The sequence below is a fragment of the Mus caroli genome, unplaced genomic scaffold (genome assembly GCF_978045245.1).
Source record: "Mus caroli unplaced genomic scaffold, Mus_caroli_1 scaffold_13, whole genome shotgun sequence".
NCBI classification, from domain to species: Eukaryota; Metazoa; Chordata; class Mammalia; order Rodentia; family Muridae; genus Mus; species Mus caroli.
Window position 1 is genome coordinate 82,533,600 of NW_028227268.1, and position 71,769 is coordinate 82,605,368.

General features: G+C 40.9%; 3 protein-coding genes across 4 annotated transcripts; 2 read left to right on the plus strand and 1 right to left on the minus strand.

Annotated features, from left to right (window-relative positions):
* Positions 1-2,301: 2,301 nt before the first annotated feature.
* Positions 2,302-9,030, plus strand: Ccng1 (cyclin G1). Its single transcript, XM_021177848.3, has 6 exons — positions 2,302-2,578; positions 3,520-3,780; positions 5,268-5,521; positions 6,031-6,109; positions 6,184-6,282; positions 6,492-9,030. The coding sequence occupies exons 2-6, from the start codon at positions 3,520-3,522 to the stop codon at positions 6,681-6,683; spliced, it is 885 nt and encodes a 294-aa protein (XP_021033507.1). The 5' UTR covers positions 2,302-2,578; the 3' UTR covers positions 6,684-9,030.
* A 7,318-nt stretch (positions 9,031-16,348) lies between these two features.
* Nudcd2 (NudC domain containing 2) lies at positions 16,349-22,740 on the minus strand. Of its 2 annotated transcripts, none has more exons than XM_021176991.3 (4): positions 22,245-22,740; positions 20,339-20,387; positions 19,767-19,843; positions 16,349-17,239 (listed from the first exon to the last, which is right to left on the minus strand). In XM_021176991.3, exons 1-4 carry the CDS (start codon positions 22,431-22,433, stop codon positions 17,156-17,158), a joined length of 399 nt encoding a protein of 132 aa, XP_021032650.1. In that variant the 5' UTR covers positions 22,434-22,740; the 3' UTR covers positions 16,349-17,155. The 2 variants fall into 2 exon arrangements, with proteins under 2 accessions (XP_021032650.1, XP_021032649.1); XM_021176990.2 differs by having other exon boundaries at positions 19,767-19,918; positions 22,245-22,737.
* A 239-nt stretch (positions 22,741-22,979) lies between these two features.
* Positions 22,980-57,356, plus strand: Hmmr (hyaluronan mediated motility receptor). Its single transcript, XM_021175487.3, has 18 exons — positions 22,980-23,075; positions 28,235-28,333; positions 28,968-29,047; positions 31,592-31,639; positions 33,892-34,080; positions 35,564-35,650; positions 35,741-35,841; positions 43,490-43,564; positions 44,019-44,194; positions 44,574-44,722; positions 45,980-46,194; positions 49,813-50,244; positions 52,234-52,380; positions 52,706-52,858; positions 52,938-53,037; positions 54,341-54,517; positions 56,458-56,611; positions 57,337-57,356. The coding sequence occupies exons 1-18, from the start codon at positions 23,030-23,032 to the stop codon at positions 57,354-57,356; spliced, it is 2,448 nt and encodes an 815-aa protein (XP_021031146.2). The 5' UTR covers positions 22,980-23,029.
* Positions 57,357-71,769: the final 14,413 nt, after the last annotated feature.

Genomic DNA, 71,769 nt, shown 5'->3' on the forward strand with positions numbered 1-71,769 from the left:
AGGCTCCAACATCCTCCTCCCCACTTCCTAGGGCATTGCACAAACCCATAATCCCATACATACACACAAATATATAAATAATTAAAAATGAAAGTAAAGTGAATTTTAATTGAAATAGAAAAGGAGAAGTAAGCAAAGACTGCTTATTATATTTGTTTCTTAAACGTGTCAGTGAAATAATTTTCATATAAAGAATTGAGAATTAAAAAAGAAAACACAGGATCCTAAGAGAAAATATTTTTTAACACATAATGTACTGCCAACAAATTATCAACAGGAATTTTAAACATAAGACGTAGAAGGTAAAAAAAGTCATTTGAAAATTCTTATTAGCATTAACACTCTTTAAGCTTCCTTCAAAGTTGAGAAGACCGATAAAGGAATAAACAGAACCAACTATTTACATAAAGCACTTAAGAACACATTTAATCATAAAAGGCTACCATTTGCCACATGCTTCCCAGCACTTAATCCTCCCATTTATATAGGATTAAGACATTTCTACTGCCTATTTTTGAGCAACCAAGATAGAAACCCAAATTGGAAAAAAAAAAAAATGGGAGGAGAGAGATGGCTCACTAGAGAATGTCTTAGTTGGGATTTTATTGCTGTGAATGAACACCATCATCACAGCAGCTGTTATAAAGGAAAACATTTCACTGGGGCTGGCTTACAGTTTCAGAGCTTTAGTCCATTATTGTCGTGGCAGGAAGCATGGCAGGCGGACATGGTTCTGGAGAAGGAGCTGAGAACTCTACCTCTGGATTCACAGGCAGCAGGAAGAGCAAATGAGCCAGTAGGTCTGATTTTGAGCTTCAGAGATCTCAAAGCCAGCTGCTACTGAAGCACTTTCTCCAACAAAGCCACACCTTCCAATAGTGCCACTCCCTATGGGGGCTATTTTTATTCACACCACCACAGAGCACTTATAGATAACTGTTTTTATAGATTTACAGAACCAAGGGTCCAAATGAATACTGTTCCTTGGTCAACTCACAGCTAACTGCCTGAAATGCCAGATCCAACATCTCTGGTCTCTGAGGGTAGCCACACTCCTGTGCCCATACATTCCCCACATCACCAACACCCCCAGATATAATTTTAAAATCTAAAACGTTTTTTAAAATTAAAGAGAAAAGGCCAGGCATGATGGTGCATGTTTTTAATCCCAGCACTAGGAGAGTCAGAGGCAGGTGGATCTCTGAGTTCAAGACCAGCCTAGTCTACATACCTATCAGGAGTTCCAGGACAGCTTGGACTACATAAAGACCCTGTCTCAAATAAAACATCACTTGTATCTAGTTAAAGACCGTTATGGTCAAGACCAGCCGGCTTGGCTCTTTCTTATTTTCATGAGATGTACTGGAATGGACAAAATCCTGAACACCCTGCCCCCACCACCGTCACCACCCCAACTCCTCACCCCCACCCCCACTGCAGTCATGAGAGCTGAGAACCTACTCGCTGGGCATTGCTCCTGAGGACACGCCCTTCCCCGCCACCCCGGAAAGGAGTCCAGCAAGAGTTCAGGATAATTATTTTTCCGTTAACCTGGTAGAGAAGAGACTTATAGAGATTAATTTTGTAAGAATAATAATGTTCCTTCACACCCTATTCTGAATCTTGAGATTCGGCTCACTGCAGATGGGGTTTTCCAGGCACTGTTCTTTGCTGTTTTCTGCCAGACACATGGCATTTTAAGTCACTGAGGATGGTATGAGGGTGCTACAAGAACAAATTCAGAAAATTAGCAGAGGACCAACTACATACTCTAACACCATTGTAACATCTGAGAAGTTCTGCAACAAACAAAATAAGATAAAGATGAACTGATTCCTAAAACTCAGAGAGAACACTCTAGAATGTAATAACCACACTGTAGAGAAGCCTACCATCTCATTATCTGTAAAGAGAACGAAAGCATTTTTTTTTTTTTAACTTGCCATTGTGTTTTTAGAAAGAGGGGACTGAGCTGCAGTGAACAACAACCAAAGAAAAAAAGCAAAAACCAAAACAATGCAAAACAAAACAAAACAAAACAAAAACCCTCACTGTACATTCTGGTCCGCTACCCAGACCAAATGGCTAATAGCAGGCAGACCTGCCCGGGCAAGCCTTGGCACTGAACACTCAGTTCCGCAGCTTAAGGAAGGACAGTTCGGAAACGCTCCAATGAGAGAGGCTGCGAGAGTCGGGCGTGGCTCGAAAGGGGAGGAGAATTGAAGTCTGGACAATGGGAAGTGTGCGCTGATTGGCCGAGCTTCCTCAGCGGCCATCCATCAAAAGAACCACACCAATCAGCGACGTAGATGCGTCCCAGCTAGAGAGCCAGGTCTCCAGCTTGTTCCTCCACTGCCCGGCGCAGTCCTTCGCTGCGCGCTGACCCCGAGGAAGGCAGTGCTTGGTCAGGGCGCTGAGGGACCCTCCACCGGGACGCCGGCCCCTCCCCGGGCCTCTGCTCACTTGCCCCCCACTCCCTAGTCCGTCCCCCTAGTAGGCCTGTCGGATCGGGGACGTGGGGCGAGCTGAGAGCAGGCCCGGGGTGGGTGGTCACCGTGGTGAAGACGTGGCTGTCAAGGTGAGAGGGGACTATGGGGTGGATCTCAGAACCCTGCACTCTGGAACGCAAGCCCGGGCTAGTCTGCTCCTAGAGAGAGGCGCAGCGGGAGCGTTATTCCTATGCCATGCCTCCCCAGTCCCAACCTGTACCCCTGAACTGAGTTAGTGGTTCCTCACCAAGGCGACTTTCCTGTCATATCTTTAAATTGCCCAGGGAAGAATCGTCCTCTGTATCCAGGGCTTAGGTTGTGCCCAGGACTCAGAGGAAGTGTAACGCATACTTCCACCAATGCAACTCCCCAGCTTCACCTAACTTTTTCTTTTGGTTTTTAAATGGCGTTAGACTATTCGGAGCACTGAGTGCCAAGCACCGTGCCACACTGAGTCATATCGTGTGTTATTCACAGCCACTCCAAGAAACAGATGTTGTCACCCTCATTTCACAGGTGTAAAAATAAGCTCATTATCTGGCAATAAACGGGCACCTGTGTACTAAGCGGTTTGTGTGACTCCTTTTAAGCTACCCAATCTATGAGCTATGAGATTGTAGGTAATAATCGTATTTCTGCTTCATAGGTAAGGAACTAAGAAGGTTCACGTTGTTAACATATATGGCAGAGTATGTACTACCATTTGACTTTTAGTTTGGGTGTATCATGTGGGGCAGTATCTGTTTGTGGCATGTACTGACAATGAAGAAGTCTTTGCTTAAGTAGGAGAAAAAAACTGTTTTAAGCCATAGTTTATGTCCTATACAAACTCACAATTTAGGAATGTGACCTACTGGGAGAAGGTAAAAATACTTACAGACCTTTGCTTTGCAGTGTCTTCGTCTTAGACTTAATGGAAATGGGGTGGGGGTAGAGGGGGCATGCACTATAAAGCACTTTTTGCCACAATGCAGAGATAGCCAGGCAGGGAGGGTTCTTATGCTCTTTTCTGGGTTTGTTCTATTTATAGATGATAGAAGTACTGACAACTGACTCTCAGAAACTGCTACACCAGCTGAACACCCTGTTGGAACAGGAGTCTAGATGTCAGCCAAAGGTCTGCGGCTTGAAACTAATTGAGTCTGCCCATGATAATGGCCTCAGAATGACTGCAAGACTACGGGACTTTGAAGTAAAAGATCTACTTAGTCTAACTCAGTTCTTTGGCTTTGACACGGAGACATTTTCCCTAGCTGTGAATTTACTGGACAGATTCTTGTCTAAAATGAAGGTATGTTTATGCTACAATATCTCAGTTCTTAATTTCTCTCCATGTGTTTAAGAGATCAAATTGCAGAGGGCTGGAGAAATGGCTCAGTAGCTAGGAGTGCATGTTGGTCTTCTAGAAAATCTAAATTAAGTTCCAACAGCTAGGTGGGCAGTTGAAATCTGAGGCCCTCTTCTAGCCTCCTCTGGCACTTGCACAAATGTACCAAACATACACACACACACACAAAATTAATAAAAAGTTTTTCCATCAAATTTCTGGATTAGGGCTGGTATACAAAAACCACTTTCAAATGTCGCAATGCTTCCTTTCCATAATGAAGACTTGTAAGACATCACTTATTAGTTGTATACTGAAGTAGAAAGCAATATAACATCAAGCCATTAATTGTAGTACTCCAGTAGTAGGAAAGCTGGCTGTATGTAACAAACTGTCTTGAGCCAGCAAAATAACTGAACACAGAGAGTACTTGTTACACAGGCCTCAGAGAGTCAAGTCTGAGTGCTGTCCCTGGAACACTTAAGTGAAGAGAATGAACCAACTCCCCAAAGCTGTCCTCTGACCTTCACACATACACCAGGGCAGACACATGCCCTCCTAGCTAACTCTCCCTTACACAGAGGAGTAATAAAAAATAAAACTAAGGGCCTGGTGAAATGCCTTTAATCCTAGCACTCAGATGGCAGAGACAGGCAGGTTTCTGTGAGTTCGAGGCCAGCCAGGTATACATGGTGACTTCCAGGACAGCCAAGGCTACAGAGTGAGACCATTTCAAAAGATAAAAATTAAAACAAACAAACAAAAAAAAAAAAAAAAAGCAAAACAAAAACATAGAAATTTCTTAAAAACTGTTTTACATACATTTGTATGTTTGTGTGTGTTTGTGTGCATATGGACACACCCATGCCGTAGAGGTGAGGACCACTGCAGGAATGGTTCTCACTGAACACTATACGGGTCCTGGGGATTGAGCTCAGGTCATCAGCCTCCTTTCCCACTGAGCCACCACACTAACCCCAATCAAAACCTTTCTTGATAGACTGGATATTTCCATTCATCTATTCACATCATAGATTTAAAGTTAAATCTCCATTAAAGTCTGAATGTTAGGTTGTGGATTTGGAATTAGGGTGTATTTCTTAATTACTACCCACATATAAAAATTCTAATTCCCTTAGCCATCTGGCATTTCCAGCTCCAGTTTGCATGCAATAGAAAAGGAAGGATTTACGGAGTTATTTCCCAGTAACTGACAAAATATTCATATGGCTTTCAAAGTTTTAACTCTTAAAACAGCATCTATCTTCCCTATCCACCCAAGGCCACTGGTTTCAAGTAGGGTACAGAAGACTGTCAGGCTCCTGTCCAAGTAGAATATGTTAAATCTGTTGTAGCGATTTGTCTTGATATACTTTTCATAATGACGGTCTGAGTCCTAGGTTCCCTCTGTGTCCTATTGAAGCACTGTAAAGACACTGTTGTGTTTGCAGGTACAGGCGAAGCACCTTGGGTGTGTTGGACTGAGCTGCTTTTATTTGGCTGTGAAAGCGACTGAAGAGGAAAGGAATGTCCCACTGGCGACTGATTTGATCCGAATAAGTCAGTATAGATTCACAGTTTCAGACCTGATGAGAATGGAGAAGATTGTGTTGGAGAAAGTGTGTTGGAAAGTCAAAGCTACTACTGCCTTTCAATTTCTGCAGCTCTATTATTCACTCATTCACGACACCTTGCCATTTGAGAGGTATGTGAAATTTGTTTCGAACAAAAAAAGCTTGGAAATCAAAGGGATACTGTCTGAAGGTTTCATAAAATCGGGATTTTCATCATAGAATTTGGATCAAAATAAGGACCTGTGGTCCCTTGGACTTTGCTGCCTAACAGAAGTGAAAAGATGCCTGTCAGTCATTTATTGAAAGTTCCTTCTTAAGATTATAGCACGTTTCTACTCTACAGAACCTAGGAAATAAACATTTAACATAAATTATAGAAATACATTCAAAAGATGCAGAATTTTTATTGAAATAAAATCATGGTATTTGTGGTATACTACTGTTTACTAAATGGTTTTTGACCAGAATCATTTAAAACTCGTTTAAGAAGTTCCTGACACTGATAGAAGAGAATTTCCTTTTCTTAAAATAATTTTTATATAGTGTGTATGAGCTTTATTTTAAAAACTGCCTTCAATACATTTTTAAAACTGCCAACTAGATATGTCCACATAAAATCAATCCCATTTTCTTTTTAAAGGAGAAACGATCTGAATTTTGAAAGACTAGAAGCCCAACTTAAGGCCTGCCACTGCAGGATCATATTTTCTAAGGCAAAGGTATGTATTTTATATGATTAATCCTAATTACAGAAACCTATTTTTGTCATTGACATTTACTTTATCTTTTGCAGCCTTCTGTGCTGGCGCTATCCATCATTGCGTTGGAGATCCAAGCACTGAAGTACGTAGAGTTAACAGAAGGAGTAGAATGTATTCAGAAACATTCCAAGGTATGCCAAGGTTATAGCACTGATCCATCCTATTAGCAAGCTACAAGAGAAATGTATCCACTGTACATGCTAAAGTAAAACAAGACGCTGTGTATTGATCTGAAGCTTAAATGGTTCTCCCTTAGTTCCCTTTGGATGATGTGGAAACATATTAATGAGAATATATTACTATAAATACAGTGGGGCTTTTTTTTTTAATTTATGTACAGATAAGTGGCCGAGATTTGACCTTCTGGCAAGAGCTTGTTTCCAAGTGTTTAACTGAATATTCATCAAACAAGTGCTCCAAACCAAACGGTCAGAAGTTGAAATGGATTGTGTCTGGACGCACTGCACGGCAACTGAAGCACAGTTATTATAGAATAACTCACCTCCCAACGATTCCTGAGACCATTTGTTAGTTGATAAATCTGGTTGTTATTCTCTGTATACAGAAATTTTTCCAGTATGATCATTTTCTGCTACAAGTGAAGAATTGAAATACTATCTTCAATGTAAAGAATATGGGATGAAAACATAAAGGAAAAGTGAACTTGTTGACTGATCTAGATAGTGAATACTGGAAGGCATTCACTGTGTACAGTGAGTAGCAGTTTTAAGAGAAAGGACATACCAAATCCCTAGATATATGCTAATACTTTTCATCAAAGGATTAGCGTAGTAGCAAAGAGAATACTTTAAACTCGAATTTTAAAAGTAGTTACTGAAATAGCACTTCTTTAAGTTACGTACCACCCCACTGAAGCTTATTTAAAGTTGCATAAGCCCAAGCAGAACAACAAGAATTGTGACCCATATATGAACAAATTTTAATCTGCCCATTGACTCTGAAAATGAAGTACAAACCTGGGTGATGGACTTACAAAGTAATATAGGGCATGCCCACGTGAGGTTTCTGGAAACTGCCAGAGTGTCTTAATTCTATAGCTAGTATTTTACCTCTATAGCATTTGGACTAATACAAAGTAATTATATGCATGAAAATGTAAAATTGGTCTCTGATACATATACATTTTGACATCTACATTTCTTAATCATAGCAAAGATTTATCTTTTTATGATTAAAGACAATTTTTTTTTCTTAATGTATGGCAGCACATGCCTTTAATCCCAGCACTAGAGAGGCAGAGGCAGGTAGATCTCTGAGTTCAAAGCCAGGCTGGCCTACACAGTGAGTTCCAGGACAGCTAGAGAGCTATATAATGGAGAGACCCTGTCTCAAAAACACTCAAAACAAACAACAACCAAACACCAGCGGTAAATGTTGCTGGGAAGATAGGGAAGATGGTTTAGAAGGGAAGGATGCTTGCCCTCAAGCCTGACAACCCGACTTCAGGACCCACAAGATGGAAAGAGAGAACAAACTCCCAAGTTCTGTCACATATGCACATACCTCACCACCCCCCGCAGGAAATACATGATCATGCGTCTGAGATATCACCAGTTCACCCTTAGCAGCTCGCAGTTTGTAGGCAGATTTCTGTTAAGTTGGGTCTGTGTTGTTTGCCTATGTGGCAGGATTACAGCAGCAGCAAAAACTGTCCCTCAAGTCTTTCTGCCTCTCTGACCTGAGTTTCCTACGGTACAGGATTTACTCTGAGAAACCTCAGCACCTTGCCACAGTAGCCTTGGCAGAATGGCCTCACGGTTAGGGAAACTCCCGATTCTAGGCTTGGGAGAGCTATGCTTAGATTTGAATTCACCTGGGAAGCATTCAAATCAAGGCTAAAGACATAAATGTGAAACAAAACTGTGAACCTTCATTTTAAAGTTCATCTGACTTCTCAGATTTGATCAATATATACTTAGGTAGTATTAAAAATGGTAAACTGCTTAATTTAAATCTCAAAATTTAAATTATGAGGTTTACGTGAAAACCAACATTTCACGAATGCACTTTTAAGGTATTAAAAGAGGTATTTAAGCAGTAAATGGTTTCTTGGCACCCATAACCAAGTAATAATTAATTTACAGGTGGGATTTTTTTTATTGCTATGAGAATTACATTTAAAATTGTGGGTGTTTTATATAAAGCAGATTTCACAAGTTTTGAAAATTTGTTACCTTTAATATTTCTTCTAGAGAATAGGTGTTTGTATCCATAATAAAAGAAAAATTCGTCAGAACTGCTGCTGCAACCTAGTCCCATTTGAGAGAATTGTCTTTATGGTCTTAAGAACTGGAGGAATCCTCACTCTGAAAATTTATTTATTGCACTAAAGTTAGTTTAGGCTTGATAAAACACTCCAGACATTTTTACTACAGACTGTTTCTATAAAACTGCCACTGCTTCTAATGGAGAATTTTATTTTAAAAGAAATGAAATTGCTGAGTATATCTGCAAAACCTTTCTCTAAGTCTTACAGGACATAAGGAGGCACCTCCCTAATTATAAGAGCCGTTGTGCTCAGAGTCTCCATGCTGGCTCGAATGTATGATCTACACTGTTAAAACGTAGGCAGCTCCTCGGGGCCCTGGACAGCCTGAGTCTACCTAGAGTAGCTGGAACCATGTTGACATGTAATGGATAAGAAAATTATCCATTGAGAAGCTGAACAATAAACCAAAGAACGGGTGTATTTTATTCTTAACCTCTGTAAACCATGTTACACTGAGAACACTTCAGTTCTTCCTAAAGGTTGATAGGGTTCAATCTGAAAACAATATTGATTTGGAGTGGACAGAAGTTAACTAACCAACTACCATTATGTTTTGAATACACCTTTCAATAAAATGATTGACATGCAACCTTCCTTGTCTTGGTTTCTTTTGTGGTTTAAGTGTTTTAGCACTATTATAAAATAAGCTTTCTTTATATTGTATATTAATTTTACTAAAGTAAGATACACAGAAGCAGAAACAAACTCTCTTAGTAGTGCAGTTATCAAGCTGGGAATGGTGCTACAGTTTTAATTCCAACTGGGAACCAGCCCGGTCTTCATAGGAAGCTCCAGGCCAGCCAAGCCTACATGGTGAGACCCTATCTCAAAAATATAGTAGCCATCACCCAGTTACTTTCATTTAAAAAACAAACAAACAAAACCACAGGTTAAGTGTATTGGTTGAATGGACCTAAAACAATGTATTTTGTATGCATTATTGTGAATCATGTTTTTCATTTAGACCCACCAGTGCTATGGATATTATTCATAATAAAAATGTATGTGTGCACTTCTTACTGAGCTTAATTAAGGTTATTCACTTGAGCATGGGCAGAAAGTTATTTATTGGAACATGGGAAGCTTCTCAATGGATGCAACCTTGCAGAAAGCAACTGTGCTATCTAGTTTTATGTCAGCTTCACACAGGAAGGGCTAACTTCAACTGAGAAAATGCCTCCACTGGACTGGCCTCTGGGCAAGCTGTGAGGAACAGGCCATGAAGCAGCATGCTTCCTCGCCATCTGCCTGATCCTGCCCAGGTTCCTGCCCTCACTCCCTTCTAGGGTATTCTGTGATATGCAAGTGTATCCTGCCCAGGCTCCTGCCCTCACTCCCTTCTAGGATAGTCTGTGATATGCAAGTGTAAGCACAACAAACCCTTTCCTTCCTGACTTGCTTTGAATCCTGGGATTTCTCACAGCACTGGGAATCCTAAATTAGACACATCCCTTCCCTTAGTCACCTATGTCAACAGTCCCTCGGGGATAGGTGGGGCCTCATGAACCCTTCCCAAGATATGTTAATGTTTCTTAGGGCCTTTAAAGGAGAGATAAAGCAGGTACTGTGAAGAAGTGACCCTAACCTGTTGTCCTTGACTCAAGTTAGTCAGAAGCTCCCTTTCCAAGTACTTGAACAAACACAAGATATACGTATATAAATAATTGCTATTTCTGACCTATCGACTGTGGCCAGCAGTGATTTGTTGGTATAACTATAACCCACCTCACGTAAGTTCTTAACTGAATGAAGATAATCAGTTAGCAAATACATCAGACACAAGAAGTGAGTAGTACCGGGAATACTCATGGTGCTACAAGTAACATTAAAATTCACATGCTTTGGACTCTAGGACCTTTCGCTCTTATGATTCTGCATATTCTGTCCCAAAATGGAGAATTAATACATATGAAATTGCATAATCCCCATAATCCAAACCATATTCTGGGCTATCATGAGAGGATACTATGATGACTTTCCCTCTTTTATAATAGCAGAGTAGTCTTTATCAAACATGACGTCACAAACCAACCTAACAAAATGTGCTACACTTTACAGTGTTCACTGGAAAGCTTATATCCCAATCCAAAGCCAGATCCTTTTGGTTTGGTTGGTTTTGTTTTGTTTGTTTGTTTTGTTTTTTTACATTAGTTCAACAAATAGACACTGGAGCAATATAAACTGCCTGAGGAGGAAAATCACTAAATCTATCACTACATACAAACTGTGAAGCAAATGCGTAGCAGCGAAAGGAGAACTTGTCAGGTATTAGCTGGAAAACAGGACACTCCTCTTGGAGATGTACAGAATTGACTAGGCATTGCATCCTTAACCAGCCGGAAACTATCTGCAGCTGCATAAGGAAGTCATCAAGACAGACTAGGTAAAAAAGTAAGAAACTGAAATCATGCAAAGCGTGTTTGCTTAATAAAGTAGAAATGAATAACAGGCAAAATTCTAAGAACTTAAAAGTGAAACCGGAGACTTCCAAACAATTTGTGGTTCTAAGGATAAGCATCAAAATCCAACATTCTTTAGACTGAGTGGAAACGAAGGAACACCATATGTGGACGCGCTGTATCAGTGCAAATTACCGTCACTGCCTGTACTGACTACGACGGTCTTAAAAGTCAATAGATTCTACTTATGAAACTGGGGGGGGGGGGAGGGGGGCAAGTGAAACCCAGGCAAGTGAGCAAGCGGAAGGAAGCAATGAAAAAGATGGGGTGATAAAATTCTAACAAATTAGCAAGAGAAAAATCAAAATTGAAAACTAGTTCTTTGGAAAGAGTGATAGACGATAGAAAAACTGAGAGATTAACTCTGGTATTAGAAAAAAAAAGATATACTACTACAGACACTGGAAGACATGGGGGCTGAAGAGAAGGCTCAGAGTAAAGGCGAGCTGGCTGACAAGCGTAGTCAGCTGAGTGGGATCTCCGGAAAACACGTGGATGGAAAGGAAGAACAAACTTTCCGAAGCTGTTCTCTGACATCTCCAAGTGCTGCCAAATATGTCTGCATGCACATACAAAATAAGTAATTTTAAACAGAAAATGGGCCATAAAGAAGATAAGGGCTGGAGAGATGGCTCAGGGGTTAAGAGCAGACTCCTCTTCAGAGGTCCTGAATTCAATTCCCAGCAACCACATGGTGGCTCACAACCATCTGTAATGGGATCTGCTGCCCTCTTCTAGTGTGTCTGAAGAGAGCAAAGGTGGTGTATTCCTATGCATAAATAAATCTTTTTTTTTTTTAAGAAGATATGATAAGCAAGTCTACCTATACAGAGTTCAAATAATTTAAGTCAGTTCTTCAAAGACAAGAACTGCCACAATGTATGGGGCTGGAGACCTGAGGGGTGAAGAGCACTGGCTGCTCTTGCAGAAGACCTGGGTTCACTTCCCAGCACCCTCTTGGCAGCTCACAGCTGTCTACAACTCTAATTTCAGGGGATCCAATGCCCTGGTATGGTCTCTGTGAGCCATACACATGTGGTGCTCATTCATGCAGGAAAAAATACTCATACACATAAAGTGAGGAAAAAAACTTTTAAAAAAACTTTTAAAAAAACTGTCAAAATTTAACTAAAATGAACTATATAATTTGAATAATTTCTTATAGTTCTATAAAATTTTGAAAGGAGTGAACTGTAAAGATGACTTGGCAGTTAAGAGCACTGGCTGTTCTTGCAGAGGGCCCAGGTTCAATTCCCAACACCCATGTGGCAGCTCACAAGTGCCTATATCTCCACCTCTAGGGAATCTAACACTCTCGCACATATATGTAGGCAAAACACTAATGCACATAGAATAATAAATATTTTTTAAATGTAAAAGGTTCACAAGGTTCTAATAACTCTCTTCTAGACAGAGCTATTTCACAGTTCATCTTACAAGATCAGAATTAATGCATGAAGACAAGAGGAAGACATCAGAATAATTATCAGTATTCCAAGTGAACACAAATCTGAGATGAATGTAAATATGTAAACTGAGTGATACTCATGGCTAGGTTTGGGTGAGGGATTGTGACAAGCTATTTCATATTTTGAAAATAAGTACAGCTCACCACATTAACAGTCCAGACAAGAAAATGACCCAACCAGGTAGCACAGAGACATGATCTGGAAATATTAAACAACTTTCTCATTTTGTTTTCTGTTATTCTGCTTTTGTTGTTTTTCAAAACAGGTTTTCCTCTGTGGACCAGGCTAGCCTTGAATTCAGAGACCCACCTGCCTCTGCCATGCTGGGATTAAAGCTGGTGTACCATCACACCAGACTTTTACACCCTTTCCTGAAGTTCAGCTAGCTAGAAAATGTGGGGAATTTCAGCCTGATTTAAAAAAGGAAGTACGGATAGCAGGTAGCATTCCACGTACTGATGAAGAGCAATGTGATCACCATCCTAAAGCATAGCTAATACCAGGCTGGTCGATTTCTCTATTGTCTAGGCAGTATAACCAAGAAAGATGATGTTGTTAATAGGTTTCATCTCGGCACCTGGCAGGCAGGAGATCAGGCACTCAAGGACATCTCAGTCACAAAGTCATTTCAAGATCAGCATAGACTTTGTGAAGACTCCATCTCCAAAACAAACAGACCAAAAAGGGGGGTGGGGGGGGGGGGAAGCCTACGAACGAAAAAGGGTAAAATGAAACTGACTTACACAGGAAACTCAAGAAATCAAAAAGAACCCACGAAAATAAACCAAGGTGAAACAAACTGAATTTAACAAGACTATAAAGTACAAAGTCAACAAACTCAAATCACGCCTATCTGTATAAATGATAACACTGCCTATCTGTATAAATGATAATACTAAATTATAAAAATCAACGACACTTTAAATTGTTCCACCTAAAAATGAGTATTGGGGGAATAAAGACACAAGGATCTGTAAACTGATAACGCCAATAACTGAAATCAAAGAGGGACTCAGTGTAGACTCTACTTGTAGACTGGAAAGACTTCTGAAATCCCACCCTGTGATTGTCTTTCAGAGTTCAGATCTGTCTAATCTGAAAGAATTAACTAAAACCCAAATGATGGCACATCTCTGAGGGATTTTTTTAATTACATCATTTGAAGTAACAAGACATACTTCTAATCTGGATCTTTGAGGCAGGAAGATCCACCTTTAATCTGGACCACACCTTCTGCTGACAACCTATATAAAAGACACAGAAGACAGCCTGCTCTCTTCTTGTCAGCCTGCTCTGGTTCTAGCAAGTCCATTCTTTCACCGACATTACAGCCTACTTTTTTGGAATTCCAGGGTATACTTAAGACCAGCTGAGACATCCTGCCTTGTAGACTGAACAACTACTGGATTCATGGGCCTTCCATTCATAGGCACTAAATGCTGGACTAAATAGACCACAGACTGTACAGCATTCAAATAAATCCCTTCTCTATATAAAGAGATTCACTCTCTAAGTTGTTACTCTAGAAAACACATTACTATTCTCAGTGAGCTCTCTCATAAAGACTGGACGGATCTGAACTCAGGAAGACACAGGAACTAAAAGGTCAATGCAGTTTTGAGAAAGAATAAAGTTGTAATCATGCTATTCAATTTTGAGTCTTGGACTGTAAGCCTATGATAATCAAGGTAGTGTGCTGCTGGCAAATAGACAGATTGACACATAGTTCAGAAGGAAAGGGTCCAAAACCAGACTTACTTAAATATAGAACGGGTGTTTGTTTTGACACAGGGTGTGAGTCTGTGGCCCAGGCTTGAGTCTGCTTATTTTTTCAATAAAATGATTCTGAGACTAGTGGGTAGGTATCTACCTGAAAGAAATACTGAATTTCCATCTACACTTTCCAGTTTATGTGAAATATGTTAAAAAATAGGTTAAAGGTAAATGTAAACCATCCAATCAGTAACTGCCCCGTATCCACACTGGGTAGTCTTATGGCTTCTCTGTGAAGATTTCTCTTAATTAGGTTTTTCAACAATCCATGACCCTTCTTTGAGAAGCCTATCTATGCTTTGGAATATCTATCTTTCTGAACACTTCTCTTAACCTTTGTGCATTGTCTGTATTAAAACAGCTTTATTTAATAAAACCTCAATTTTGGTTTTAAAAAAAAAAAACGATAAAATCTTAAGACAAAGAAAAAAAATGTTTTGACTAGAAGCTTCCATAAGAGTTCTCATGGGAAGACAAGATACCAAAAGCATAGCGCACTCACAATATGAGAAACTCGACTCTGCCAAAATGAAAAATCTTCTAAAACCACTATTAAATAGATAGTAAAAATAATGGCTGGAGGGTGGAGTGCCTGCAATCCCTGATCAGCAGCAGCTAATACAGGAGGCATTCCAGTTCACGGCCTGTCAGTATTACAAAGCAAGACTATCTCAAAAAAAAAAAAAAAAAAAAAAACCAAATAAAGTCCACAGGAAATTACTTAAAAACCATATAGCTGATGACCTGTACCCAGAATAACTACTTAACAATAAAAAGACAACCCAATCTAAAAATGGGCAAAAGATTTGAATAAACATTCTTTAAGGAAGATACACAAATGTTCAATAAACACGAGGATAGTAGCTATAGCTTGCCTTCACAGAAATGTAACTCAAAACCACAGAGGCCTGTGAGCCTCAGTGGGTAAAAGACCTTGTCACCAAGACCTGAGACCTAAATGGTTAAAAACAGAAAAGCAATCTCTTTGCACACTGTGGAACATGCATGACTCCCCCCCCCTTGCTCCTCAACACAGCAATGAATAAATGTAACCAGGAAAAGGGAAAACATTTGAAACACAAATAAAGAAAATATTTAATAAAAAAAAAATGAATAAACATATAACATGTATAAGTGTTCACACCTGAAAGGCACTTGTAAGGAGATGACCTACAACGGGCTGTCAAATACAGCAAGAGTGTTGGAAACCAGTCTACTCGAGAGAGAAAAACTAAAACCCCGTAATATTAGAACTGGGTATCTAATGGGAATTCAAGATTTGCAGTGCATGTAGAGGTTTAATGTGTGCACGGTTGGCACACATCAACAGTATTCAAACACCAGCATGCATATCTCACTGTTAAAAACATATATCTACCAAAGAGAACCGGGTTCTTTAGCAAAATGTTCGATTATTGAACTGTGGCAGGGAATGCCGAAGTCTGGAGAGTAAGAAATTGCGCAAACAATGGTGTAAACATGTCAAAGGGCACAGAAGCCACCTAGACTGGTTTTACACTAGCCAAATTATGTAACTGTAAGCATAAAAGTAACGAGGATAGTAATGTTTACCCCCTGAATAAAACAGTAAGTTCAAAGTTTGGTTAGAAACAAGAGGCGCTTTAAAACTAGTTTCCCACAAAGGAAGCACCCAAAACTTGGTATCACAGTAAAAAAATCCCAGCACATACTATCTTACTCCCTGACCAAGGCAACACTGTCAGCATCAGCAATAGGGTGAAATTCTTAATTCATGACAGGGTAGCGGATGCAGGAATATTGTCAACAATAGACCTCATCCTGAACAGTCAACAGACAAAACTTCCATCATTTTCAAGTCCAAAAGCTAAGCCAAGCACAGAAGCATACCATCCATCATAGGGTCCGGGAACTAAGGCCGGAGTGTCACCGTGAGTTAGATGCCACACTGCCAGCAAGGTACTATCATGAGAACAGATACAAGCAGTAAAGTCAAGGAAAATGAGGGAACTTGTTCCAGGCTGACGTGAACTGCGGACCTCTGCTGCAGCAGCACACCCTGAATACAGGGCTTTCTTATTTTAAGTACACTGTAGGTATTAGGCCAGCACAGATGGCATAGGTCTGAGGCCTAAACAGTAGTACCATGTCCATGTTGATTTTCTAACTTTAATGGTTGCATTGTTGAGAGAAAATACTTTTTTGAAGAAAAGAAAAAGTAAAATACTGAGGTGACAACATGTCAATTTATTAGAAAAAAGTGTAAGATTTTCAATCTGTTAATATTTTACTTGTAAGCTTTTCACACATTTCAATTTTTTTTTTTTTAAGAATTAAAAAACAGAGGATGCAAGACTTTTTTTCTAGACCACCTTATCTGAATCTTTCAAATGAAATGAAGCCACTGACTAATACTCAGGGGCCTCAATTGTCTTCTGACATTAAGAGGCAATTAACTCTTCTGTTGTTAGGGTTTTATCATTTTTCAATTTCTTGACATAATCACGTAGGCAGCACCAAACCAGTTAGAACTTTTCATTAACTCAAGTTATCCAAAGTACTTCAGTGTACTTTTTTTTCCTTTCTTAAAATTTCCAGTTCTGTCCTATCCGTGAACAGACAAGCATATTTAGACAAAGGGTATACAACTCTTACTCAGAAATTTACTCAACATTATTTTTACATCACACACACACACACACAAAAAATATTTTTTCATGAAGGCACCTTTTTCATTTCATATGATTTGTACTCCAATGTTTTTGTAGTAAAAATACAATTAAATATGAAATTAGGAAAATGTAGCCTATAAAACTTACTGCAGAGCAGTAAAAGTTATCATCTATCCACATTAGAGTTGCTCTGTCTCCTGGGCAAACCATATCTGAATGTAATCGTTTACAACCATATTGAAATACACTTGGCAATCTTTTAACTGTAGACACCGGCTGCTCCATCCTTCTCATCATCAACTGCATTAAGTTGCCAGCACCTGCCGGGATCCACGAGACAGAGAAACACTAAGCAATAGCAGTCATTTCTCAAGGTTAGAGAAATCTGGTCCGCCCTTCGTGTAGTTCCCTGAGATTTCTGCTCCACTAAAGTCAAAACCAGGATTCTGAAAGACACAAAATATTAAAACTTACAAGGATACGCTGAATTCATAATTGACAAAAAACAAAAACAAAAAAGTCAAAAAACAAGAAACAATATCAAACTTGAACTCACCTAAGGTAAAACTAAAACTAAGAGGCCACTCCAGCTTTCAGACTATAAACACTTATTAGAGTGACACCTGCCCCTGTGTGAGCATCATAAAAACTGTATGAAGAAACATTCCTTTCCATTTCACAAACAAATAAAATCTGCTTATTTGTATAAACACATTTTAAAAGCTTTTTTCCTTCCCGGAGGGCACATTATGGACTGAACACAGCCCTCTTGCAAACTAAGCAAGTACTTATGCTGAGCTTTTTCATTTTAAATTTAATTTTAAATTCTGAGACATGGTGTGGCTTTATCACCCAGGCTGGCCTTGAACTTGAGGTTCTCTTGTCTCACCCTCCCAAGTGGCTAGAACGAAGGTCAGTATCACCAAGCTCAACTAATAGTGAGCGGTGTTTTGAAGCTTACTGTATGCCATGCAGAGTTCTAAGAGTGATATTTATACTAGCATATTGATACATATTATATATTATGGAGTACTCATTCAAGCTTTAAGACTTTTCAGGGGAAATTTCATTTCTTTAATGGGCCTTTTTTGAACTACTATTTGGAAAATACCATTTAAACAAATGTGGACTTCAAAAATTAGCAAATAAGTTGTTCTAGAGGAGCTTACATTGTAGCAGGGAAATACAAATAAGAAACCATAAACACAGAGCACAGAACTTGGAAACCTGATTTGCCCAAGAGCCAGGTAATAATCACTCTAGGCTCTGCAGAGGACATGAACTGTCTCACTCAATTACAAGAAACGCTGTGTGTAAGATAACATCCTGAGGAGTAAACACAGGCATGTCTCAGGAAAACCTGTGGAGACATGGTTAGGGTTAGGAGGCCGAATTTCCTCAAACCACATTTTGCCAAATTTTAACAACCAAGTGTTAAAGCTTGTAAGTGCTATAAAAAAGATAAACAGGAAGTATGGTTGGAGAAATAACTAGGAGAGAAAATTATAGACTTTAATGGGATAGTCAAAATGTGGATTTTTATTTGTTTGGTTTGGTTTTTGCTTTTAGAGATGGAGTTTCTCTGTAATATTCCTGGCTGTCCTAGAACTCACTCTGTAGACCAGGCTGGCCTTGAACTCAGAAAATCTGCCTGTCTCCCAAGTGCTGGGATTAAAGGCGTGCACCACCACTGCCCAGTGTCAAAATGTGTTTCACTGAGCAATAAGCTGAAAGCTACAGAACTCTCCAGCCAGAATCAACGCAGAGCCAAGCATGCTGGTACATACCTTTAAGACCAGTACTTAGGAGGCAGAACTCTTTAGGTTGAAGGTCAGCCTGCTACATACACAGTGAGACAGTTTCAGAAAAACAAAAAGGGAAAAACAAAGGAAGGGTAGGGCAAGAAAGTACATCAATGACCCCATTAAGAGAAGGAAGAACCTGGAGAAGTCTGGAGAAGAACAATGCATGATCTGACTTGCCCTATCAGGACTTCTGCCATTGCTACTGTCCGAGGACTGCTTGTAAGAGTCCAGGAGGTGAGTTAGCACTTTATTCAGAGTAATCCAGACCAGAATGCAAGCAGATGGGGCAGTGTGAAGTGGTGGCACTGTGAATGGGAGTGGAAGGCAATGTAATGAGACTTCCTACAAGTCGCCTGGAGGGTGTGCAGGAAGGCATGCAGGACTAAGGTAGACATCAGGTGTCTCCTTCATTTGTTCTTCCTGCTTCTGATATTGAGGGAGTGTCTCTCAAGAAACCTCAAACTCCCACATTCTAGGTACTGCAGCCAGCTAGCTCGCCTGGGATCCTTTTTCCCTGCCTCAGGAGCACTGGGCTCTAAGGCAGCCACCATATCAGTGCAGTTTCTGCATGGTTTCTGGGGATCCTCTAGTAGGCCTTTGGTCCTCATGCTTGCATGGTAAGTGCCATAGCCGCTGGGCTTTCTCTGACCCCCTCCTCCCAACCCTAAATCATGAACAACTAGTCTCCATTAACTACAATAAAAAGTAGAATAAATGTGGGAGCAAAATTAGATTGCTCACCTTGGACATGAAACGTCTGGCAGACAGAAAAATGAGTATATGCAACAAGGAACTGAGAAGTCTAGGTCAGACATATACCTGGAAGTCAGCATGATGCCGGTAGAAACTACCACTAAAAAAGGCCGATCAAGAGGCAGAGGCAAGAGGTGGAGAATCCAATGAAGGGAAGGCTCCCTTTCATACTATGAACCCACAGTGGTCCAGTTCTTTAGGTTTGTTATTCATGAATTACTGGTGTGCGTTCAGCAATCGGTCCTACAGAAATGCATACATTTGTGAAATTTGAAACCTACATAATAAGCAATTTTCTAACCATTCACTTTAAAATTCACCTAAAAGGCTTTTTACACCTTTGTATAGCTTATGAATCAATCCTTGTGCGTTTGAATGGAGTATCTGTACATACTCACTCCCACATCTGACTTACTTCTTTCTGGAATCGCTCTAATGTAAGTTTTCTCTGCATTTGGTCTTGCACCCAGGGGTCAGCTGCATATTCAGACTCTAAAAGAGAAGTCCAACAGTTTGCTGCATCTCTCTTGGTTTTTGTCAGGACAATGCGGACCATTTTTCTATCCTCTAAGATAAAAAGAAAGTAGTTACAGAGAAATTACAGAGCATCATTAAACATTGTATTTTCCAAAGGCTATTAGGTAGTATTTTTTTGTTTTTGTTTGTTTGTTTAAAGTTTATTTATTATTATACATAAGTATACTGTAACTGTCTTCAAACATGCCAGAAGAGGGCATCAGATCTCATTACGGGTGGTTGTGAGCCACCATGTGGTTTGCTGAGACTGAACTCACAACCTTCAAAAGGGCAGTCAGTCTTAACTGCTGAGCCATCTCACCAGCCCCCTATTAGGTAGTTTTGATAGACAAATGCTCTCAACACGTTTTTCTCCATCTTTCACAGCTACAAAGACAAGACTTAATATAAAGGAGAAATGATACCGTGATCCAATTTTTAAGTGTATGAACCATAACAGATTTCTCTTACCCAAAGTCCATGTTCCTTCATCAGCAATTGTAGAATCAAACAATTTCCCCTGGAAAAATCAACATAACATAATAGAATTACAGTATGTCATTAAACTTTATAAATTCTCATCATTAAGATTTGGCTCATTTCACGCTAAGACACATCTTAGGCCAAGTTCCCCTATCTGTAGGTGCTCAACTTTGAACTTTCGCCTAATCAGAGTCCAGTTTACAAATCTGACAACTATACCATGGAAGAAACACACAGGAACCACCACCACTACACAATCAGGAGAAGACACAGGGACCACCACCACTACACAATCAGGAGAAGACATACTACTCTTTATGCTAGAATGCAACATAACATATAAAATGCTTTACCAATTAATATGAACAAGACAGGGACTCCTACTAAAACTAGAAAAAAATGTTCTAATTTTTGTTTTCCTTCTTTCTTTTGTGTTTTGTTTTGCATTTTTTAAGGTGGTGGGTGTTCCCTGTGTAGCCCTGGCTGCCCAGGAACTTGCTCTATAGACCAAGAGCCTCAAACTCACAGAAATCTTGTCTCTGCCTCCTGAGTGCTAGTATTAAAGATGTGTACAGCCACCACCTGGTGAGTTTTTTTGTTTTCTTGAAGCAGAGTCTGTCAGTCCTCAAACTGTTCATCTCAACCTCTTTCAAGGTCACATATCAGATATCCTACATACCAGATATTTAATGACAGATTCATAAATGCAAAATTACAGTTATGAAGTATCAAGGACAGTTTTTATTGTTGGGGGCCACCACAACATGAGGAACTTTTTTTTTTATTATTTTGTTTTTCAAGACGGGGTTTCTCAGTATAGCCCTGGCTGTCCTGGAACTCACTTTGTAGACCAGGCTGACCTCGAACTCAGAAATCCACCTGCCTCTGCCTCTGGGATTAAAGGCGTGCGCCATCACGCCCGGCCATGAGGAACTTTATTAATGGATCAAAGCATCACGGAGCTGGCTTAGTACATCTGGCTTGCTGGCCTAATTCGCAGAGATCTACCTGCCTATGGTTCCCAAATGCTGGGATTAAAAGTGTGCGCCACAACACCTGCCTTAAAAGTGCTCTCTCTTTTAAAGTCAATGTTATTAAAGCTAGTTCGATCTCTTTTGAGAAGCTGGCATTAGAAAAGGCCAGTTTCTTAAAAAGGTTCAAATCACATATTGCAGAAATTGGTGTCCAATTAGCTGTTGACTAATTTTTCTTCTCCTGGCCAAGGTTACAAAACACAGTATCATGTCTCCGTTCACCACTACACTACATAGTCATCTTCCAACAGGCTAGGCATCTAATCTAGGTGTAGTCTAATTGTTATGTGAGTCTCAATAAATTCTTAACCAAAAACGGGGAAATGTGACCAGATTAAAAAATTGGTGAAATTAAGTAACTTCACACACTTTTTCACTATCATGAAGATCAACATGCAAGAAACTTATTATTTAGAAAACCAATCTGACATCTTTGAATCCTCATCCCATTACCCTAGCCTTGCTTGTAAGTACCTGTATTAGCCTACACATCATGAACAGAGTTCAGAATCCTTTTGTCTAGTCTCTGGGACCTCCATCGGTGCCCAGAAGACGCATATTCGTTCTTTTGACCTACTTAGCCTTCTGTCAGCAGGAACTCCGGAGGAAACAAAAGCACCCCAAACCTATTTTAGAAATAAAGTGGAGAACAAATCTTTCGAGTTCTACCCGCGCAAGATCTGCTCTGTGGGTGCAGTGCTCCGTGGAGACCCCTCGCCAGAACAATTTACCACTTCTTTCTACCAGCCAGGAACTAACCTTGCCACACCCAGCAGTCATCCCTCTGACACCGTGAATTTTAGGGCTCGGGGTGCGGGAAAGCCAGAAGAAAGAACTCGGGACAAGCCCTGGCTTGCTACCTTGAGGATCTCGCGGCCACCCACGGCCAGAGCCACGTGCCGACTCTGCAGGCCGCACTGGATGTCCTGCGCGCGAGTGCCCGGGGGCACCTGGACTTCAATGAACACCTCCTCCAGGGTCTGGTACCACTGTCCCCACGGAGTCCCGCAAGGAACCACCCCGCTGCGCTCCTCAAACGGGGCGGACATTCTGAAGGCGCCACGCAGGCACAGGGCTCCGGGAGAGCAGTACACCGGCGGGACTAGGCTCTGGGCTTGCCCTCGGCGCCTTGGGGTCACTGCACATGCGCAAGAGTCCAAACTGGCGTGTCCGAGTGTGCAAAATTCTCCCTTTCAGAGCCCATTTAAGACACTCGTGAGCCCTGGTGAAATCGACCGAAGCCTAGAGATGTTGACATCCAAAGAACACTGACGCCGGAACAAAGGAGAAAAGTGCCTGCGATCTTTAAACCTGTTGTGACGCTAAAATTCCGACGGGCCTGTGAAGTGCGCTTGCGCGAACTGTGCTACCCTGTAAAGCTGAGTAAAACCAGAAGTGATTGGACAGAGCTGTTTGAGGCGACGATCAGGAGCCTCTTATTGGCTGCTAGCTTAAACTTACAAACCTTCCGATTGGGCGGCGGTAGGAATCTCGTGCGCATGCTCTTTGGCTCATGCAGGATTGGCCAGATAGGTTTAGGTTTTCTGATTGGCTGAGGGGGAAAGTTGGGGTAAATTTGAATTCAGGCGAGCTGACAGTTTGCTGGGGCGTTTGATTGCTGTCGCACCTGGACCCAGGCGTCAGAATGTCCTTTCCTAAGGCGCCCCTGAAGAGATTCAATGACCCTTCGGGTACGTACGGGTGCGGGAACAGGGTGGGAAGGGGATGTGCCCTCGTTTCCCAGTCTTTCAAAAGCCAGATTAGGGCTGGGGCGGTGTTTGTTTTTCTCCAAATTCACGCAGTAGACACCTGGCTAGCGCAGTGTGGGATGGTAGAGACGCGGCCCTGCGTGTAATGAGGTCATCCCCGCACACAGCGAGTCTTCAAGCGTGAGATTCCAAAATATGCCATCAACACCATGGACAAACCACAGCTGGTTGAAGGGGATTAGGAGTTGGCAGGCACGACTTACTTTTCTTTTCAAAAGGAAGTTACTCTCTTTAGAATTTTCTGCATTGACATTGCATTCAGATATAAAAGCATGAAGACTGAGAAATCTGTTCAGTAAAGACAGCTGCCCACGGATTCTTTTCCACTCGCGAAACAATTCTTTGGAATTTCTTTTTTAATATTTTATTTTTTTAAGGTTGTTTTATTGACATGAGTATACTGCTACTGTTCTCAGACACACCAGAGGAGGGCCTCAGATTCCATTACAGATGGTTGTGAGCCACCATGTGGTTGCTGGGATTTGAACTCATGACCTTTGGAAGTGCAGTCAGTGCACTTACCCACTGAGCCATCTCATGAAACAATTCTTAAGTAATGTTCAGCATTTTAACAATAGAATACCAGAACTTGGTGTGTAGATGGCAGAGTAAATTGAGTGTAGATGGTGATAGCATTTAAACAGTTAGAATAAAGTAATTTTTAATGTTTTCACCTGTAAGACATTTCCAGACCTAGTGGCCTGCGCTACATAGACTGTCAGTGACTCACACCAACAACAAATTAATAGCATGTTGGAAGAAAACGAAAAATGAGACTGAAATCTACTCAATATTATGAAACTAAATTGGCAGAAATGGAGTGGGAACCCAGGCTTCCAAGGATATATGCTCTGCTCTTAAGGACTGAGGTTTATGAACAAGTAACTGGAGCCTTGGGTGTGAGGTGATAGATGCTAACTGTGCAGCTGTACTGTTGTAAGGTCTATATGTTATTCCTTTGAACAGCCAGACGAGAAAAGTACCAAAGTTGTACTCTTTACAAATGAGAACCTTGAGGGAGTTTCTGACTGTATTATGCAGCCAGCAAGTAAGTGATGGAGTGGAAGATGAAAGGCCAGTTAATATCCTCTGTAGCCTGTACTGGTTAGTAGTCTATCTGATTTCTATCCACGTTCCTCCATTCACAAGGTCAAGTGAGTGATCAGACACAGCCATCTCCATGGCCACACCATTTCCAGGGGACTCAGACAACTTAGGTTCTACAGAACAGGGTAGATGAGATGTTTTTGTTTTGAGACAAGGTCTCTTGTAGCACAGGCTAGCCTTATACTCCTGCTGCCACCTCCCAAGTACTGAAACTTAAGAGACCTGCACAAAACACATGGCTCAGCTGCTGTTTGGTTTTAAGGAGCAGTAGTTAAGGCTTACAGTGTCAAACATGATATGTCAGATATTTAATATTTAAAAGTCCATGGCAGCTTTTTCTACCTCAAGGAAACTTAAAGCATCCTGGGATAAAGGAGCGAATCTAATGGTTTTTGGTTTGGTTTTGTGTGTGTGTGTGTGTGTATGTGTTCTTCCTATGTCTACAAAGTGTCTGGCATTCCGTATTACAGTGTTTTCTGTAGCTTGTCAGACACAGGTGATTTTGAGTCCTCCTGTGGCTAATTACAAAAGCCTAGTCCATTCTCACATCCCAAACAAGATATTTTTTTCTATACTGCTCAACATAACTATGAGCTAAATACTAGAAGAATAGAAGCTACTCCAAAATTGCAAGCACTTAAGTCTAATGTAGAGATAAAGTAAATAAATCCTTATGAAAGCATAATAAGTTGTTAGGAATTATAGACAATGCGATGAGAATTTTCTAGCCTGATTTTTTTTGAGGATTCTGCAAAAGCTAGATGGCCACATTGAGATCTGGAAGGTGAATGAGAATGGGCTGAACAAAATTGAAAGTAGATTATAAATTCTATAAGAGAGCAGGCTGAAGCTGGGCATGGTGGCGCACGCCTTTAATCCCAGCACTCAGGAGGCAGAGGCAGGCGGATTTCTGAGTTCGAGGCCAGCCTGGTCTACAAAGTGAGTTCCAGGACAGCCAGGGCTACACAGAGAAACCCTGTCTCAAAAAACCAAAAAAAAAAAAAAAAAAAAAAAGAGAGAGAGAGAGCAGGCTGAGCAAGCCAAGGGAAGCAAGCCAGTGAAGACCATCCCTCCATGGCCTCTGCATCAGCTCCTGCTTCCTGACCTGCTTGAGTTCCAGTCCTGACTTCCTTTGGTGATGAATAGCAATGTGGAAGAGTAAGCTGAATAAACCCTTTCCTCCCGAACTTGTTCCTTGGTCATGATGTTTATGCAGGAATAGAAACCCTGACTAAACTAAATTGGTAACAACATAGTGAAGTATTCCTGTGACAGCCTGACCATGTTTTCTGGAGGACTGTGGAAGGAATTTGGAACTTTGGGCTAGAAGAACCATTGGGATGTTAAGAGCTCTGTGGGATGTTGTGTAGGAGCTTGGAAGATAATGTTGAGAACAGCACAGAAGATAGAGGCCTGGCTTGTGAAATTTCAGAGGGAAGATTAAAGACTCTTATCGGGGCTGTTGCTGTATTGATTGTGATGGTTCTGTGGTTTTGGTTAGCTGGGGCTGAAGAATCAGCTGTGATTAACAAGATACCAGAACTACTAAATCGAAACTTTTGCATTACTGGGACTATTGGTGCTGGTTAGCTGGAGCTAAGAGATTAGCAGTGATTAAGAAGGAACCAGCACCAATTGAGGTAAAATCTTCTAGGAAGTGTTTTCTGAGAGGACAGAGACTGTGTTCCAGAGATAACCAAGGTTGTACCTTGTGTTGTGGCTGGACTTGGTAATGTGTAAGAGTCACCTACATGGTACTGGTTTTGAAGGCATGAAGGGATCATGCTGAGGCTTTGCACTGTGAGAGGCCATGGAACGTCATTGGTGAAGGTGCAGTCTCAGTTGCAATTAATGGCCCAGGACTGAAATGGTCATGCAAAGTAGTTGAGGCTTGGCACCATGAAGAGAGGCTATTGGTGAAGCCTAGTTACATACAGCAAGACAGCAGTGTTTTGGAGATGACAGTACCATGAGATGACCACCAAGAACAGCAGCAGCAGTGGAGTACAGGCATCTGGAGCCTAGAAGACTAGGTATGTGCTACATAGGGCATGGCTGGAGAAGTGACCCAAGCCCTTGGAGGAGCCCAGAAGATCATGAGTTGGATCCCAGACATTTGATGGTTGTAGTTTGATTTTGCTTTTGATTGTGACTGTGTCCTGATATTTTTCCCTCCTGAAGGAAGAAAGTATTTTAGTGGAGCCCACAGTTAACAGACTTTTAATTTTAAAAGATATTGGACATTTTAAAGGGATTGAACCTTTAATATGTAAAGACTGTGACTTTTCATGTTATTTAGATCTTGGGGATTAATAAGAAAATAAGGGTTGAGGTTTAATAGTGATGTGTTTGTGTGCCAAGTTGACAAGGGGTCAGTTGTACTGGCTGGTTTTGTGTGTCAAATTGACACAGGCTCGAGTTATCACAGAGAAACGAGCTTCCGGTGAGGAAATGCCTCCATGAGATCCAGCTGTAAGGCATTTTCTCAACTAGTGATCAAGGGGGAAAGGCCCCTTGTGGGTGGGACCATCCCTGGGCTGGTAGTCTTGGGTTCTATAAGAGAGCAGGCTGAGCAAGCCAGGGGAAGCAAGCCAGTAAAGAACATCCCTCCATGGCCTCTGCATCAGCTCCTGCATCCTGACCTGCTTGAGTTCCAGTCCTGACTTCCTTTGGTAATGAACAGCAATGTGGAACCCTATCCTTCCCAACTTTTTTTCTTGGTCATGATGTTTGAGCAGACTAAAACAGCTGTCTAGACAATACAAAAGTCTGGACGTTTGAAGGTTTTATTTGATGTAATAAAAACCATATATAGCCCATTGCTGTATGATTTGATTATTTTGAATGAGGAAACTTCTATGTCTAAGAGACTCAAACACATGTGAGACTCATATGTGGACACCAAAGAGATGAAATGGACACATTTAAACGTCCCTTCCAACACAATTGTCTACAGTCCTTAGCTGCAGCTATGTTGTCACTTGGCAGATTTTCAATGCTCAAGGCTAGGTCTACATACATAAGAGAGCCATGAACTTTCTTTATAGAAGGCCCATAGTTTCTTTTACTTGCTATATAAACATTTAGCAAAATATGAGGTCCAAAACTGTATTCCTCCCATCTGCCGCTGTCCTTATATGGAAGACAGTTTGTCTCTGACACAACCTGGCTTTTTACCACACTTATGGATACTACTGTTCTCCATTCTGAATGTAGAAAGCAGGCTTCTTATTTGCTCTCTGCTTCTAAGAGATACTTCTGTGGAAAAGCTTGAGACGTACTGATTTTGATATGGCAAGCAGCCAGGAACAAAAGGAAGCATTTGAAGCATGTTGAATGCTAGTATCCTGTACTTATCAGCTAGCCGTACCTTCGAAGGGACAACGTGCTAGATAAAGGAAAGTGCAGTGAAGCTGGGCATCAGGCTACCTGTGATCTAAACGCCCTGGGAGCCAGAGGGAGGGGTCGTGGAGGCAAGGCAAGCCTAGCGTGTACAGTGGGCTCTGGATGAGTTTATGGTGGATTTCTGTGAAGAGAGATCAAGACCAAGGAAGAAAGAATATTAAGTAAAGCATCATATCAGTAGATCTTGGGAAATAAAAGTTTTCTGGAGCAACTTATATTGAATCATCAACAGTGACTGAAAAGAAACTCAAGAGTGGGGCAGAGTAGAAGGCGTTATTTGGTTTGTAGGTTAAGTTTATTCTCAAGGGAAAACAAGGCAGGGACCGAATGAAGCACAGATGGAGAGATGGGTCCGCAGTTAAAGAGCACTGACTGCTCTTCTGAAGGTCCTGAGTTCAAGTCCCAGCAACCACATGGTGGCTCCCAACCATCCATAACGAGATCTGGTGCGCTCTTCTGGAGTGTCTGAAGACAGCTACAGTGTACTTACACTTATTACAATAATAAATAAATCTAAAAAAAAAATAAGTAATATTAAGTGAAACATTGCTGTTTTGTTTTTCCTGTAGGTTGTGCTCCATCTCCGGGTGCTTATGATGTTAAAACTTCAGAAGCAACTAAAGGACCAGTGTCTTTTCAGAAATCACAAAGATTTAAAAACCAAAGAGGTAATGTGTCCTTAAACAAACAATGGTTAACAGACCTTAGAAGCTGACATGAGCAATACTGTTGAAACTTTAAAATGCTTTTGCACTTGTAGAGTTTCGTGGTCAGAAATGTATCTTAATATCCTTATTAGGGATGTTTATGAAAGAACAGGGTACGTAGTGCTATTTTCAGTTAGACTGTAGGTAACGAGAGACGTCGAGCAAGATGTTTCCAGGTCCTTTTCCTTTTAATACTTTGCTTGTCTTTTCTATCAGAATGTTGGCACTGTCAAGAAGGGGTTGGAGAGCAAGCCCAGCAGTTTTAAGAACCCATACTGCTCTTGCAGAAGACCTGAGTTAGGTTAAGGGTACTGAAGTACACATAACCCACCCTCCCCACCCCACACGCAAACAAGTGTAGTTATTTTAAAAAATAAGTTGTTCTTTTGAAAATAAAGAATATGTGGAAGGTTTTAGGTCTATAACAAATAATTGTGCAAGGAATTATGTGAATCATACAATCCAATCATACAATGGAAAGTCTACCATATACTTCAATTGCTGTCTGCAGTGAGAAGTTTGGAAATTTTATTATATTTTCTTAAAACATGTAAACATCAACGGTGGTTAATATTTTTTGTTTTTCGTTTTTCAGAATCTCAACAAAATCTTAACATTGACAAAGATACAACCTTGCTTGCTTCGGCTAAAAAAACAAAGAAGTCGGTGTCAAAGGTGAGAAACATCTGTAAGAAAATTAATATATTCTTTATGTCACTGACTCTATACCTACAAGATGCGGTGTCTGATTAAAATAGCTAAGTGTGGGGCCGGGCGTGGTGGCGCACGCCTTTAATCCCAGCACTTGGGAGGCAGAGGCAGGCGGATTTCTGAGTTTGAGGCCAGCCTGGTCTACAAAGTGAGTTCCAGGACAGCCAGGGCTATACAGAGAAACCCTGTCTGGAAAAAAAAACAGAAATAAAAAAAAAATAGCTAAGTGTGTAAATCAAATGTGTAAGTTAGTTGGGGCTTGAGAGTTAGCTCACTCAATAGGAACACTCGTTACTCCTCAAAAGGCCTGGCTTCAGGTCCCAGGATCTGGAACTGTAGTTAAAAATCTATCATTAATAAAAAGAATAAAATATAGTTAATGAAATAAGTATCATTAGACTCTGGCAGGTTTTTCATCCTGCCTAGGTTACTAGGGAATCTATTTGAAGGTGCTCCTGGTTGACAACTACAAAGACATTTCTTTATAGAGAAGGTCACCTTGTAAGCCTCTGCAAACATGTCCTGCTCTGCATCGTTATCACCATCGTAGTTGTGTGTGTTTGTTTTATTGTTAGCTTGTCTGATTTTTTTGGTGGGAAAGGATAAGTGTGAGTGAGAGAAAAATTGAAATATCAGTGACTCACACGGTTGAACGGTAGATTAAGTTCTTCATAACAGAACTTGTGATGGTTATGTGAGCCTTTGATGGAGCACTTGAGTAGCAGAGTCGGGAGGACTTGGCTTTGCAGACTTCACGCCCAGACTTGACTACATAGAGACCTCAAGACTAGTCTGGGTTACGGAAGACCCTTTCTCAGAAAGTTTGGAAAGGAAAAGAATGAAACAACTCCTATGGGCTGTGCAGTGTTGTTTATCCAAGACCCCTACTGTTCTTCATTAGTTCCTAAGAATGCCACTTTGTTAGGCATTGTGGAGATTAACAGATAATGTACTGTTGATGGATTTGGCAGTTACGAAGGTCTCTTACTCTGTCTTAGAGAGGTATGCCATCCACTGTGGAAGTGTCTAACATGAATGGCTACAGAGTACTGTGGTTGGTGCTGACTGATTGTTATGCGACTTGATGAAATCTAGAGTCATCTAAGAGGAGGCAACCTCCATAAAATTGACCTTAGGAAGCTATAGGGCATTCTCTTAATTGGTGATTTATAAGAAAGCAGGCTAAGTAAGCCGTGAGGAACAAGCCAGTAAGCAGCACCCTTCCATCAGGTCCCGCCTCCAAGTTCCTACCTTGTTTGAGTACCTGCCCTGATTTTCTTCAATGATGGACTGATAGCAGGGAAAATAAACCCATTCCTCCCCAGATTGCTTCTGGTCATGGCATTTCCTCACACCAAAAGTAACCCTAAGATAGTGTGTGAGCATATGCACGTGCATGCATGCAGTGCCCATGAAGGCCAGAAGACAGTGGCCGGTACCATGGAGCTGGAGTGACAGGTAGTCATGAGCCAGCCAACATAGGTGCTAAGAACCAAACTGGGGTCCTCTAGAAAAGCACTACGTATTTTTAACTGCTGAGCCATCTCTCCTGTCCTAGGAACGTAAGTTTTAGGTTCTCCCACCTTTTTTGTATGTGGTACTGGCAACTGATTCACCACTAGAAGCAATCCTGAATTTAGAAAATTTCTAATTTTTTTTTTTTTTTAGAAAAACAGATAACTGTATTTTTTTATAAAATGTACATAAATATGTGTGACAGAATGTTTGGATTTAAACCAGGAAGTGGTGGTGCATGCCTTTAATCCCAGCACTTGGGAGGCAGAGGCAGGTGGATCCCTGAGTTCAAGGCCAGCCTGGTCTACAGAGTGAGTTCCAGAAAAGCTGGGGCTACACAGAATAAATCTGGCTTGAATCCCCACTCCCCCCCCAAAAATATACATTTAATTTGATAAGACAACTCTCCTAAGTTTATACTAATATCATTAGAAATTTTGAAGTATGTATTTGGCTTATGTTATATTTTTTTTTTTGTTTTTGGTTTTTTTTTTTTTTTGGTTTTTTTTGAAACAGGGTTTCTCTGTATAGCCCTGGCTGTCCTGGTACTCACTTCGTAGACCAGGCTGACACGAAGATGGGTGTGTTAATGTGCAGTTTTAATCCCATCCCTTGAAAGTTGGATTGAGACTTCATGGTTAGTGTGTAGTACATAGTAAGATGTCTCAAAAGACTAAAAATTAGGGGCTAGAGAAATGGCTGCGCAGCTGCTCTCTCAGGGGACCTAGGTTCAGTTTCCAGCATTCCCTTGGCAGTTCACCACAGTTAGAAGTGCAGTCCAGAGGATTCAGTGTCCCTTTCTGGCCTTTGCAGGCACCAGGCACGCACCAGACGCTTATATGACACTCCATAGTCATATAAGCTCACAAGACACACATACATGGGAATTCTTTTTTAATTTGGAAGAGGACCAAAAATAAATAATTAAATATCAGATTGAGCTTTGATGTTTTTGGCATGTAAATTCATAGTTGTTCTTTGACTTTTAAACAGAAGGAGTCTCAGAAGAATGATAAAGATGTGAAGAGATTAGAAAAAGAGGTAAGCCATACTTTCAACTTACAGAAAAATAAATGCTATATAACGAAAAGCAAATTATATAGCCTTGGAGGCTAAGATTCTGGCAATTTTCTATCAGAACCTTTAGGAAATGGTTCCTTGGCGTAGGCACTGGTCTCTCTTTACTTCAATATCGCTGGTCTTTTCTGAGGCTCCGTGGCAGTGAAGCTGGTGTTTGATGCTCACACATACAGTGATGGCTTAGTGACATTGCTGATTGCACTGCTGCGATTACGACTAATTATTTGCATCAGAGTTTAGGTTGGCAAGCTTTTACCCAGACTTTTTTTTTTCATGAATGTGTGGTATGCATACTTGTATGTACACATATTCACATGTGCGTGGATGTGGGAGCCAGTGTCTTCATAGGTTGTTCTTCATCTTCAAATATTGAGGTAGAATTTTTCAGCATCTTAGCTCGTCATTTCAGCTCGCCTACCCAGCCAGCTGGCTCCAGAGATGTTTCCATCCAAAGCAGTGGGATTAGAAGTGTGCCACAGCACCTTAGTGGCATTTACATGGGCCCCGGAGCTCTAAACTCCCACTGTCAGGTTTCAGCAGCAAGCCCTTGTTTACTATTGACAAATGTTAGCTTCTTTGTTTTGCTGCTGTTTAACTAGTAGGAACAATGAAACTGATGCCTATTAAATTCTACTGAGGCCTGCTTTCTCAAAATATTTAGCACTTCAAACTATAGTTTGTGTCATTAGGACTGGTGAAAATGAGAACTGTTATAAGTTTTAAGTGACTAAATAGAGCTAGCTTACACTTGTACATTTATGGCAATTAAAAGTCATTGTATTTTGTTGGTGGTATTTGTGTGTGACAGTGTGTATGTATCTCTGTGTCTGTGACTATGACTGTGTCTGTGTGTGACTGTGTATATATCTCTGTGACTATGACTGTGTCTGTGTGTGACAGTGTGTATGTATCACTGTGTATGTGACTATGACTGTGTCTGTGTGTGACAGTGTGTATGTATCACTGTGTCTGTGACTATGACTGTGTCTGTGTGTGACTGTGTATGTATCTCTGTGACTATGACTGTGTCTGTGTGTGACAGTGTGTATGTATCACTGTGTATGTGACTGACTGTGTCTGTGTGTGACAGTGTGTATGTATCTCTGTGTCTGTGACTATGACTGTCTGTGTGTGACAGTGTGTATGTATCTCTGTGTCTGTGACTGTGTCTGTGTGTGACAGTGTGTATGTATCACTGTGTATGTGACTATGACTGTGTCTGTGTGTGACAGTGTGTATGTATCTCTGTGTCTGTGACTATGACTGTGTCTGTGTGTGACAGTGTGTATGTATCACTGTGTATGTGACTATGACTGTGTCTGTGTGTGACAGTGTGTATGTATCATTGTGTCTGTGACTATGACTGTGTCTGTGTGTGACTGTGTATGTATCTCTGTGACTATGACTGTGTCTGTGTGTGACAGTGTGTATGTATCACTGTGTATGTGACTATGACTGTGTCTGTGTGTGACAGTGTGTATATATCACTGTGTATGTGACTATGACTGTGTCTGTGTGTGACAGTGTGTATGTATCACTGTGTCTGTGACTATGACTGTGTCTGTGTGTGACTGTGTATGTATCTCTGTGACTATGACTGTGTCTGTGTGTGACAGTGTGTATGTATCACTGTGTATGTGACTGACTGTGTCTGTGTGTGACAGTGTGTATGTATCTCTGTGTCTGACTATGACTGTCTGTGTGTGACAGTGTGTATGTATCTCTGTGTCTGTGACTGTGTCTGTGTGTGACAGTGTGTATATATCTCTGTGTCTGTGACTGTGTCTGTGTGTGACAGTGTGTATGTATCACTGTGTATGTGACTATGACTGTGTCTGTGTGTGACAGTGTGTATGTATCACTGTGTCTGTGACTATGACTGTGTCTGTGTGTGACAGTGTATATGTATCACTGTGTATGTGACTATGACTGTGTCTGTGTGTATGTTTGAGACAGGTTCTCAGTATGTAGCTCCAAATGGCCAGGTGGACCAGCCTGGCCTGAAAAATCACAGACATCCACCTGCTTCTGCCTCTCAAATGCTAATCCTGCATTTATAAGGCATATCTTTAAGATGTGTCATAAGGGAAATAAATCAAGTAGCAAGTAAAATAAGAATATCTAAACACCATATCAAAATGTAGGTTTGCTAGTTTTGAGACCTCTGGTACCACTGGGATCAATCAAGTGTTTATTTTCTCATTTTTTTCCAGATTCGTGTTCTTTTGCAAGAGCGAGGGACTCAGGACAAACGGATCCAGGACATGGAATCTGAATTGGAGAAGACAGAAGCAAAGCTAAATGCAGCAGTCAGAGAGAAAACATCTCTCTCGGCGAGTAATGCTTCACTGGAAAAACGGCTTACTGAAGTAACCAGAGCAAACGAGCTACTAAAGTCTAAGGTACTCGAGCTTCATGAGAAGGTCAGAATTGAATGGCTGATACGCACCCTCACGTTCAGGTTGTTTGGCAGGTTAAGCTGTGACGCTTACCAGTGCAGCTGAGGCTGTTCATTCACTTACACTGTAAGTAGAGGAGTACGCTGTGCCTGATCGCACAAACCAGAGAGACAGTTTGCGAAGCTGAGTACTGGTCTATTTCAAGGAAGCTGTAACGGTTCTGAACAGAATGCAGTAGATAATGGCAAGCCATTAGTCTGGCTGTGACTGATAAATTAACTACTTCTGTAGGCGAGTCTTGCCTTTTTAATTAAAGGGGGCTTGGCATGGGTTAAACAAAAGGCAGCTATTTGTTTCCATGCCTGATAGTTTTTCACCCCTGCCACACCCCAGTAAATATGACCATCAGGGTATTACACAATTTACATTTTGAAGTCTCTTTTTAAAAAGTCCTCCCCTGAAAAAGACATAGTGTCAAATATGAGTAATGCTGCACTCAGGAGCTGAGGCAGAAGGGTTTTAGGCCAGCCTACACTATATGGCAACATGTCTCAAAAAAAACCTAAGCTTACTCTTCTAAAGGTTTGGGGGGAATGCAGTTGGAAATAATTAGTGGAGTGAGTGTGCTCAATACATAAATTGTGTTTATATGAAGCAATGGTAGAAAGAGAAGGAAGAGACAAGTCAGGCTTTGGTTGAATTCATCATTTATTCAGGGCCTGTGATAGGCTTGATGTCGGGAGTACTTGCTCAGTATGCAGACAGTAAAAGGTATATTAGAGCCCAAGGTGCATTCTGACCTAGAAGGCCCTGACTTGGCATCACATCCTGCATACTGTAGATGTCCCAGGTAGCTGAGACCAGTCTAGCAAAACCTAGTTCCACAAGTCTTTGTGAGAGACCTTACAAAGGCCTTTCTAGCATATAGCCGTAAGTGACCGCTTAGACTGTTTAAAAATAAGCCAGAAAAGCAAAAAAGAAAGGAGCGGACAGGCAGTGCTGGCGCCCAGTCAGTGCTTGCTGTGCTCCAGGCTTTTCTCTCTGCCACACTGTGAGTAGTTCCAGTGACAGGCACAGTAGTCAGTCATTTGTCTGCTCGTTTGTTCGAGACAGGGTTTCTCTGTAGCTCTGCCTGTCCTAGACCTTACTCTGTAAACCAAACTGGCCTCGACCTCAGAGATCCACCTGACTCTGCCTCCTGCAAACTGGGACTAAAGGGGAGCACAAGCACCGCCCAGCTCCCTTAATCGGTATTTAAGTAATTCTTTTTCTTTGGGTTGTTTTTGGTTTTTTTTTGGTTTTTTGTTTTTGTTTTTGTTTTTTGAAACAATGTCCTATGAAGTCCAAGCTGACCTTGAGCTCTTGACCAGCCTTGCCTCTATCTCTCAAGCACTGAGATTACAAGTATCTGATACCACACCTAACCTTAAATAATTATATTTATGATGTGGCAGAATATATATCTGAGTTCTTATGTTTATTGTAGTTTTCTGAAGATGGTCACCAAAAGAATATGAGAGCTCTAAGCCTGGAATTGATGAAACTCAGAAATAAGAGAGAGACAAAGATGAGGGTGAGTGCTTGCTTTAGTGTGTATCCTGTCAGTTGACTCTGGGGCCCTAAGAATGTCTCATTTCCTAAAATAGTTCTCTGTGTTGTGCAGAGTATGATGGTCAAACAGGAAGGCATGGAGCTGAAGCTGCAGGCCACTCAGAAGGACCTCACGGAGTCTAAGGGAAAAATAGTCCAGCTGGAGGGAAAGCTGTAAGTGGCACAAAGGAAAAGATTTCTGACTGTGACAATGGCTTAATCTTTTTCCTACATTTAACTCTTCTCTCAAACTGTACAGATTAACAGGGTTCTTTCTCATGATTCAATGTACATACATATTTTTAATGAGGAAATCAAATATATGAATCTCCTCCTTTCGTTATACTGAAAACAGCCCAGCTTTCTGAGTTACACAGTCTGTCCTCACCTTACTGTAGCCCACCGACTTCCTGCTCCTGTCTGTATTAGAACTCATTGACGTACCGTGCCCAGGACCAGGCATTCCCAGCCATTCCCAGCCATTCCCAGCCATTCCCAGCCATTCCCAGCCATCCCCATGCTGACCTTCCCCTGCTTTCCCAGCTTCAGTAACAGTTCTCTAGGATAATGAATTTTTTATTTTCACAGTTTTGTGCGATGGTATGGTATTTGTCTTTCTGTGCCTCCCTTATTTCATTTGACATAATGAACTCTAGTTCCATCCATGATGTTACAAAGTGCACTCTTTTTATATATGCTTAAATGCCATTCCATTCTGTATCATTGATACATTTCCTTCTCTACTCATCTCTTGAATAGATGTCCATGACTTCTATTACATGGCTCTCTTGTATAGTGCTGAGATTGAGCATGAGACGAGCCACACTTCTGTATAGTGATTTTGTTTTCTTTGCCTGTATACCCACACACATGTGCAATTGTTGATCTTATGGTACTTTATATTTATTTATTTATTTATTTAGGTTTTTTGAGACAGGGTTTCTCTGTGTAGCCCTGGCTGTCCTGGCACTCACTTTGTAGACCAGGCTGGCCTCGAACTCAGAAATCCGCCTGCCTCTGCCTCTGCTGGGATTAAAGGTGTGCGCCACCACGCCCGGCGGTACTTTATTTTTAATAAAAGAAAAATCTACATTCTGTTTTCCATAACTATGTCAAATGGCTTTCCTATCACCAGTATACAAAGGTTCCTTTTCTTCCGCATGCTTATCAGCACTTGTTAACTTCAGCCCTTTTACTTCTCTGTATGTGTGTGAGTATTTTTGGTTTTTTCGAGACAGGGTTTCTCTGTGTAGCCCTGGCTGTCCTGGCACTCACTTTGTAGACCAGGCTGGCCTCGAACTCAGAAATCCGCCTGCCTCTGCCTCCCGAGTGCTGGGATTAAAGGCGTGCGCCACCACGCCCGGCGTGTGTGAGTATTTTGCCTGTGTGCGTGCTGGTGCCCGTGGGGGTCAGAAGAGAACATTGGATCCCCTGGAACTGTAGGAATAGATAGTTGTGATCCCCATGTGATGCTAAGAATTGAGATCCTCTGTAAGAGCAATGAGAACTCTTAGCTGCTAAGCAATCTCTTCAGACTCCAAAATCAATCTACACACACACACATACAGACCTTTTTTGGTACAGTGATGGAAAGGGGGTTGCCTGCAAGTGTATCTGTGTATCTGTGCAGCACTTGTGGACAGTTTCCACAGAATCCAGAAAGCAAGTTCTGTGCTGGAACTACAGCTGTTGTTAGCCATCATGTGCTGCTAGGAACTGAACCTGGATCATCAGGAACAGCAGCATGTGCTCCTGGCCACTGAGCTATCCCTGTGACCCTAGTCCTTTTATAATCAAAGTACATTTTTAACTGAAATAGAATTATATTATTTCCTCTCTTCAGCCCCTCCCAGGTGCCCTCCTTCTAACCCTTCCTATGGACCCCCACTTTGAGGTTGATAGTCTTTTTCTTTTATTATTAGTGTTACCCATGCACATGCTGTGTATGTGTGTGAGAGAGACAGTGAGAGAGCGTACACGTTATTTAATGACCATTGGTGAATTAATATTTTATTTTATTTTTTATTTGCATTTTCCTAGTAATTAATGATATTAAGCTTTTTTGTAATTTCTGAGAATATGTCTATTTATATCTGTTGCCCATTTTTTAATTGAGTTGAGGTTTTTTGTTGTTGTTTTGGATTTTTTTACTGCTAAATTTTGAAAGTTCCTTACTTTGATGTGAAGAGACACTATGACCACCTCAACTCTTATAAAGAAAAACATTTAATTGGGGCTGGCTTACAGCTTCAGAGGTTTAGTCTGTCATCGTGACGGGAAGCATGGCAGTGTGCGGGCCTACGTGGTGCTGGAGAAGGAACTGAGAGTTCTACATCTTGATCCACAGGTAGCAAAAGGAGACTGTGCCACTCTAGGCCTAACTTGAGCTTATAAAGCCTCAAATCCCACCTCCACAGTGACACACTTCTTCCAACAAGGCCACCCCTAATAATGCCACTCCCTGTGGGCCAAGTATTCCAACACACAAGTCTCTGGGGGCCATTACTATTCAAACCTCCACCATATCAAAACTATTAGAGATACACTTTATAAATATTTTCCCCAGTTCTATTAGTGGTCTCATCATCTAGTCACTTCTTTTGCTGTCTAGAATGTTGATGTAGTTACAATCATCTGTTTTTGCTTTTTCTGTCTGCTTAGAGGATTTACACACACACACACACACACACACACACACACACACACGTGCGCGCATGTGTCCAGGTCCTGAAGCATTACCCCTGAGTGTGTGCTGGCAGTATGATTGTTAAGTGTTCAGTACATAGTTCATTTTGAGTTGACTTTGGAAGCTGATGGGTGAAAGAGACCTCCTGTCATTTTCCTGCATGAGGACTCAGTGTTACTGGCCCAGTCTGAGGAGTCTCCTGTCACCAGTGCTTGTGCTATGGCGTGTTTGTTGCTTCCTTTGGCTCTACAATGTTAATATATCCAGTTGTCTTTTTTCACACTAACACAGTGCTCTCACTTCAGTAGCTTTGTAGTATATTAAATCATATAGTTGAGTCACTCTTGCATTGCTTTTTTTGCTCAAGATGTCTTTTGCTTATATGGTTTTTCATTATTTCGTATTTTCTTTAAAATTATAGATTTTTTTCTTGCTTTGTGAAGAATGTCCTTGATGTCTAGTTAGAGGTCACATTGAATTTATAAGCTACTTTGATAATTTTACCATCTATAACTTTTATTGTTTTTTTTTTTTAAGATTTATTTATTATTATATATAAGTACAGTGTAGCTGACTTCAGACGCACCAGCAGAGGGCATCAGATCTCATTATGGGTGGTTGTGAACCACCATGTGGTTGCTGGGACTTGAACTCATGACCTTCGGAAGAGCAAGTCAGTGCTCTTACCCACTGAGCCATCTTGCCAGCCCACTTTTATTGTTTTTTAACAAAATCTCAATCATTTGATTTTTACCAGTAAGGACTCAGGAGCCAGAAGCTAGGGTGAAAGTTTGATAGCTCAGAGAGACAGAGAAAGCACCCATCACCCCACTTATCTTCTTCCTCAGCCGATGTCCCAAAAAGGAAGTTCTCCTCTACACCATCACAAAACTCCCTTCAAACGGAATGTCCCTCCCTTCTATTTCCTGTGTGTGTGTGTCTATCCATCCTCCTGACTTCCTCTTACTCTCTATGGTTTTTCCTGTGTTCACTCCCTGTCAACCTTGTTGCTTGCCCTTAACCTATGGTTGACTTTATTTAATCCTATTTACAGTAAGCAGAAAGCCTCAGATTAAAGGTGTGTGTTAGGGCTGAGTCATGCCTAAACTAAAAACAAGTTTTTCTAGTAAAGGGTTCACAGTGTGATCAAATATCCTGCAACACTTGATCATTTTTATTGTAGAAAATGGATCCCCTCTGTTGTGGTTTGAATGGCACATGCCCCATACACGATCCTGTTTTGAACCTGTTCCTAGTTGGTCGTGTTGGCAGGCTGTGGGACCTTGAGGAGGTTGTGGGCACAGCTAGAGGAAGTAGGCCTGTGAGGATAGGTCCTTGGAAACTTTAAAACAAAACAAAAAATTGCAAGGGATCAACGAAAAGAGCCAGATATAATGCTGCACCATGTCTGAGGTGAAGGCAGGAACATCAGGGGGTCACCGTGATTCTGGCTACCAAGGAAGCTAGCTTTGTCTAGGCTCTGTTTTGTTCATTTCGGCTCTGACTTTTACACTTCCTTTTTTTTTTTTTTTTTGTTCATTAGGTATTTTCCTCATTTACATTTCCAATGATATCCCAAAAGTCCCCCATACCCTCCCCCCCCCCATTGCCCTACCTGCCCCTCACTCCCACTTTTTGGCCCTGGCATTCCCCTGTACTGGGGCATATAAAGTTTGCATGACCAATGGGCCTCTCTTTTCAGTGCTGGCCGACTAGGCCATCTTCTGATACATATGCAGCTAGAGACAAGACCTCCAGGGGTACTGGTTAGTTCATAATGTTGTTCCACCTATAGGGTTGCAGACCCCTTTAGCTCCTTGGGTAGTTTCTCTAGCTCCTCCATTGGAGGCTCTGTGATCCATCCAATAGCTGACTGTGAGCATCCACTTCTGTGTTTGCTAGGCCCTGGCATAGTCTTACAAGAGACAGCTATATCAGGGTCCTTTCAGCAAAATCTTGCTAGTGTATGCAATGATGTCAGTGTTTGGAGGCTGATTATGGGATGGATTCCTGGATATGGCAGTCTCTAGATGGTCCATCCTTTCGTCACAGCTCCAAACTTTGTCTCTGTAACTCCTTCTATGGGTGTTTTGTTCCCAATTCTAAGAAGGGGCAAAGTGTCCACACTTTGGTCTTCCTTCGTTCTTCTTGAGTTTCATATGTTTTGCAAATTGTATCTTATATCTTGGGTATTCTAAGTTTCTGGGCTAATATCCACTTATCAGTGACTACATATCATTTGAGTTCTTTTGTGATTGAGTTACCTCACTCAGGATGATGCCCTCCAGGTCCAACCATTTGCCTAGGAATTTCATAAATTCATTCTTTTTAATAGCTGAGTAGTACTCCATTATGTAAATGTACCACATTTTTTGTATCCATTCCTCTGTTGAGGGGCATCTGGGTTCTTTCCAGCTTCTGACTATTATAAATAAGGCTGCTATGAACATAGTGGAGCATGTGTCTTTCTTACCAGTTGGAACATCTTCTGGATATATGCCCAGGAGAGGTATTGCTGGATCCTCCGGTAGTACTATGTCCAATTTTCTGAGGAACCACCAGACTGATTTTCAGAGTGGTTGTACAAGCTTGCAATCTCACCAACAGTGGAGGAGTGTTCTTCTTTCTCCACATCCTGGCCAGCATCTGCTGTCACCTGAATTTTTGATCTTAGCCATTCAGACTGGTGTGAGATGGAATCTCAGGGTTGTTTTGATTTGCATTTTCCTGATGATTAAGGATGCTGAACATTTTTTCAGGTGCTTCTCAGCCATTCCGTATTCCTCAGGTGAGAATTCTTTGTTTAGCTCTGAGCCCCATTTTTTAATGGGGTTATTTGATTTTCTGGAGTCCACCTTCTTGAGTTCTTTATATATATTGGATATTAGTCCCCTGTCTGATTTAGGATAGGTAAAGATCCTTTCCCAATCTGTTGGTGGCCTTTTTGTCTTATTGACGGTGTCTTTTGCCTTATAGATGCTTTGCAGTTTATGAGGTCCCGTTTGTCAATTCTCGATCTTACAGCACAAGCCATTGCTGTTCTATTCAGGAATTTTTCCCCTGTGCCCATATCTTCGAGGCTTTTCCCCTATACTTCCTTTTATTAAGACTGCAGCAAACTTGCTGGGCGTGGTGGCGCAAGTCTTTAATCCCAGCACTTGGGAGGTAGAGGCAGGTCGATTTCTGAGTTCGAGTCCAGCCTGGTCTACAGAGTGAGTTCCAAGGACAGCCAGGGCTACACAGAGAAACCCTCTCTCGGAAAACCAAAAACCAAAATCCAAAAAAAAAAAAAAAAAGACTGCAGCAAGTTGTTAACCCCTTTGTGTTTGCTTTCCTCTGAAAGCTAGAGTTACTAAGACTTTCCTCAATACTTTGGTCAGTCCTTCCGTTAACCCCTTAAGTGTAGGTTAAAACCTAATCATTCTCAAACGCAGGAGTGTGTTACCTTTATGGCTTTCATGCCTCGGCAATTAAGAACAGGGAAGGTCTTAAGATCGTTCTTCTAACATCATTACATTGATATAGCTGTCTAAAACTATCTCAACTGAAACCTTGGGACAGGAAGGTACGATTAATGTCCAGTCATTACTGACTGTTAAAAATTACTGAGCTATAAGTTCCATATGGCATAATACAATGTAGTGATCGTATGTTTGTAGTTCAATGACATCCTAGTCATATGTAGTTGTGAAAACTGAAAACATTTTCACCCCTGGGAATGCTGCCTCTGTAGCCTTGTAATGTTCCCCATCCCCACAGTTCTCTGTCTTTTAAACTTGCTATAGGAAAAGGTTATCACTATTCAGGGTACAAGATTTGTTCATCAAAATTCATATATACTATCATGTATACTATAATTTTTTTTCATTTTCATTTCATTGCTTAGCTTAAATTCACTATATGAGTATTTCTCTATAAATTAACTATATAAGTATTACTTGAGCTGGTTTTGGTCTTTTGACTACTGAATATGACAGCTATGAACATGCTGTATGTCTTTGTGAATATGCCTCTTTTATACCTCTTTAGTAAGCATATAGGAGTGGGAGTCTCAAACCAGAATCATGCAAATTGGACATAAGGGCTGGGAGATAAATCACTGAACACAGTACCTGCTGAAAAAACCAGGGGGCCTGAGTTTAGATCCCCAGTTCACACATAGAGTACTGGGCTCAGGGGGATCTGTCTATATCTTCAACCCTGGTGAGCAGAGACAGGTAGATATTAGGGGTCTACTGGACAGCAAGTGAAGACCAAAACAATGAGCTCTACATTGAGAGAGACCCTGTCTCTGAAAATAAAGTCAAGTGCAACAGAAGAGGCACCTCATGTTGGCTTCTGGCCTCCGTAAGCACACACATGCTTGTGTCTACCTGCATACATAAACATATCACACACAGCACTTACACATATACACCACCTGCACACAGAGCTGTGCTGCTTTATAACTCTGCAGCAAAGAATGGTCTTCAGAGTTGTTCTGCAGTCATGCTGTTTGATATTGCTGGTCTCTTCCCCCTTTCTAATGGTATAAAATGCTGATTTGTCATTTGTCTTTGTTCTTCCTGTTTGAAACAAGGTCCTGGGTCTCAAGTAGCCCAGGAAGTCTTCATAGTCTCGATCCTCCTGCTTCAGCCTCCCACATTGCTAGGATTTACAGACCTGAACCATACAACCTGGCAATAATTTATTACTTTAATTTCTTGTATGTGTATTTTTAGGCCTCACATAGCTTCTATTCTGAAATGTCTATTTAAATCTTATTCATTCCTCAAACTAGATCATCCTGAAGAGCCTAAACCATGGAAGTGATTGAATACCATACAGCCTGGAGCAAAAGCCTCTTGGCACACAAAAATGTGCCTTGGACTGGGAAGGAACTAGGAAAGCTGTAAAATCAGATCATTCTGATTTATAAAGTGGTTCTTGGTCATGCAGATCAGGGTTGGGAAGCTTATGTAAATAAATCCAAAGCTTCTGTGTCGCTATGAGTTGTTAATCTGAAAAAACTCACATGAAGTTGTAAGAGTTTGACCTCTAGTGTTACCTTACATGACATAACAATACTAGCTATTAAGTACTATGCATGGTTATTAATAAGTGAACCATCTGTATTTACTCTTTTTTCTTTTTCAGTGTTTCAATAGAGAAAGAAAAGATCGATGAAAAATGTGAAACAGAAAAACTCTTAGAATACATCCAAGAAATTAGGTAATATAAATAGTAGCTTTAAAATTAACTTCTGGGCTGGAGAGATGGCTCAGCAGTTAAGAGCACCGGCTGCTCTTCCAGAGGATCCATTGCATTTCTCAGCACCCACGTGGTGGCTCACAACCATCTGTAACTCCAGTGCCCGAGGGAATTTATCCAGTGCCGCCTTCTGGCCTCTGTGGGCACTGCATACATGTGGTACACAAACATACATGTGGGCAAACACTCATACACATTGAATAAACAAATAATTGAAATGAAAATTTAATAAAGAGAATGAACCTTATTGGTTTGCGATATGACTTTGTTGGTAGAGCATATGCCTGGCATATGGGAAGCCCTGGAATCAGTATCAGGTTTTTCACACAGAGAAAACAAAAGCACCTTATTTTGTTGAACTCATGTTTTTCCTGTACCTTAAGAGAAATTTTCTTCAAAATGTCTTTTAATACAGCTGTGCATCTGATCAAGTGGAAAAATTCAAAGTAGATATTGCCCAGTTAGAAGAAGATTTGAAAGAGAAGGATCGTGAGATTTTAAGTCTTAAGCAGTCTCTTGAGGAAAACATTACATTTTCTAAGCAAATAGAAGACCTGACTGTTAAATGCCAGCTGCTTGAAACAGAAAGAGGTACTGTGCTGTTTCTGTCGCTTTGCTCTGTGAAGCCTTAGACTGTCTATAAAAAATGCACATTTTCATAACTATGTAAATAAGAAAAATTCATGTGCTGTACTTGAGAAGTTTTTTAACAGTGCAGTGTGTTCTATTTATTTTGACATATTGCACTCTTTGGAAATGAGGACTTGATGACTTCTTCTCGGGGTGACATTTATAATTGGTGCAAACTCAAAACTAAATACCTGTGTAGGGAATGTAATAAGGTAATGACTATATCGTCTTCCCTCCTTGGAGATGCTTTATCTGTATAGTGTGCCAAAGCACTGAAATATCACAGAAACTAGGTTTCTCAACAACAGTGACTGATGGATGTTTCCTGCTTCTCTTACAGACAACCTTGTCAGCAAGGATAGAGAAAGGGCTGAAAGTCTCAGTGCTGATATGCAGATCCTAACAGAGAGGCTGGCTCTGGAAAGGCAAGAATATGAAAAGCTGCAACAAAAAGAATTGCAAAGCCAGTCACTTCTGCAGCAAGAGAAGGTAGCTACCTACATTTGTTTGTGTATGTCAGAAAAACCTGGAGTATATCCTTTGAATGTTTAGCCACAGATATTGGCGTATGTTTGTATTAACTAGATGAGCTACATATTTGTAATTATCTTAAAAAGAATGTCTAGGCTGGGCATGGTGGCACACATCTTTAATCCTAGTACTAATGAGATAGAAGCAAGTGATCTCTGTAAGTTCAAGGTCAACCTGGTCTACAGAGTGAGTTCCAGGACAGCCAGGGGTACATAGAGAAACCCTGTCTCAAAAACAGGGAGAGAGAGACAGAGACAGACAGACAGAGAGAATGAATGTGTAATAGGAAAAACCCAACAATTTGAAAATACAGGTTACATAAAGAATATCTTACATATTAGTGAGGTAAAAGGCCCAATAAATAAATACAAAATAAATACAAACAAATAAACATGGTCATGGAATAAAAACAGACAGTTCTAACACGGCGTTCAGATAACTATAAACATGAAATGGAAGATGTCAACTATTTTCATGATTTTATGAAATTTTTACATACAGAGAATATATAGCATAGCCCTCAGAGTGTATGCATGTATGAAAATATATGGGCAATATGTCTTCTAAGCCAAAAGTTACCTGTGGAAAGGAAAACTGAGATGGGGATAGGACTAGTGAAAACTAATATGCACTTAAAATCTGGAATTTAATATTTTTTCTCGATGATTAAAGTTAAATAACTTTGAAATGTGTATACCTTATACATTTTATGTAACATTGAGATCATAATATATTTTTACCATATCTAAATAGAGTATATTGGAGTATATATAAAAATAGGATATATTGAAATATATATAAAAGCCAATTGTAAAGCAAATATAAAAAAGGCAGTGTGGCCAGGTGTGGTGGCACACACCTTTAATCTCAGCACTCGGGAGGCACAGGCAGGCGGACTTCTGAGTTCCAGGCCAGCCTGGTCTACAAAGTGAGTTCCAGGACAGCCAGGGCTACACGGAGAAACCCTGTCCAAAAAAAACCAAAAAAAAAAAAAAAAAGGTAGTATGATGATTTTACACTAAAAAGAGCTAGCAATTACGTTTTGCAGTGTTTAATTATAATATATAATCTAGGGAAAGTGAATATGGTATTTGTATTTTCTGTGTTTTCTTTAAACTTCCTCGCTTGGTTTCCAGTCCATTATCTGTACTTCCTTCTTGTGTCCCGGAAAGGTCCTGGTGCCATGTCTAATTGTGCTTACCTGTCTGAATGCAGGAACTGTCTGCTCGTCTTCAGCAGCAGCTCTGCTCTTTCCAAGAGGAAATGACTTCTGAGAAGAACGTCTTTAAAGAAGAGCTAAAGCTCGCCCTGGCTGAGTTGGATGCGGTCCAGCAGAAGGAGGAGCAGAGTGAAAGGCTGGTTAAACAGCTGGAAGAGGAAACGAAGTCAACTGCAGAGCAACTGAAGCGGCTGGACGACCTGTTGAGAGAGTTTGTATTAATGCGATCTCATGCTTATGCAGGCCTAGAGACAGGAACTATTTTCTAGCTTGTTTTAGAATTCTCATGTCACCCAAGTGCATGCATTGAGGTTGGAATTATCTTACAAAGTAAGAAAGAGAAAAACATTTTAAGACTATACATACACTCATACGTATACACTCATGTATGTAAACAAGTATGGCAGTCAAAGTAAAAGCTGGCCTGTTAACATTTTTAATCCCAGGACCCAAGGGATTAAAGCAGGAGGAGGATGAGTTGGAGGTTGGTCTTGATTGCACACTGAGTTCAAGGCATCCTAGGCTATAATAGTGAGACTTTGGCTCCATAAAACAAACAGAGCCCTTTTCTTTTCCTAAAGTGAAAAACATATTTATGTGATTCTTTCCTACCACCTTTTCTAAAAGTTGTTAGACATCAGAGTTAAAGCAATGTGTCTTATATTTGAAAACATCTAGGCCTTTTAATGTTTTAAATAGCTTTCTTGAGAGAGTACAAACACTCACTGGTTTGTGTGTGTGCACCCATGCACGTGCACCAACACCCATATCGTCCACAAGCTGCTGGCTCGTCGTGCACGTCAGAGGACAACTGTCAGAAGTTGCTTCTCGTCCCACTCTGGGGGCTCCTTGCCCCCAATCTTGCTTCAGAAATAACAATCGGGGCTAGAGAGATGGCTCAGCGGTTAAGAGCACTGACTGTTCTTCCAAAGTTCCTGAGTTCAATTCCCAGCAACCACATGGTGGCTCGCAACCATCTGTAATGAGATCTGACACCCTCTCTGGTGTGTCTGAAGACAGCTACAGTGTACTTACATATAATAAATAGGGAGAGAGAGAGAGAGATGTAACAGTCAGAAAGCCAGTTACAGTGGCTCAGACATGTAGTACCAGCACTTCAGATGCTGAGGCCAGAAGAGTACAGTGAGCTTGAGGCCTGCCTGTGTTGTAGAATGGAGTGCTATCTCGAATAAAAATAAATGCAGAAATAAAACAATCAGAAATAGCTGATATACATTCAACAACATTCTCAGTAAAAGTAAAAAAAAAAAAAAAATTAATGCCTGTTAAAACTTTCTTCTTGCCAAGTGTGGTGGCATACTCCTTTAGGTCCAGCATTTGGGAGGCAGAAGCAGGCAGATCTCTTGAGTTTAAGGCCAACCTTGTCTACAGAGTGAGTTCCAAGAAAGCCAGGGCTCCACAGAGAAACCCTGTGTCAAAAAAAAAAAAAAAAACCAAAAAACAAAAAAAAACAAAAGCAGTCAAAGGAAAACCCAACCCCTACCAAAACAAAAAACAAAAACAAAAAACAAAAAGCACTTTCTTCTCTAGAACTTGCATTTAATTTAAAAGTGACAATTTTATTCTTTTTTGTTTTGTTTTGCAAGACAGGGTTTCTTTGTGTAGCTCTGGCTGTCCTGGAACTCACTCTGTAGACCATGCTGGCCTGGAACTCAGAAATCTGCCTGCCTTTGCCTCCCGAGTGCTGGGATTGAAGGCGTGTGCCACCACTGCCCCAGCGACAATTTTAGTCTTTTATCTTTAATTTTTATTATTTACTTTTAAAATATATTTTAGCCAACCATGGTGGTACATGCCTTTAATCCTCATACTTGGGAGGCAGAGTCAGGCAGATGTCTGTGAGTTCAAGGCCTACAAAGCCAAGATTTCACAGAACTCTAACTTGGAAAATCAAAACTAAATACATATATCCACTTCTTGTTGGGCAGGTATATGAGGTGTGTGTGAGCACAGGAGTGGGTAGAGATCAGAGGACAGAGTTTAGGTGTCACTCCTCTCTGCCATGGTTTCAATGGCCAGACATAGGTGGTCAGGCTACACAGCAAATTCTTTTATCTGGACCTGGCAATTTGATTGTAGAATTTAAACTACAAATAAGTTTATCATCTAAGTTCTTGAAATGCCATCAAGGAAACAATCTACTGTGGATGGGGTAAGCTCCTATGGCGTTATAGTGTGTCTGATGCCTGCCCTGCAGAGGACTTTTCTTTTTTTGTTTGTTTTTTTGTTTTTTTCGAGATAGGGTTTCTATGTGTAGCCCTGGCTGTCCTGGAACTCACTCTGTAGACCAGGCTGGCCTGGAACTCAGAAATTCGCCTGCCCCTGCCTCCCAAGTGCAGGATTAAAGGTGTGGGCCACCACGCCCGGCAACTGAGGACTTTTCTAAATCTCCTCTGCTTTGGTTTTTGGTTGGTTTGTCTGTCTTTGTGATTCCTCGAAAAAGGTACCCCAGGTCTTTGTATTCCCTGACTTTAGGGAGCAGTACAAAGGTGTTATGGAAATTATCTTAACTATAACAGATGTGAGGGAACAGGAACCCTAATAAACTGAGTAGACAATCCATTTCCTAAAGGGGGCTTGGGAGTCATTCACTCTGCCTTAAAGAGTTCTAATTACACCAAGATCTCTTACACCAGGTCTTTCTTTGGTGGCTTAACTAGATAACTGTGTGATTCCCAGAGAAATGGTCTTGCTGCCTTCACATGCTGTTCACTGAGTATGTGAGATGCTTTTTCAGGTCCTTCCTACTCTGGACATTTTAGGCTCAGATTTTTAAAAAAAAAAAACTGAAAATCACTCTTCTAAGGGACAAGGAAAATATTTTTATTACAAAGCACTGAGTAGCGATTGTTTTTCTTTTATCTTCTTCCTTGTGCAATGACTTTGATCTACGTTTTGTCTCATTTGAATGTTCTCTTAGAATTGTGCAGTGTTTATTTTTAATTCACCAAATTCTTTTAGAGATCCTTCATAGGCTCATATCCCTATCCAAACACGTTATAGAGTTTTAATATACAATATTTGAAAAAAATACTTGGGATTTATAGTATACATGTAGAAAAATGACTTAAAACCTATTTGTTACTAAAGAAAACTGTTAAAATTTTCATTATGGTTGGACATCTGGGATCCTTTCACTTGTAGGCTGAGCTAAGAGGGTCCTGAGTTCAAGGCCAGCTTGGGCTAAATAGCAAGATCTAAGCTCAAAAACGAAAATTAAATAATAACATCATTGAACATAGTATTATAACTACCTTTAAAAAGAGTTTTTGAGCCGGGCGTGGCGGCGCACACCTTTAATCCCAGCACTCAGGAGGCAGAGGCAGGTGGATATCTGAGTTCGAGGCCAGCCTGGTCTACAAAGTGAGTTCCAGGACAGCCAGGGCTATACAGAGAAACCCTGTCTCAAAAAAAAAAAAGAGTTTTTTATGTGAAGTGCCTTTAGCTATGTGTAGTATCTACTGTCTCAATACAAGGAATGAAGGTTTACTAAGTCTCAAAGCTTCTAGTTGACATTGCATTCAGTCCTTAGACCTGACTGTTCTGTAAAATTGGCGTTACAGGTTGTTGTAAAGGTTTTGCTTGGTCTTTCCTCTGTATTACCTACGTAATTTAGGAGACATGAAAAACAATCCAGATGAAAATAGATACAGATGAAGCAAGTAAATAAGTTAGTAAGACCATCATGTAAGGAGATGAAATGCTAAGTGTATGTCTTAAAACTGTACAGCAGTTACTGCACAGGGTCATATGAGACATACATATGGAGCATAGTTCTTGGTCATTACTAACATTTTCTTGTTCTTAGGAAAGAAGTTGAACTGGAGAAACATATTGCTGCTCACGCCCAAGCCACATTGATTGCACAAGAGAAGTATAATGACACAGCACAGAGTCTGAGAGACGTCACTGTTCAGTTGGAAAGTGTGCAAGAGAAGTATAATGACACAGCACAGAGTCTGAGGGACGTCACTGCTCAGTTGGAAAGTGAGCAAGAGAAGTATAATGACACAGCACAGAGTCTGAGGGACGTCACTGCTCAGTTGGAAAGTGAGCAAGAGAAGTATAATGACACAGCACAGAGTCTGAGGGACGTCACTGCTCAGTTGGAAAGTGAGCAAGAGAAGTATAATGACACAGCACAGAGTCTAAGGGACGTCACTGCTCAGTTGGAAAGTGAGCAAGAGAAGTACAATGACACAGCACAGAGACTGAGAGACGTCACTGGTCAACTGGAAAGGTATTTTCCTTTGTAGTACCTACTGTAGGGGACTATGAGTGGAGAGAAGTGTTTACCTACAGATAGCTATGAACAAAGCACTCCAGTGGACGATGGCTGCCATTACCATAAATACCACGACTGGCTCTCCATGGGCCCTTGGTGCCACCTAGTAATCTCCTATACTTCTGTAGATGTCCCCTTTCCTACCATCCAGTTCAAACCTCCTGCACCTTTAGCACCACCATCTTACTTTTCTCATAGCACCATTGGGGAAAAAAAAATCAAAAGCTTTTAGATCTTCATCTAACATGACATTTATCCTATCTCCCTGCTTATTCGATAATTTCTTAGTTTCTGTTTCTCTCTGCCTCCCTCACCCCCTTCCCCACACTTTCTTAGATACTCTTGCCTTGGTAGATATCACTGGCTAGCCTGGTACTACCTATGTACCCCAGATCAGCCTGAAACGCGTGGCAGTCCTACCTCAGCCTTGAAGTGCTGATGTTACCAGAATGCTCTGTTGTGTGTAGAAGCTAATATTTCATCCTTTTAATGCTCAGTGAGTCCTTAAGTTGTATCATTGTTCCTTGTCTTTTGAAGTTATTCTTGGCTAGGCTTGGTGGCTCACAGGTTTGTTCCGTTCTCTTGTGAACTGTAAAACAATTATAGTAAGCTTGAGGCCAGACCAAACTACATAGTGGTTTCTAGTTCAACCTGGCATAGAGAGTGTGACCCTATCAGAATTCGAAAGAGAAAATGAGTACTGTTTTCAGTCAATATGAATACATTTTTATGTGCGGTAATTTTTTTAAATACATAGTTTTAAAAGAAATCAACTTTATGGACAGTCAACTTCCTTCATTGACAATCATTCCCAGCACCATTTAGCACCAAGTTCTATTCCTCTCACATCTGTCCTCTTGGGGAACCATTGTCTCCGTACTGTACACAGTCTATACACATTTCCCCTACTCCTACTGCAGCGACTTCATACTGTACACAGCTACTACTGCAGCGACTTCATGTTTCCCATATTTTTTCTTTCTCCTATTTTTATTTACTTACTTATTTGGAAATAGGGTCTCTTTTTGTAGCCCTGGCTGTCCTGGAGTTTTCTATGTAGACCAAGCTGGCCTTGACTTCATAGAGCTCTGTCTGCCTCTGCCTCCCAGGTGCTGGGAGTATATGCTGCTACACTGCTACACCTGGCACTGTTTTCTTTTTTAAAAAAAAGGTCCCTGGGGCTGGAGAGATGCAATGTTGACTTGGTGTTTAAGAACACTGAATGCTCTTCCAAAGGATTCAGGTTCAGTTTCCAGCACCCACGTGGTGGCTCAGCCATCTGTAACTTCAGTTCCTGGATATCAGATGTTATTTCTGAGTCTTCATGCACTGCACATATGTGGTTCACAGACAGAACGTTCCGGCAAGACACTCATAAACAGACAATGTTATGTAAACTCATTACTCAGAGAACTAAATTCTTTTTTTTTTTTTTTAAGTATTTTTTTTTTTAAGATTTATTTATTGGTTATATGTAAGCACACTGTAGTTGTCTTCAGACACTCCAGAAGAGGGAGTCAGATCTTGTTACGGATGGTTGTGAGCCACCATGTGGTTGCTGGGATTTGAACTCCAGACCTTTGGAAGAGCAGTCGGGTACTCTTACCCACTGAGCCACCTCACCAGCCCGAGAACTAAATTCTTCTTTTTTTTTTTTTTTTATTTTTGGCGGGGGTGGGGGGGGGGGGTTGAGACAGGGTTTCTCTGTATAGCCCTGGCTGTCCTGGAACTCACTTTGTAGACCAGGCTGGCCTCGAACTCAGAAATCCTCCCGTCTCTGCCTCCCCGAGTGCTGGGATTAAAGGCGTGCGCCACCACACCCGGCTGAGAACTAAATTCTTAAAGCGCATGATATTAGCATTTTCTTCTGCCAAGAAGTATGTAAAATCTGAACCTTGTGTACAGTAGAAAGAAAAAAGTGTTAATGCTTTCCTTTTTTATAAGCTATAAGTCATCAACACTTAAAGAAATAGAAGATCTTAAACTGGAGAATTTGACTCTACAAGAAAAAGTAGCTATGGCTGAAAAAAGTGTAGAAGATGTTCAACAGCAGATATTGACAGCTGAAAGCACAAATCAAGAATATGCAAGGTGAGTAACAAACTCAGTCCTTAACAATATTGACAGGTGTTTGTTTTGATAACAATATTGACAGGTGTTTGTTTTGAGACTGTCTCACAATTTAGTCTTGGCTGGAACCTGCTGTGTAGAGCAGGCTGCTCTGAATGGAGAGCCACCTGACCCTGCCTCCTCTGTGCTGCAGTTAAAGACAGAAGCCGGCCCACCACACCCAGTTAGAATTGCAACTTTTAAGAACTGTTTCTGTTTGTTCTTTGTTTTGTTTTTCCGAGAAGAAGGGGGTAAAAATTGAAATCTCTATCAGACGTTTAGTGCATTCTTCTTTCTCAAATCTAAGGATGGTTCAAGATTTGCAGAACAGATCAACCTTAAAAGAAGAAGAAATTAAAGAAATCACATCCTCATTTCTTGAGAAAATAACTGATTTGAAAAATCAACTCAGACAACAAGATGAAGACTTTAGGAAGCAGCTGGAAGAGAAAGGGAAAAGGTAATGATGCCACGGAACATGTTTGTTTTTTTTTTCTAACAAATTGAAAAGAAATAATTGTTTTAATTTTCCCATACAGATCAGCAGAGAAAGAAAATGTAATGACAGAATTAACCATGGAAATTAATAAATGGCGTCTCTTATATGAAGAACTATATGAAAAAACTAAACCTTTTCAGGTTTGTTGCTTGTTATTAAGCTTACTTGTAGGCTGAAAGGTGACTCTGTGGTTAAGATAGTACCTGCTAGTGCAGAGGTCCCACGTTCAATTCCCAGTACCCAAACGGTGGTTCCAAACTGGCTATCACTCCAGTTTCGGGCTATCCAACAACTTCTTCAGGCTTTCTGGGCACCGTGTTGCACAGACATACATGTAGCACAACACCCATACTCATAAAATAAAATTAAATAAGATAAAAATAGATAAATAAACTTATTTTGATCTGTTTTAAGAATGTAATCCTTCCCCTTAGTCTTGACTATGGCTTGGTATTTCTGCAGTATCTCTTCATGGTTACAATAGTTTTCAAGTTTTATCTGGTAATGACCTCAGTGGTAGAGTCTGCTCGGCATGTACAAGGGTCAGGGTTCAATTCCCAGTACTACACAAAACCAAAACTAAAGTTGTAAAAATGGCATTTTGTATTACTATCATTTTTCCAGCCAACTGACACATTTAGCAGACACTAAATTTTAATGTAGTTGTTAAAATTAAAAAATGCTTTTTAATCAACAATGTGAAATTAGTGGTCCTTGAAGGCTCTCCCGGTAGCAACATCAGGCAGTATCTGTTACCCTGTGATGTGTTTTTCCATACGATATGGTCCATCCCAGTAGTTCTCAAGTTACTGTAGCCATCTTTTGCGTTGTATTTTGTCCTTTGGTTTTAAGATAAGGTATTGCTCTATAACCCAAGCTGGCCTGGTGCTCACTGTGCCAAGCCTGGGATCTACTCCCCTTCTCCTCCCCAAGTTCTAGCATTAAGAATATCAGCCTTTATGCCTGACTATCTTTTCCCTTGAGATTCTAGGCTGGCCTAGAGTGCTCTGTGGAGCTCGATTTGTCGTTGAATTCCTGACCTCTTGCATCTGCCTCCTGAATGCTGAATTTATGGTCATAGACCATCATACGTGGAAATACCCTGATCTTTTTATAAGAAAAAAATGCCAGGTGTGGTAGCACACACCTTTAATCCCAGCAACTCAGGAAGCAGATGCAAGTGGAGCTCTTGAGTTTGAGGACCGCCTGACTGTCAGTTCCTGGACAGCCAGGACTATAGAGTGAGACTTTATCCCCAGACAAGCAAACAAGCCTACAAACAAACAAGAGGAAGGTCTAATTGGAATGGAAGCAGGTGTTGGAAAAGTTTGGTCCAAGCATGGTCACAAATGTGATGCTGGTGTGGGGCAGGAGCAAGCGTGCACATATTCAGCAAGGTAGCCCTGGTCTCAGTACTAATCTGTGTGAATCGATCTTTTCCAGCAACAACTGGATGCCTTTGAAGCCGAGAAGCAGGCGTTGTTGAATGAACATGGTGCAACTCAGGAGCAGCTAAATAAAATCAGAGACTCCTATGCACAGCTACTCGGTCACCAGAACCTAAAGCAAAAAATCAAACATGTTGTGAAATTGAAAGATGAAAATAGCCAACTCAAATCGGTTTGTAAAATAATGATCATAATCATATATATTAAAAACCAAAAAATGGGGGGCTGTTGATTGATATTCAGTTTTACTTAGTTTTATAATGGCTGTTATACTTGGAAACTGTATAAAATTTTACATATTCATTTCTACTCACAATATAGCCATTCCTTTTTGTAAATTCCATAAAGATAAGCAGTATTTGAAAGAATGATTATTGAATTTCCCTTTCCTTTTTAGAAAGTTTGTTTATATTTATTTTTGGCATATATTATACCAAAAAAAATGGGTTACATTACCTGAGATATGGGTGTTTGTATTATGTTGATTTTGATATTTTCTGGTGTATATACCCAGAAGCTGTAAGCTGGATCATGTAGTAATGCTAGTTTGCATTTCTGAAGAACTTTGATACTAACTTGCATAGGTCCTAGTGAAAAGAGCCTGGCAGTCCTCCATCAGCATAAGCCCTTGGCATTTACATGTCTCCAATTTTGAGATTTGATAAGAATGCAGTTCCCTATTGATGAAAGAAAGAAAGAAAGAAAGAAAGAAAGAAAGAAAGAAAGAAAGCCATTTTGTCACTGTACAACTGAGAGGACAGGGGTTGGGAGCCATCTTGAGAAGGAACCTATTGTTTAAAAGTAAACTACCACGGAGGCCTGCGACTGGGAAACAATCACAAGTAGGGAGCCTGAAGTTAACCTGCCACAGCTCCTGAGGTGGGAGACAGCCTGGAAGCAGTTGCCCACAAGCCATAGTGCAGGCAGTACATGGTTTAGCCCAGGCAGTGAAGCGATAGGCAAAGGTAGCCCTGAGCCCAAGATCAATGGGATCACTGGGGCTTCGGATCTAGAGATGAGTTCTGTAGGGTCTCAGGACTCTGAAGATGTGACCCCGGAGGCTACTCTCATCTGTCTTCTCTGCAGTGTTCTCCTTGGGCAGACTCTGAGCTAGTATTTTAGCACAAGAAACTGGGGACAGGTAAATAACCCTCTCTTAGTGCCACCTCTACCATTGGAACTATGGGTCTTAGTGACTGACAAGGAAAGGGAGTGAGGAATAGCCTCAGTTTCTCCCAGTTTTGCATCTCCTCAGAACCGTTGTTATGTGCTAGAGCCAGGGAGATCAGGCCCAGTGATTCCACACCTCCACAAGTGTGGGTGAGCAAAAGAGATCTATCCTTAATAATTTTCCCACAGACATCGGTCACCTCAGCAAGAAGGGGCTGCCGGCAAAATGGACTCTACGTGGTTAGGCGTCTTTGGGAGTTGGGGAAAGAAAAGCTTGCATTCTTGACAATGCAGTTTCTAGTAAGGAGGGAAGGAGTTCCTTGGTTTCAAATGCCAGGCAAGCAAACTTTTGTGGGTTTTTCTGAATACTTGTTTCTTCTTTTGTTAGTCTGCTTTTTAGGACAGTCTCCAGAGGCAGAACACAATTGTTTGACTTTTTCTGTTGTCTGGTTTTACTAGGAAGCCTGCCACAAACCGTTAGGCTGTCAAACCAAAAGTTGAATTGGGGGCAATTTTTTTTTAAAGATTTACTTATTTATTATATATAAGTACACTGTAGCTGTCCTCAGACACACCAGAAGAGGGCATCAGAGCTCGTTACACATGGTTGTGAGCCACCATGTGGTTGCTGGGATTTGAACTCAGAACCTCGGGAAGAGCAGTCAGTGCTCTTAACTGCTGAGCCATCTCTCCAGCCCTGGGCAATTTATTTTTACTTCATATTTGATCAGAAAAGTGCACCCATAACTGTGGAAGGACAAGAAATTTTAAAATTCTTTATTTTGCCAGAGCTGTTCCAAATCACTTTGTAATTTGGTCTTAGTGAATAAGTAATAGATATTTTTGCCATTAGCTTTTATACATAAGCAACTTTTTGGAATATGTCTACAACCATGATAACCACTGTGCACTTTAGTGATTATTTATATTTTTCTTTCACAGGAGGTGTCAAAACTCCGATCTCAGCTTGTTAAAAGGAAACAAAATGAGCTCAGACTTCAGGGAGAATTGGATAAAGCTCTGGGCATCAGACACTTTGACCCTTCCAAGGCTTTTTGTCACGCATCTAAGGAGAATTTTACTCCATTAAAAGAAGGTAAAAAAAAAAAAAGTGTACTTATGCCCCTGTCATTCGCCTTTTTCCTCTTTGTTTTCGCGGCAGTTGGTGACATAACTTTACAACCTATGAAACTGTTGGTATCTTCTAATGTAGAAGGAATGCTTACCAAGTTGATGTGTGCAATGCCATTTTTTCCTCCCCTACTCTGCTTCGGTCTGTCCAGATCCACTGACCTTCAAGCTCCATTGCATCTTCCCTAGTCTGTCTTTCATTGCTCCTACCTTATTCCCTCTGAATTGCATTTCTCTTTGCCAAAGGTCAATCCCTCTGTATAGAGCCCACATTGAAACCTATGTATATCTTAGATCCATAATCGGCTTTTACATTTCAAGCTTAGAGAGGCTTTTTTCTTGATAGAAACTTTGTATATTGAGTCCTAACTGTTTGAAATACCAAATATATATTATATGTATATATGTACTGTAATATATGTGTGTAATATATATGTATATTATATATGTATAATATATATATAGTTATAGTTATAGTTATGGTACTTCTATAGTAGTACCATATCTAAAACTAGATTAGTTTTAGTTTATAATGGCTTAGGAATTAGGTTTGGTTTGATTTTCAAGGATTTATTTCTAGGCCCATGAACATGCTAGGCAAGTTGTACCTGAGCTACATCGATAGCCTGGCTCATCTGTTAGTAGTTTTAATATAAAAGACTTAAAGCTTGTTGTTATACTCTTTTTCAGGCAACCCAAATTGCTGCTGAGTTCAGATGCAACTTCAAGAATCATGGAAGTATACATCTGAAATACTTGAAGATTATTTTCTTCATTGTTCTTGATATTATGTTTATAGTATATTATATAATATATTTAATTTCTACTGCCTATTCTTAGGTATATGAAACGGTAATTCAGCATTTGTTCTCTGTCTTAGTCAGGGTTTCTATTCCTGCATAAACATCAGACCAAGAAGCAAGTTGGGGAGGGAAGGGTTTATTCAGCTTACACTTCCATACTGCTGATTATCACCAAAGGAAGTCAGAACTGGAACTCACACAGGTCAGGAAGTAGGAGCTGATGCAGAGGCCATGGAGGGATATTCCTTACTGGCTTGCTTCCCCTGGCTTGCTCAGCTTGCTCTCTTATAGAACCCAAGACTACCAACCTAGGGACGGCACCAACCACAAGGGGCCCTCCCACCCTTGATCACTAATTGAGAAAATGCCTTACAGTTGGATCTCATGGAGGCATTTTCTCACCTGAAGCTCCTTTCTCTGTGATAACTCCAGCTGGTGTCAAGTTGACACATAAACACATTACTATTAAGCCTCAACCCTTACTTTCTTTTTAATCCCCAAGATCTAAATAACTTTAAAAGTCCCACAGTCTTTGCAAATTCTCAAAATTTCAATCCCTTTAAAATATTCAATCTCTTAAAATTCAAAGTCTTTTTACAATTAAAACGTCTCTTAACTGTGGTCTCCACTAAAATATTTTCTTCCTTCAAGAGGGAAAAATATCAGGGCACAGTCACAATTAAAAGCAAAATCAAACTACAACCATCAAATGTCTGGGACTCTCCAAGGGCTTGGGTCACTTCTCTAGCTCTGCCCTTTGTAGCACACAACTTGTCTTCTAGGCTCCAGATGCCTGTACTACACTGCTGCTGCTGTTCTTGGTAGTCATTTGTGGTACTGGCATCTCCAAAACACTGCTGTCTAGGCTTCACCAATAGCCTCTCATAGGCTCTCTTCATGGTGCCAAGCCTCAACTCCTTTGCGTGGCCCCTTCAGTCCTGGGCCATCAACTGCTACTGAGGCTGCACCTTCACCAATGGCCTTCCATGGCCTCTCACAGTGCCAAGCCTCAGCTGCTCTTTATGCCTTCAAAACCAGTATCGCCTGGGTGATTCTTACACACAACCAAGTCCAGCTGCAGCTAAGGTAGAACCTTGTCTATCTCTGGAACACAGCCTCTTTGTGCTCTCAGAAAACGCTTCCCTCCTATGACTAGTCAGGCCTTTTACTCAGATCTCCTTGCTTATGTCTCCCAATTACTAGGATTTAAGGCAAGCGTCACATGGCTCTCAAGCAAATCTGAAAAACTTTACATGTATGATTTTTAGAGAATTTATCATCATCTGCATATCCTCTGAATGTGTGTGTAATATAAAATAAAGTAATATAAAAAATCATACACCCAATTAGTGATTAATTTTTATTTAATGAATTACAATATTGCTTCTGGTTAAGATTTAATTGTGTCTATCTTTCCTTCTAATTTTCCCCCAGAATAATAAATGATACTTTTTTTTTTTTACCCGATACATGCCAGGGGTAGTGTAACACACTTTTTATCCTAGCATTCTGGAGGTACAGGCAGATAGATAAGATGGGACTACATAGCAAGTCCCAGGCCAGCCAAGATTATTGTAGGCCCTTTTTTCCAAACCTACTTTAATACGTGTACTAAAAATGCTTTAACCTCCTTTCTAGCCTACCACCCATCATAAAAGGTCAAAGGAGGATGTGCCCTGTTCAGAAACAATTCTTTGGTGAATCCAATCTGCATTGTCAGGATATCAGCAGTTCAGCTCACAGAATCAGCAGCAGTAGTTTGATCCACTTGAAACATCGTTTACAAATGGCGCATTTCTCTCTACAAAGTCACAACAGCTCTTACACTCTTGCTCTTTTGCCTCCTTGTGCTCGCTCTCTCCTCATTCCCTTCCTCCCTCTGTCCATATGGTCATGGCCGGCCTCCACTTATCTCCTCTCTTCTTCTCTCTGCCTCTACTACTCTTAACTCCCCTCCCCTAAATAAACTATATTCTATGCTTAAAAAAAATCCTTTAATCCCAGCACTCCGGAGGCAGAGGCAGGCGGATTTCTGAGTTCGAGGCCAGCCTGGTCTACAGAGTGAGTTCCAGGACAGCCAGGGCTACACAGAGAAACCCTGTCTCTAAAAACAAAAGACAAAAAAACAAAAAAACCACAACAATGATCAGCAAAGAAGGCAAGCCAAACCAATGCCACAGCATTGTCAAACAAGACCACCAAAGAGTGGCAAGGTGAGGGCTGGTGAGATGGCTCAGTGGGTAAGAGCACCCAACTGCTCTTCCGAAGGTCCAGAGTTCAAATTCCAGCAACCACATGGTGGCTCACAACCATCCGTAACGAGATCTGGCGCCCTCTTCTGGAGTGTCTGAAGACAGCTACAGTGTACTCACATGCATAAAATAAATAAAAATAAATCTTAAAAAAAGAGTGGCAAGGTGAACCAATACCACCTAGCATAGTTCACTGTCTGTTGGGTTATACTTATACCCTACCCCAACATCACATGTTCTGCCAAGTGTCTGCTCTACCAAGACACCACATGCCCCTTTTCCAAGCAGCTTCCAGAAAAACAACAGTCTGTTTCAGCAAAACATCCCTCCCATGTGTCTGCTTTAGCAAAAACATCCTCTCATAGGATGTTTCCAGAAAAACATCACATGACAAAATGGTCTCCAAAGAAAGAAATTTCCACTTCTGACTACATATTTATTTTTACATTGAAAATGTATGCTAGTCATTCTTCTTTTAGTATTTCGTAGGAACTTATAGCCTTTAGTCATAGTAACTAGACACAGGAAAAACAGAATAGTCAGCTCTTTTGTGGACTACTGGTTTTGTAATGACTATCTACCAGGTAGCATCCGTGGAACTGAAGATTCGCTTCAATGATTGAGTGCTTACAGCACAATCAGGAGGACCAGAGTTTGAGTCTTAGGATCCACCCAGTTAACAAGCCAGGCATCTGGTGCTCACCTGAAACCCCAGGTCTGAGACCGGTAATAGAATTCCTAGGACTCACTGGCTTCTGGCCTAGCCACAAAGACAGCAAGCTTCAGGTTCAGGAAGAGATCCTACCTCAGAGGAATGGGTGGGTAGCGATAGAGAACCACACCCTATTGCACACTCAACACACATGACAATAAAACTATTAGGCTTATTAGAACTTAACTAGGTTAAGTAAGACTCATATCTTTGACTCATGAGCAAATCGTAACCAATATCCTAAGCATATGTGGGTTTATGCTGTAAGACCTCCGAAGCTGGGTCTCCGCTCAAGTCCCAGGATGAGCTGTCAGGCACCCCAATAACTCCATAGAAAACCACACCTCATGTAAACTGCAAGAGGCTTTTATTATTATCAGCTAGCTGAGGACCTTCCCCCACTCCACCACGCTGGGCAGGGGAGTTCGACCCCAAGTGGTAACAGTAGGGGGCTTTTAACAGCTAGCTGAGGAATTGGGAGGAGTTTGGCTACAGCTCTTCTCTGTGAAATCTATCTCCATGTCCTTGGCACAGGAAGCCAAGCAAGCGCCTGGCTAGGTCTCCCCACAGTCATCGCATCTCCGGCTGTAAGGCACAGAAACAAAAAGGCTTTTTGCTGGCTATAGAGAACAAAGAGCTTCTTTCTGGCTGTATTTTTAGAGATCAGGGAAAACAAGCTTGGGAAAATGTTTTAGGGGCTTTACCTTTCAGAGAGAAACACTTTAAGTCGGGGTCTCACAATGCTTTCATACTTGTCTGATTGTTCTTTGACACTTTTTTTTTTTTTAGTCCTTGCGCCCTTCCATCTTGTGGTTGTTACTCCCATGGAATTCTTTGATGTTGGATAACTGGAAATAAATGAAGACCCTGGGAGCATACCATTTGTGGTGGTTTGAATGAGAATGGCCCCCATAGGCCCATGTATTTAAATGCCTGGTCACCAGTTGGTACGACTGTGAGGGGAAGTTTGTTGAAGGATTTGTATCACTAGACTTTGAGGATTCAAATGTGCATAAAGAATTCTGCATTCTAGCAAGCCCATATAAAAGACATACAATACAATATTATTTATAAACCATAATCCTAGAATGGGAGGTTTGGTGCTATTCTAACTCCCAGCCATAATGTCTCATTACTTGCTGTTGCTCCTGGCTACATGCTCATGGTCCTTCTCCTCTCAATGGCAGCCTCCTCCACCTCCATTCATATCTTCCTCCCACTTTCTACCTGCAACTCCCATTCAGGTAACTAAAAACTCACCTACCTCTACCTATTGTCCAATCACAGGCTATAGCCTTTTATTACCAATAAGCTTGGGGAGCAAAGTTACATAGCAGCATTTCGTATATGTTAGGATCTTGTCAGGGGCAGCCAGATATTGGGGGCCAGTATTTAGCACTTGAATCTACACCAGTACCAAACCAACCCCCTACAGAAAAGCCCTTGCTATCCCCAGTATCCTAGTGTTCTCCTGGCTGGCCCACAAAGTAAATCTGTCTACTTGCTTCCACACTTGGCTGGAAAGTTACATTTATACCATGCAAGACACAGTTCCTTATACAGAGGAGAAACTTGTTGTTGCCTCTGTGTTGAAGCTTAGGTTTCTCTTGAATGGCACTTCCTTGCCTACTTCTTTTTTTTTTTTTTTTTTTTTTTTTGGTTTTTCGAGACAGGGTTTTTCTCCTTGCCTACTTCTAAACCTTAGAGTGGACTGTGCTAGTAATAAAAAGAAAGAGGATGATGGTAAAGGCAATGACAAGGGTAGTGACAGTGGCAATATTGTCAGGATAGAAGCAGAAGAATCCGAACAGCCAAGATTGAAAGGACAGATCAGAAGTGACGAGAAGGGGGTTGTAAAGAAGAAAGATACCTCTGTGGTTAAGAGCACCAGCTGGTCTTCCAGAGAACCTGAGTTCAATTCCATCACCTGCATGACAACAACTGTCTAGCTCCAGTTCTAAGTGATCTTATAGACCCTTCTGGCTTTCACAGACACTGTACACATGTGGCATACAAAGATGCAGACCAAATACCCATACATACAAAGTTAAAACAAAGAACTGAGCAGACATGTGAGCTGTAATGGCCAAAAGAGTCCCAGAAAGCTACCAAGACTTATGGACTAAGGAATTGATGCCAGAACTGTATCACTGCACTCTAGGGTTAAGAATACCAACATCCATGAACTATGAAGCTTGTAACAGCAGAAGGTGCCATAGCCCGTTGCTCTCGGCTGCCAAAGCCCCATTGCTGACAGAAGCCATTTATAGAATGTGCCAAGGACTAGGGCTGCTGGTGGTTAAAACACAGAATGATAAGCCTTCAAAATGAAATCCTAGAACCCGCCCCGCCACAGGATTTTGAGACTGCTGGTGAGTGGAACACAGCTTCTGCTCCAGTCCAATCCCGCGGGACCTGAGACTGCTCTGGTTGGGGAGAGAGAAATCCGGCCTACATAGGGCCACAAGCCTCTTCCGGTCAGAAAAGCACCTGGGTAGCTAGGGCGCAGGGTCGGCTGACACTCGCCAGCTACCCACAACACCCGCCACAGGATCTTAAGACTTCTGGAGAGTGGAACACAGCTTCTGCTCCAATCCAATTGCGCGCGGGACCTGAGACTGCATTAGTTAGGGAAGCAGAAAACCGGCCTGAGTAGGACCACAGGCCTCTTCCTGCTGGACCAGCACCGGGGTACCACCAGCTACCCACGACCCCAGCCACAGGATTTTGAGACTGCTGGTGAGTGGAACACAGCTTCTGCTCCAATCTTTAAACAGTGACAACGACAACAACTAACCCCAGAGATTACCAGATGGCGAAAGGTAAACGTAATAATCTTACTAACAGAAACCAAGACCACTCACCATCATCAGAACCCAGCACTCCCACTTCGCCCAGTCCAGGGCACCCCAACACACCGGAAAAGCTAGACACGGATCTAAAAGCATATCTCCTGATGATGATAGAGGACTTCAAGAAGGACTTTAATAACACACTTAAAGAAATACAAAGGAACGCTGGTAAACAGGTAGAAGACAATAAAGAGGAAGCACAAAAATCCCTTAAAGAATTGCAGGAGAACACTGCTAAAGAGTTACAAATCCTTAAAGAAAAACAGGATAACATAATCAAACAGGTAGAAGTCCTTACAGAAAAACAGGAAAACACATCCAAACAGATGATGGAAATGAACAAAACCATACTAGACCTAAAAAGGGAAGTAGACACAATAAAGAAAATCCAAAATGAGGCAACACTGGAGAAAGAAACCCTAGGAAAGAAATCTGGAACCATAGATACGAGCATCAGCAACAGAATACAAGAGATGGAAGAGAGAATCTCAGGTGCAGGAGATTCCATAGAGAACATCGGCACAACAATCAAGGAAAATGTAAAATGCAAAAAGATCCTAACTCAAAACATCCAAGAAATACAGGACACAATGAGAAGACCAAACCTACGGATAATAGGAGTGGATGAGAATGAAGATTTTCAACTCAAAGGACCAGCAAACATCTTCAACAAAATTATAGAAGAAAACTTCCCAAATCTAAAGAAAGAGATGCCCATGAACATACAAGAAGCCTACAGAACTCCAAATAGACTGGACCAGAAAAGAAATACCTCCCGACACATAATAATCAGAACAACAAATGCTCTAAATAAAGATAGAATACTAAAAGCAGTAAGAGAAAAAGGCCAAGTAACATATAAAGGCAAGCCTATCAGATTTACACCAGATTTTTCACCAGAGACTATGAGAGCCAGAAGATCCTGGACGGATGTTATACAGACACTAAAAGAACACAAATTCCAGCCCAGGCTACTATACCCAGCCAAACTCTCAATTAACATAGATGGAGAAACCAAAGTATTCCACGACAAAACCAAATTCACACATTATCTCTCCACGAATCCAGCCCTTCAAAGGATAATAACAGAAAAAAACCAATACAAGGACAGGAACCACGCCCTAGAAACAACAAGAAGGTAATCCCTCAACAAACCTAAAAGAAGACAGCCACAAGAACAGAATGCCAACTTTAACAACAAAAATAACAGGAAACAACAATTACTTTTCCTTAATATCTCTTAATATCAATGGACTCAACTCCCCGATAAAAAGACATAGACTAACAAACTGGCTACACAAACAAGACCCAACATTTTGCTGCTTACAGGAAACTCATCTCAGAGAAAAAGATAGACACTACCTCAGAATGAAAGGCTGGAAAACAATTTTCCAAGCAAATGGTATGAAGAAACAAGCTGGAGTAGCCATTCTAATATCTGATAAGATTGACTTCCAACCCAAAGTCATCAAAAAAGACAGGGAGGGACACTTCATACTCATCAAAGGTAAAATCCTCCAAGAGGAACTATCAATCCTGAATATCTATGCTCCAAATACAAAGGCAGCCACATTCATTAAAGAAACTTTAGTAAATCTCAAAGCACACATTGCACCTCATACAATAATAGTGGGAGACTTCAACACACCACTTTCACCAATGGACAGATCATGGAAACAGAAACTAAACAGGGACACAGTGAAACTAACAGAAATTATGAATCAAATGGATCTGGCAGATATCTACAGAACATTCTATCCTAAAACAAAAGGATATACCTTCTTCTCAGCACCTCATGGTACCTTCTCCAAAATTGACCACATAATTGGTCACAAAACAGGCCTCAACAGATACAAAAATATTGAAATTGTCCCATGCATCCTATCAGATCACCATGGACTAAGGCTGATCTTCAATAACAAAATAAATAATAGAAAGCCAACATTCACGTGGAAACTGAACAACACTCTTCTCAATGATACCTTGGTCAAGGAAGGAATAAAGAAAGAAATTAAGGACTTTTTAGAGTTCAATGAAAATGAAGCCACAACATACCCAAACTTATGGGACGCAATGAAAGCATTTCTAAGAGGAAAACTCATAGCTCTGAGTGCCTCCAAAAGGAAACTAGAGAGAGCACACATTAGCAGCTTGACAACATACCTAAAAGCACTAGAACAAAAGGAAGCAAATTCGCCCAAGAGGAGTAGACGGCAGGAAATAATCAAACTCAGGGGCGAAATCAACCAAGTGGAAACAAGAAGAACTATTCAAAGAATCAACCAATCAAGGAGCTGGTTCTTTGAGAAAATCAACAAGATAGATAAACCCTTAGCCAGACTCACTAGAGGGCACAGGGAAAGCATCCTAATTAACAAAATCAGAAATGAAAAATGAGACATAACAACAGATCCTGAAGACATCCAAAACACCATCAGATCCTTCTACCAAAGGCTATACTCAACAAAACTGGAGAACCTGGATGAAATGGAGAAGTTCCTAGACAGATACCAGGTACCAAAGTTGAATCAAGATCAGGTTAATCATCTAAACAGCCCTATATCTCCCAAAGAAATAGAAGCAGTCATTAATAGTCTCCCAACTAAAAAAAGCCCAGGACCAGATGGGTTTAGTGCAGAGTTCTATCAGACCTTCAAAGAAGATCTAATCCCAGTTCTTCACAAACTATTCCACAAAATAGAAACAGAAGGTACTCTACCCAACTCCTTCTATGAAGCCACAATTACTCTGATACCTAAACCACAAAAAGACCCAACAAAGATAGAAAACTTCAGACCAATATCCCTTATGAATATTGATGCAAAAATCCTCAATAAAGTTCTTGCTAACCGAATCCAAGAACACATCAAAACAATCATCCATCCTGACCAAGTAGGTTTCATCCCAGGGATGCAGGGATGGTTCAATATACTGAAATCCATCAACGTAATCCAGTATATAAACAAACTCAAAGACAAAAACCACATGGTCATCTCGTTAGATGCGGAAAAAGCATTTGTCAAGATCCAACACCCATTCATGATAAAAGTCTTGGAAAGATCAGGAATTCAAGGCCCATACCTACACATGATAAAAGCAATCTACAACAAACCAGTAGCCAACATCAAAGTAAATGGTGAGAAGCTTGAAGCAATCCCTCTAAAATCAGGGACTAGACAAGGCTGTCCACTTTCTCCATACCTATTCAACATTGTACTTGAAGTCCTAGCCAGAGCAATTCGACAACAAAAGGAGATCAAAGGGATACAAATTGGAAAAGATGAAGTCAAAATATCACTCTTTGCAGATGATATGATAGTATATATAAGTGACCCTAAAAATTCCACCAGAGAACTCCTAAGCCTGATAAACAGCTTCGGTGAAGTAGCTGGATATAAAATTAACTCAAACAAATCAATGGCCTTTCTCTACACAAAGAATAAACAGGCTGAGAAAGAAATTAGGGAAACAACACCCTTCTAAATAGTCACAAATAATATAAAATATCTTGGCGGGACTCTAACTAAGGAAGTGAAAGATCTGTATAATAAAAACTTCAAGTCTCTGAAGAAAGAAATTATAGAAGATCTCAGAAGATGGAAAGATCTCCCATGCTCATGGATTGGCAGGATCAACATTGTAAAAATGGCTATCTTGCCAAAAGCAATCTACAGATTCAATGCAATCCCCATCAAAATTCCAAATCAATTCTTCAACGAATTAGAAAGTGCAATCTGCAAATTCATCTGGAATAACAAAAAACCTAGGATAGCAAAAACTCTTCTCAAGGATAAAAGAACCTCTGGTGGAATCACCATGCCGGACCTAAAGCTCTACTACAGAGCAATTGTGATAAAAACTGCATGGTACTGGTATAGTGACAGACAAATAGACCAATGAAATAGAATTGAAGACCCAGAAAAGAACCCACACACCTACGGTCACTTGATCTTCGACAAGGGAGCTAAAAACATCCAGTGGAAGAAAGACAGCATTTTCAACAAATGGTGCTGGCACAACTGGTTGTTAACATGTAGAAGAATGCGAATCGATCCATTCCTATCTCCTTGTACTAAGGTCAAGTCTAAGTGGATCAAGGAACTTCACATAAAACCAGAGACACTGAAACTTATAGAGGAGAAAGTGGGGAAAAGCCTTGAAGATATGGGCACAGGGGAAAAATTCCTGAATAAAACAGTAATGGCTTGTGCTGTAAGATCGAGAATAGACAAGTGGGACCTCATGAAACTACAAAGCTTCTGCAAGGCTAAAGACATCATCAATAAGACAAAAAAACCACCAACAGATTGGGAAAGGATCTTCACCTATCCTAAATCAGATAAGGGACTAATATCCAATATATATAAAGAACTCAAGAAGGTGGACTCCAGAAAGTCAAATAACCCCATTAAAAAATGGGGCTCAGAACTGAAGAAAGAATTCTCACCTGAGGAATACCGAATGGCAGAGAAGCACCTGAAAAAATGTTCAACATCCTTAATCATCAGGGAAATGCAAATCAAAACAACCCTGAGATTCCACCTCACACCAGTCAGAATGGCTAAGATCAAAAATTCAGGTGACAGCAGATGCTGGTGAGGATGTGGAGAAAGAGGAACACTTCTCCATTGTTGGTGGGATTGCAAGCTTGTACAACCACTCTGGAAATCAGTCTGGCGGTTCCTCAGAAAATTGGACATAGTACTACCGGAGGATCCAGCAATACCTCTCCTGGGCATATATCCAGAAGATGTCCCAACCGGTAAAAAGGACACATGCTCCACTATGTTCATAGCAGCCCTATTTATAATAGCCAGAAGCTGGAAAGAACCCAGATGTCCCTCAACAGAGGAATGGATACAGAAATTATGGTACATTTACACAATGGAGTACTACTCAGCTATTAAAAAGAATGAATTTATGAAATTCCTAGCCAAATGGATGGACCTGGAGGGCATCATCTTGAGTGAAGTAACACAATCACAAAAGAACTCACACAATATGTATTCACTGATAAGTGGATATTAGCCCAAAACTTAGGATACCCAAGATATAAGATACAATTTGCTAAACGCATGAAACTCAAGAAGAATGAAGACCAAAGTGTGGACACTGTGCCCCTTCTTAGAATTGGGAACAAAACACCCAGGGAAGGAGTTACAGAGACAAAGTTCGTAGCTGTGATGAAAGGATGGACCATTTAGAGACTGCTGTATCCAGGGATCCATCCCATAATCAGCTTCTAAACGCTGACACCATTGCATACACTAGCAAGATTTTGCTGAAAGGACCCAAATATAGCTGTCTCTTGTGAGACGATGCCGGGGCCTAGCAAACACAGGAGTGGATGTTCACAGTCAGCTATTGGATGTATCACAGGGCTCCCAATGGAGAAGCTAGAGAAAGTAACACAAGGAGCTAAAGGGATCTGCAACCCTATTGTTGGAACAACATGATGTACTAACCAGAACCCCGGAGCTCTTGTCTCTAGCTGCATATGTATCGAAAGATGGCCTAATCGGCCATCAATGGAAAGAGAGGCCCATTGGACTTGCAAACTTTATATGCCCCAATATAGGGGAATGCCAGGGCCAAAAGAATGGGAATGGGTGGGTAGGGAAGTGGGGGGCGCTATGGGGGACTTTTGGGATAGCATTGGAAATGTAATTGAGGAAAATATGTAATAAAAATATTAAAAATTAAAAAAAAAAGAAATCCTAGAACCCTGTGTTTTTGGTTAAGCTTCTAGGTTTATTAGCCCCCTTCTTGGACACACACCTCAAACTGTCAGCACTGTAGCAGCATTCAACATGATTCATATTCGAATAGAGTGAACGCTTCTAGTCAGCATAGTGGTAGCAAGATCACTATAGCAGCTTTACTAATTGTGTGTGTGTGTGTGTGTGTGAGTGTGCACATGTGTGGATGTTCTTACACTTGTGACATGGCACACCTGTGGAAACCAGGGGATAATTTGTAAGTGTTGCTTCTCCAGGGTCTAACTCACATCACACTAGTGGCACCGTTACTAACGGAGCCCACCTCACTAGCCCTTGTTTCCATTTTAAATGGGGAATGCTGCATGGAAATTCAAAAGAGAAATTCTTAGATTGCACTCATTTCATTTCTACTTTTTTTGTGGAGGTGCAAAACTTGTAAAAAGAAAAAAGGAAAATTTAGCTTTAGACTCTCATAATAACTTAAAGATACCTTTAAAACTTGCAAAATATGTACACACATTATAAAGGAAAGCATATTTTGACATTGATTTTAGGTCAAAATGAATTTAGAAATTGATTGTCCATTTATTTTATTACTCGATTATCAGTGCAATGGCTCATATCCTAGAAAATGTTGGCCGAGTCTAAAGTTGTGACTTAAAGCATCCAAAATATAATTATACTATTATTTTTCAATGCAGATATAACCATGTGTGGTTGTGCACACCTGTAATTCCAGCACTTGAGAGTCTGAGGCAGGAAGATGTAAATTCAAGGCCAGCCTGGCTTTGTGGGGAGACCTTGTCTTATAAAATAATAACTTGGATACAAACTACATAGCAACTGAGTAAAATAAACATCTTATATATTTTAACAGGAGTTTGGTAAATGGCTATATGCTTGCAATACGCTCTCTACAGATACTGTTATGGCTCATTTCCCAGAAAGTTCACGTAGGCTTCAGTTCCTACTCTTCTACCAAGACAAGATCCTGCCTTTCACAAAGATAGAATTTTCACCTGTTTTGGAATCACAATCTCTGTGCGTAGCTTCATTCACCCAGAGAAATGATTTAGATTCATTTCTGTAGCTTTTTTTTTTCTTTATATCACTAAGTAATATTCCCAGTATGGATGAACCTGAATTTGTCTATCCATTTATCTGTTGACGACTGATAGGTTGGTTTCAAGTTTCATGCCGTCGGTCAAGCCTGAGAACCTGAGTTCAATCACCTAGGTCCAAACAGGAGCAAAGCAGCTCCTACAAGTTACCCTCTGTCTTAAACACATGCGCACGTATGCACACACACTATGTCACTCATTCCCCATTTCCCCACAGCAACAGGCACAGAAAGAATACATGTCAAAAAGTGCACTTAAGCAGTTACGGATACTCAAGTAGAAGTCTTCATGAATGGGGTCTATGCTTTCATTCTTCATTCTCAAATGGTTTCATTATTTCCATACTCCCGCTGTCATAGAGTTCCATATTCATTTGTTTCTCCATCCATCTGTTGACAGCTGTTTGGTTTATCTAAATTTTGGGCCATGTCAAATTAAGGGGTCTGGTGAGATGACTCAGTGGGTCAACGTGCTTACATTCTAATTGTTGAAAATGTTTGCAAGTAAAGGCATTAAGAATGAATGAGCCACAGTAACACAGTCACAGTTTTGACCTAAAGACACTTAAAAAACCAGGTGCAAAAAACGTGAGTCTGAGCTTCCTTCATTTCTTGAAGGTAGGAGATCAAGTGGCTGTAGAGGCACTTTCTTCCCTAGAAGCAAAGCTTATTACCATTCAAATTACTGACCTACAGTTCTTTAAATATTCTGAGTATGTTCTCTTTAGGTATATGTATTTAAATTATTTTTCAGTCTGTATTTTATTTATTATTTATTTATTTATTTTGGGTTTTTTCAAGTCAGGGTTTTTCTGGATAGCCCTGGCTGTCCTGGAACTCACTTTGTAGACCAGGCTAGGCTGGCTTCCAACCCAGAAATCTGCCTGCCTCTGCATCCCAAGTGCTGGGATTAAAGGCGTGCGCCACCACCACCCATAGTCTGTATTTTATTAATAGTCTTTTACTAAGCAAAAGTGGTTCACTTTGAGGAATTTCAATTTATCTAATAAAAACTGGTGGTTTTAATTTCACTGTTCTATCTGAGATATTTGAAGATATTGCCCTATATTTTTTCCCCTGATATTGTAGCTTTTGCATTTTGATAGGACTAATTGTTAAGATATGTACTTAAATGCAGTACCTTCCCAACACCCCTCTCCCAGTTTCTTGACCCTTGCTGGGTATTCTGAATGCCTCCTATGGTTTGCCATACGCCATATGTCCTCTGGCTAGACTATAAAGCTGCTCCATGATCTCTTCCACCCCCACAAGATAGGGTTTCTCTCTGCAACGCTGACCCTCCATCTGTAGACCAGGCAGACATGGAACTTACACAGATCTTACCTCTACTTCCAAGAGCTCCTTTGAAAGGCCCGGGCCATCACTTGCTGAGTGATATTTTAATACTCAATTTCAATACTAGCTTCTGTTGATCTTAAAGTTAAAATTGTGCAATACCATAAACCCAGTGTGCCAAAGCTGAACTAAGCCTAAAATCATCCTTGAAACTCATAAAAATAGGTTTCTGCTTCATTCCTGGAAAATGGCTGTACTTTGTTGGTGGTGTTACAGGCGGGTCTGGGAAGTACTGATGAGCAGTATTTTTTAAGGCTTGGCTAAATTTAATGGAAATGGCCAGATCTATGCATTGTTACTACTAGAAT

Bases quoted from the DNA above. Each gene is read 5' to 3' on its own strand.
- Hmmr (XM_021175487.3), top strand. From the start codon at position 23,030: ATGTCCTTTCCTAAGGCGCCCCTGAAGAGATTCAATGACCCTTCGG. The intron at 28,334-28,967 runs GTAATGTGTCCT...TTCGTTTTTCAG, and splicing joins AAGATTTAAAAACCAAAGAG to AATCTCAACAAAATCTTAAC. The intron at 56,612-57,336 runs GTAAAAAAAAAA...ACTCTTTTTCAG, and splicing joins TTTTACTCCATTAAAAGAAG to GCAACCCAAATTGCTGCTGA.
- Nudcd2 (XM_021176990.2), bottom strand. From the start codon at position 22,433: ATGTCCGCCCCGTTTGAGGAGCGCAGCGGGGTGGTTCCTTGCGGGACT. The intron at 19,919-20,338 runs GTAAGAGAAATC...TTTTTATCTTAG, and splicing joins TGAAGGAACATGGACTTTGG to AGGATAGAAAAATGGTCCGC. The intron at 17,240-19,766 runs GTAAGTCAGATG...TGTGTCTTTCAG, and splicing joins TAGAGCGATTCCAGAAAGAA to AATCCTGGTTTTGACTTTAG.
- Ccng1 (XM_021177848.3), top strand. From the start codon at position 3,520: ATGATAGAAGTACTGACAACTGACTCTCAGAAACTGCTACACCAGCTG. The intron at 3,781-5,267 runs GTATGTTTATGC...TTGTGTTTGCAG, and splicing joins GATTCTTGTCTAAAATGAAG to GTACAGGCGAAGCACCTTGG. The intron at 5,522-6,030 runs GTATGTGAAATT...TTCTTTTTAAAG, and splicing joins GACACCTTGCCATTTGAGAG to GAGAAACGATCTGAATTTTG.